General features: G+C 42.4%; 4 protein-coding genes across 6 annotated transcripts; 2 read left to right on the top strand and 2 right to left on the bottom strand.

Annotated features, from left to right (window-relative positions):
* Positions 1 to 6,780: 6,780 nt before the first annotated feature.
* On the top strand, positions 6,781 to 31,049 carry chp2 (calcineurin-like EF-hand protein 2). 2 transcript variants are annotated; one of them, XM_069173180.1, is made up of 11 exons: positions 6,781 to 6,947; positions 8,214 to 8,265; positions 13,098 to 13,203; positions 25,107 to 25,332; positions 27,329 to 27,401; positions 28,308 to 28,388; positions 28,629 to 28,753; positions 28,861 to 28,922; positions 29,084 to 29,206; positions 29,412 to 29,503; positions 29,977 to 31,049. In XM_069173180.1, the coding sequence occupies exons 4-10, from the start codon at positions 25,266 to 25,268 to the stop codon at positions 29,463 to 29,465; spliced, it is 585 nt and encodes a 194-aa protein (XP_069029281.1). In that variant the 5' UTR covers positions 6,781 to 6,947; positions 8,214 to 8,265; positions 13,098 to 13,203; positions 25,107 to 25,265; the 3' UTR covers positions 29,466 to 29,503; positions 29,977 to 31,049. The 2 variants fall into 2 exon arrangements, with proteins under 2 accessions (XP_069029281.1, XP_069029282.1); XM_069173181.1 differs by lacking the exons at positions 6,781 to 6,947; positions 8,214 to 8,265; positions 13,098 to 13,203; positions 25,107 to 25,332 and adding an exon at positions 27,684 to 27,839 and having other exon boundaries at positions 27,346 to 27,401.
* Positions 31,050 to 31,130: 81 nt separating this feature from the next.
* cox7a1 (cytochrome c oxidase subunit 7A1) lies at positions 31,131 to 33,984 on the bottom strand. Its single transcript, XM_069173183.1, has 4 exons — positions 33,876 to 33,984; positions 31,927 to 32,013; positions 31,626 to 31,710; positions 31,131 to 31,349 (listed from the first exon to the last, which is right to left on the bottom strand). The coding sequence occupies exons 1-4, from the start codon at positions 33,888 to 33,890 to the stop codon at positions 31,291 to 31,293; spliced, it is 246 nt and encodes an 81-aa protein (XP_069029284.1). The 5' UTR covers positions 33,891 to 33,984; the 3' UTR covers positions 31,131 to 31,290.
* An 895-nt stretch (positions 33,985 to 34,879) lies between these two features.
* On the bottom strand, positions 34,880 to 38,922 carry LOC138212689 (E3 ubiquitin/ISG15 ligase TRIM25-like). Its single transcript, XM_069173179.1, has 2 exons — positions 38,885 to 38,922; positions 34,880 to 36,824 (listed from the first exon to the last, which is right to left on the bottom strand). Exon 2 carries the CDS (start codon positions 36,820 to 36,822, stop codon positions 35,548 to 35,550), a length of 1,275 nt encoding a protein of 424 aa, XP_069029280.1. The 5' UTR covers positions 36,823 to 36,824; positions 38,885 to 38,922; the 3' UTR covers positions 34,880 to 35,547.
* A 484-nt stretch (positions 38,923 to 39,406) lies between these two features.
* Positions 39,407 to 57,889, top strand: clip3 (CAP-GLY domain containing linker protein 3). 2 transcript variants are annotated; one of them, XM_069173164.1, is made up of 15 exons: positions 39,407 to 39,524; positions 43,260 to 43,655; positions 44,799 to 44,938; positions 47,461 to 47,554; positions 47,652 to 47,813; positions 47,905 to 48,023; positions 48,493 to 48,729; positions 49,951 to 50,001; positions 50,242 to 50,377; positions 50,503 to 50,658; positions 50,747 to 50,878; positions 51,010 to 51,133; positions 51,271 to 51,338; positions 51,594 to 51,666; positions 52,998 to 57,889. In XM_069173164.1, exons 1-15 carry the CDS (start codon positions 39,422 to 39,424, stop codon positions 53,050 to 53,052), a joined length of 2,046 nt encoding a protein of 681 aa, XP_069029265.1. In that variant the 5' UTR covers positions 39,407 to 39,421; the 3' UTR covers positions 53,053 to 57,889. The 2 variants fall into 2 exon arrangements, with proteins under 2 accessions (XP_069029265.1, XP_069029266.1); XM_069173165.1 differs by lacking the exon at positions 49,951 to 50,001.
* The last annotated feature ends 13,009 nt before the right edge of the window (positions 57,890 to 70,898 follow it).

The raw sequence follows: 70,898 nt of genomic DNA on the forward strand, positions 1-70,898 counted from the left end.
TTTTATTTGAAAGAAATCTTCTCTTTCAGTCTGTGACGTTCATTTATTTTAAAGTCCTGCTTCTGTGAGCGCCTACGTTTCCCATCATGCCTTTCAGGAGGAAACGTCTGCCTCTGCTTTACCTCCATCTTGTCCTTCAGCTACAACTGATCATCATCATCATCATCATTAGTGATTAAAGAATAAATCCAGTTTGTTTTCTTTCTGACAGCAAATCATAGTTTGTGCAGATTTATTGTGTGAATAATTTTTATGAGATATTTCATCTTGTTCTGTTCTTAGGATGAAATAGTTCCACCTCATCGAAAGGACTGTTTTCTTCAAACGTTTTTATGGAATGAATCATGTTTTTATGACTTCCTATTTTTACTCCCTGCAGGTTACGAAAGAAGATCTCCGACCATCTGGTGAGATTTTATTCGAAACATTCTTTCTGAAACGAACTCTTTGGGGCAGATCACGGCTTCAAACGCGCATCAGTCCGCCGCTGAAAGTAGTCCCTTACAAATGTCAACAAAAGTACAGTGGTCAGCAGTTTTTAGGGATAACTGTGCCTTCCTGTTTAAAAAACAAAAATGATAGTATGAAGATTTTCATGCTCAGTAGGAACTTCAGGAGCCAAAGACGGTTTGTGGTTTCATGTGGGATTTGTTGACAAATCATAAAAACACCAGTTTTATCTGTTAATCTGCTTTTAAATCGATTTTGGTTTGAGTGTAAACGAGCGGACAAAGTCTCCTACGATTTCCCAGCATGCAACGCGTTGATGAACCGGCTCGATGTTTTCCCTGTAATGCGATTCAGAATCGAATCCTTTGTTTTATCTCTTCCTTCGTGTCTCCGGTTGTTCTGAAATTGTTTTGCTCATGTGACACGAAGAAGAATAAAACTGCTGGAGTTTGTTGGGCGTCGCGTCGCCACTTGGCCGACCTCACCGACCGCCGCGTGTTTCTGGATGACGGATGATTCTGCGTTTCCTGTCACTTGGCAGCTATTGTTCCGCAGCCTCCGGCCTCCTCTTACTTTCTGTTCCTAATTGTTTGTCAGCTTGTTGTGCGCCGAAGCTGTTCCTGTTTTGCAGCATTTAAATGTGGTTTATTTTTTTCCTCCAGAAAAACGTTGGTGACTTTTCTGTTCTGTGAAGATCTAACCGTTGAAATCTGCTTCAGTTCGTTCGTGCCTCGCAGTCACAGTTTTATGTGATGAGAATGTAAATCGTGTTTCAGAAAGTGTGTGTGTGTGTTTTAGTGTGCAGCACGTTGCACTCTGAAGTGTTTTTAGGGCCCGAGCACCGGTGCGAAAGCCCTGTTGTATTTCGTACAAATGTTCATCTTCTTCCATAAAGTGATTTTCCTTTTTGGAGGTTTTATCATATTTAAAAACTCATGAAAGTGGAAACACATTTGTCTCCCGGCAAAAAATGTTGTATTCTAGTGGAGTCGCGAGTGGGCGTGGCCAAATGGCTCGAGAGCGCCCCCTAAAGATGCCCCGGCGGCCACATTTACCTAAATTCACCAAATCCGATGGACAGGTGTATCACACCTAGACGCACAAAAAAGTTACTTTGCACCGTTACGTCAACTCGACAGGAAGTCCACCATTTTGAATTTAGTCGCCATTTTGGGCGATTCTGACACGTTGTACCTTGTCAAATTCCTCCGAGGGATTTTGTCGGACCGACTTGAATTTAGGTTCTCTGGATAGAAAACATGTTTGGGATTAAAAGTTATCAAAATAATTCGTTTTCATTGATGTGTGTGCCCGTTAGAGGCGGCCATTTTGAGCGTCTTGCCATGAAACTACGAGTTGCTTTAAATCTTATGTACATGGACCGACCTTCTCCAAACATCACAGGTATGATAACAGCCCCGCCCTGAAGACCCCTGTGGGGTAATATTCGCTCATAGTCATAGCGCCCCCTGCTGGCCACTGGAAATTACACTTTTCATACTTTCACATTCTACGTCGAGCTGGTTGATCCCATGAACCTAAAGTCGGGTCACAGTGTGGAGTGCGAGGGCCTGTACATCACTGCTTGCAGTTTTAATTCTTTCTGTCTTTTTTAAGGATTCGGATGTTGTGAAATTTTTCGGTTGAATTGCTCTTCTTGCAGGTTTCATTTGCGTTGTTCTTTACTCTTTGCTGTCTAATAAGAAAAACAAAACACACCGAGTCCTGTCAGATCTCCCCGGATCAGGTGGCGGGTAAATGCTTTCCGTCGGCCACGTTTCCTTCTTTTCAGCCCGTTAACCCGAAGCATTAACATCTGGACTGAACACTTGTGGTTGGATCTCGCGTCCCTTCTCTGGATGCAAATGAACTTCATGTAAATGAAGACGTGCAGAAGCAGGAGAAGAGGCAGTTATTAACACACCGAGACATCTTTTCTCTCTGCAGCCTCGTTTTAACGCTCTGTCTTAGAAATGTACTTCACTTTTGTAAATGTCGAGTTTGTAATTCCCAACCTGAACCCTTCATTTCCCGTTCTGTAAATCTAAATAACCACACCAGCTGATTGATTTGAATCGTACAAGTGCATCCAACATTTTTTTTTTCTTCTTAACCACAGACATTAGAGGTTACACACAAAACCACGTGTAGTAACACAAAACTCCCAGCGTCATCTGTAAAGAGGAAACGTGCAGCTGCTACAAACTGCATCTCATGACTGACTGTTCACCGACCCACAGGAAGATTAGTCGTCTCAGTGACTCGTGTGTTTGTTTCATTGAGATTTGTTGTAATTTTACATACAGACATCTTTCATAGAAACGAGCAGCTGCATGTAGATGTCAATCAATCTGTTTCCTGTATAATTCTGTAGAAAGATGATGGTTTTCTTGGAACTGTGGTTGAGCTTCAGGGTGACACATTCATTTACATAAACTGGATTAAATAACATGGCCGGTGAGTAAATTCAGAGTCTGTTCCTGTTGAAAGCAGCACAGTGACATTTGCGGGTATGTGCAACCGAGAATTCGTCCCCCAGAGTCAGACTGTCAACACGAGTTCTACCGGGAACCTTCCGAGGTTCTGTTCTGGTTTCTGTCTTCTTTTCTGCTCCGTAGTCTTCAGGTCAGTCCTGTTTTGATTTTGAAACGACTCTCCTCTCGTGTCTGTCCGTGTCTCCGTGTGCTCTTCTTCCCTCTTCGTCAGTTTGTTTCAGTCACCTGTCTGCTGCTGCGTCTTTTGAAACCCAGAGAACACAAACCACCTGAACTGTGGCGCCATGGCAACAGGGTTCTCCAACATGTAATGTTTGTGTGCACACAGCATGTACAGTTTAGTTTTCTATCCATACAGATGTGTACTGTGAGTGTATGTGTGAGGTGATTCATCAGTGTTATTAGTATTTACTCCCAGTACGTCAAACTCAATCACAGATGGCAGGAAGCAGTGGGGGAGAAAAAGGTGGGGGGATTTACATACGCACTTTGTATATGTAAATACACCCACCACATCTCTGTGTCACACCGAGAAAGGCTTCCTTGTTAAAAAAAAAAAAAAAAACTACGTTTTTACGTCCATCTGCAACTATGCAGCATCTACTGAGAGCATGTGAGGTGTTTAGGGAACATCTGGAAGGTTTAGTGTTTCCTGATGGTGTGCACATGAGACTTTTAGGGGCATTTGTTAATAGTAGCATCTACTGATAGCATGTGAGTCGTTTAGGGAACATCTGTAAATTGTGATGTCGACCGATAGCCTGCATGTGAGACATTTAAGGAATACTGTTAAATTGCAGCGAAACCCCAGTAGCTTTTTTGTGAAATTTTAAGGCAACTTCTGGAAGTTGTAGCATTTCCTGTTAGTCTGCGATGAGATGTTTAGGGGCATTCTGTTAATTGTAGTATCTACAGATAGCATGCGAGGCATTGAGGCAACATCTGGAAGGGATAGCGTTTCCTGATAGTGTGCACATGAGACGTTTAGGGCACATCTGTTAATTGTACCTTCTACTGAAAAGCACGAGGCATTTAGGGGGACATCTTTAAATTTTAGCTACTGAAAATTACCTGGGTTACACTCTCCCCCTCTAAACTGCATGAAAACTCAATATTTATACCAAAATTAAAAATGTATTTAATGAAACTTTAAATAAAAAAATTAAAAATAGTCTTATTCAGAAACTGGTATCTGAATCAAATTACCGGTACTGGAGTCATAAGTTTTCAATTGATATTCATCTCCATGTGGGACCGAGTCAAATAAAGCGAAGTGTGTGTTCATGGGAAGGAAGGAAGGAAGATGTGTTTGAAGCTTGTTCAGCTATTGTTTAATGACTCATCCACAACATTTTCCTTTTTTTATTTCTACTACTTTCTTTAAAAAAAAATCTCAGACAGACATCTTCTGATTTTTTTTATCTGTTGTATGTCAACAAGCCACAGAAACCAAATCTCTGATGCTGCTTGCAGAATGAAGTCACGTGTTTGTCAGGAAGCGATAACATTGCTCTGACTCTCCAGAACATTTACTTTGTTCCTTCGCAGGAGATTTTTCTGGGTTCCAGCTCATCTTTAACCGTCCTGTTGTCCTCGGGTCAAAATAACCCGCAGCTGTGTTCAACCAAGTTCTATTTTATTTCTATATTTTATATTTTTTGGGATCCTTGGTCATCATTCTTTAAAGAAACCCTCACAGCCTCCTTGTCACCAATGATCCCAAAAAATATGAAAATAAAATAGAACTTGGCTGAACGTGGTTGTGGGTTGAACACAACTTGTGTTCAACACATTTTGACCAAAGGACAACGGGAGGGTTAAACACGCAGCACAGCAAGTTTTTAAATAAACAATTTAAACTGACAAACTCATGTAATTGCACAAAATTGTTAAAAATATTGAATCAATTATCTTTTGTTTACAGGAAAAATGACCTGAATAATAAAATAACTTGGTTCTCCAACTAAAGAAAACAAGTCAACTTTTTCACTAAATGAATCAGACGACGAGTCGAGCTTCATTTGTTGGATAATAAAAACATTTCAGTGTATTCTACCTGTAACCATGGTAACCGCAGGTACACATGGCTACATCCTCAAAGGAATGGAAAAAAAATAGGAAATTAGAAAATGCTAAATTTGAAATATCAAAGAAGAACATGACTGAACTGTCATCGAGGACGACTCGAGTTCGATGTTTGTTATTTGTTGTTTTTTCTGATTTAAATTATCAGGAAAAATGACAAAAATGTGACTAAAGTTGACATTTGCCAAAACAAGCAGCAGGTTACAAAGTCGTCCGTCTTCGTGTGAACTCGTTCCAAGCTGCTTTCTGTGCTGAAGACTAAACGACCACTGTAACTCTCTAAATCAGTCTTCCCTCCATCTGTTCCTCCGCTTGGTTTGGCAGCGCTGCAGAGAGCAGATCAGTTAACATGCGCTGAGTGGGCGTGAATAATTCATAACATAATAACTGAGGCTGACAACAATGTGGTGGGACATATTTAAGTCTCTGTGTGGAGATTAGATTACAGACGAAGTAGTAAAGTCTCCTTAAAAGGGTCGCAGCGCTTGTGAACACAATACGTGAACACCAGCTGCAGCGTCGGACAGAAACTCTTTCTATTCATCTCAGTGTTGAGATCTTTAAGTTGTTTTATTACTTTATTTGGTGATAAATCAGCTGTTTGTCTACGTTTACCTGATTTTCTCCTGTTGTTTGCACATTCGAGTTTCAGTTTATTGACAGGAGGAACCAAGTACAGAATACATTCATCTCAAAAGAGAAATCTCTCAGCTCGACTTGTTCGCTCTGAGCGGACGTTTGAGTAGAAAACGAGAGTTGTCAAAACGTCATATTTTATATTTAGCGCGTGTTTTGCGGGGTGCAGGGATGATAATCTCGGGGTTTACGTAGTGATCCGATTGTTCTGAGACCAGCGTGACATGCAGCAACGAAGATTAGAAAGAATCATTGCATTGAAAAACGTCTTTGAGGCCCCGACTGTTAGCAAATTCCCAATATGTCTAAAATGAGATATATTATATTTCAATGCATTGCACATCTTTTATAAACACAACCAACCTGAAACACATTTTGCATGAGTTTTTAACACTTTTCTTCACTTCTTAGCTGCAAAAAAACACTTTCTTTAAATAAAGTCATGCAGTTGTGACTGTTAAGCTCCTAAAAACACGTTTTTCAAACATGAACTTAATCAATATTTCTTTTAATCAGCTTTTACACAAACAGATGTTTCTTCTCTGGAGAAAAATCCTGAATCATTTTTTATACCGGCCACCGGATACTCGGCTCGCTGCTGCCGCCCTGCAGGACGCTCTGCGGTAGCGCGACGCGTGGAGTGGTGCGGCGTCTCGGTGAGGATGAGGACGCGTCGGGGATGAAGGTCGGAGAGAACTCAGGATGTTTTGACTGACTCTCGGATCGGACTCGTGTTTCATGCAGATACTCAGCGCGCAGATTTATAGGCTGCTGATATCTTTACCATGTGCTCTTCCTGTTATGTCTGCCCCCCCCCGCCCCTCCACCCTTTGTTTTAGCGGTGAAGCTCTCTGCTGATGTTCTCTTAAACTGTGTTGCTGCAGCTTCAAACGGGCACGAAAAATAATATATATTTATATATGCATATTTATATTTATACATACAAAGTAAAAACGAAGCAGATCTACACATGCAGATTATAAAACGGTTAAAAAAAAGAAGTCTGTTGACGGTTGGTGTGTGTGTGTGTGTGTGTGTGTGTGTGTGTGTGAGAGAGAGAGAGAGTGAGATATATATAAATGTCAGCAGGAGTGTTTTATAGCGACACAGGAGGAGGTGATGATTGGACACGGTCACGCCGCTCCTCCGCAGGAAGAACCCGGTAATGAGACTCACCTGTTTTACCTGTCCGTCAAACCTGCGCAGTAACCACCAGAGTGAAATCCCCGGATCCTCTGCTGCTCGTCTCCGTCCGCCTCCACAGGGAGGTCAGAGGTCACGGTAGGAAATCACACCTTACGACTTCCTGCTTAGTTTGATGAATACTTTATTTGTAACTTTAAAACCTGTAAAAAAAAAAAAAAAAGTTTTTAAATCAGACGAAGTCCGCAATATCTGCGGGAGGTTTTATACAATGAAGTTAATCAAAAAAAGAAAGACTTTCAAAATAGAAACCTGATATATAAATACAGATAACTCAGAATTTAGCCCAAGTGTGAGAGCAAATTTGTTCGCAATGCAAATAATATATTCTCAGTTTATATATTTTTACTTACAAACAGGTTTTTTTGCTTGTATAATAAAGACACAAAAATACCTTCATAAGAAGAGTCTTAAGCTGCAATACCAGCGAGTGCCACTAGAGGTCGGCTCCAAAAAGCCTCCGGCTCCATAGACTCCCATTCAACTTCTCTCATCAAATCCAAAGTGAATAAAATGTGTCCATCAGTTATCTCGGTGTTGTTAGCTAAAGTCACTCCTTCTTATTAGTTTTCTGGAGGTCCATCTGAAAATAATCCCTCATTCATTAGAAAAGAAGATTCAAGAAGACCTGTTTTTGGGGGCGTGTCTGTTTGATTGACAGGCCTGTGGTGCAGTCAGGTTACAGCTATCGGTGGGCGGGACGTAGTATCTTCAGGTTGGAGTCGTGATCACGTCGCACCGTTTCCTCCTTTAATCACAAACACTTAATGTCCGCTAGAGGGCGCCGTCAGATGACCGTAAATACGTTGTTAATCAAATCATTATTTTCTTCTTCTTACACATTTAAAGGGTCGTTCTGCTTTATTTCAGCCTGCTGTTTTTCCCATGAATATGTCTGCTGTGTTTCCACGGGTCGGGCTGACCGAGTAACAAACGAGTTCAACGGGTCGCAGTAATATGCTCCGTTATATCAGGGCTGATAAGCTCGAGCTCTGTGCAGCTTTCACAACAAACTTCATTTTTACACAAATCTCTTGTAAACTTTCAGTCTGACTGAGAGGAAACACAGAAATCGGAGCTGTTAAATATTCACGTACTATATCACGTACGTAATATTTTGTGTCTATTGTCATATAGAAAGACTTTTTCTGGCAGACTTTGTGGAGTACAAGAACTTATATAAATACTTATATATATAAACAAAAATCTTAGTGCTGAATGTTAATATTAAAATGAACTGTTGCTCTGACTTGAATAAAAAAAAAAGTCTTCATGTTTTTATCACCAATTTTCTGCTTTAAAAAGTCGAACTTCGTCACGGATGTTGTTGTTTTTGTCTTTCAGCGACGGAGGAAGAGCTGGACTAAAAATACAGAGATGAAGAGGAGAAAAGGAGGTACACACACACACACACACACACACACTCACACACACTCACACACACACACACACACACACTCACACACACACACACACTCACTCACTCACACACACACACACGCACTCACATACTCACACACACACACACACACACACACACACACACACACACACACACTCACACACACACACACACACACACTCACACACACACACACACTCACTCACTCACACACACACACACGCACTCACATACTTACACACACACACACACACACACACACACACACACACACACACGCACTCACATACTCACACACACACACACACACACACACACACACACTCACACACACACACACACGCACACACACACACATGCACTCACATACTTACACACACTCACACACACACACACACACACTCACACACACACACTCACACACACTCACACACACACACTCACACACACTCACACACACACACACACACACACACACACACGCACTCACATACTTACACACACTCACACACACACACACACACACACTCACACACACACACTCACACACACACACACACACACACACACACGCACTCACATACTTACACACACTCACACACACACACACTCACACACACACACACACACACACACTCGCACTCGCACTCACACCCACTCTCTGACTTCCTCTGGTTTGAGCGTCTAATCACAGCAGCGCTGAGGAGTAGTGAACGCAGTAACAGACTTGAAGTGAGACTCTTAATGAGCTGACAAAACAAAGATAAATACAGGAAACCAACAATTCTCCTTTCTGTCCCACTTCCCTGTCGTTTCTTACTCCTGGTTTCCTCTCACGTGTTCGTCTCTTTCTGCTGAATCTTCAGCTGAAGGTCATTTAAATCTGCTCGTACTCGTCGTGTTTAGAAAAAAAAAAAAAAAAGGCCGCCTCAAGGTAAACCTTCGTTTTCCTGTCGGCTCGTTTCCTCTTCCTGTTGGCGAAGAGGTCACGTCCTGGTGGCAGCTCTAAGAAACATGACATCAGGCTTGATAGACACCTGCTGCAGGTCTCAGGTATGTGTGTAACTATGTGAGCAGAGCCAGAAGAATTTCATTAATTTTTCTGTGTTCGGATCAATTCATTTATTTTTATTTTCCTGTCGCTACATCAACTCAAAACATGATTCAGAAACTGTATGCATTTCCTTCAGGAGTTTAAAGGCTGTATAACCTACGCGGGCCGATCAATAAATTCAGAGTCTGTTCCTGAACGCACCACAGCGACCTTCATGAGGAAGTATTCAGAGTGTCGTCTCCTGATCGACATCATCACCTGAGTTCAACACCTTAACGTGAAGAGAAACTCTGGAAACGGTCAACAGAGACGGCGCTGCGTTCAGGAACAGGCTCTGAACTTATTGATCTCGTACATAACACTCTTTGCTGGCAACAGAAAAGGCTGTTAACAAACTGTCGGAAGGTCTCATAGTTTGAAGGAATAAATGTCACGTTGTACATGAGAGCGTCTGAAGCTCCGGTGCAGTCTGCAGGTTTGTCGCAGTCTGCCGGAGTTTCGGTGTTGAACATCAGGCGTGTGTGCTGCTGCTGTTTCGGAGAGTCTGGACGTGAGCCAAATAATCCTGCAGAGTGTTCAGGTGCAGCGAGTCTCATCACGCCTCAGCTCCTCTCTGCTATGTGGCCCCACCGGCCTCCAACCGGAGCCTCGCTGCAGTCGCAGAACCTGCATATCAAACGCTCCGGGGGTCACGGACGCCCGCAGGCCTGCAGCTCTCCAGCCGGTGCTTTTAAAGTTGTTCCTGCTGCATGAAAGAGATTTAAATGTTTCATCTCAAAATGAGCTAAAATAATTACAGATAATTCTTACATCAGTCCTGATGATGCCAACGAGCTGGCAAATGTGTTGAACTCAGGAGTTGCTGCTTCCATCGCTGTGACTTCAGACCATAATACTAACTAACCAACCAATCACACGACGCTTACATCCCTCTAGTGTTGGGAAAGTGCAGGGCAGCAACCAACAGTGACGTCACCCGTTGGTTTGTGAACGGCCGTTATGAAGCATCTTGCTACTTCGAAGTGGTTTGGAGCAGGAAGTGACCGTATTTGGGCGAGATCCGATTGGCAACAGTACGTCAAAAACGCAGCTTTTTGAAGCTTATTTTCTAATTACTGACAGGATTATTTTCAGATGGACCAAATTAACTTGTGGAAAAACTTGATTGACTTTGTATTTCACGAGATGACCTAAATGAGAGTCTATGGAGGTTTTTTGGAGCCGACCTCTAGTGGCACTCGGTGGTATTGCAGCTGCATCAGCCTCATTTTTCAGACCTGGAAGCAATGAACACTTTTTTAAATACAGTCTTTGGAAAGTACCCACCCTGAAACAGGAGTAAAACTTTTCTACCTTTTTAAAGTGGGGAAAAATACGGTCAAACTTCATTCGTAGCACACGTCGTCGTGTCGCTGAAGAAAAGTTCCTCCACGTTGACGCGTGTTCGACCTGCGTGGACTCGGCTCGCCTCCTGCCGGGCGACTCTGCAGCCCCGACCGCACCGGCCGACATTCCTCAGTGTGAGTCGGTGTCTTTATTGTCACTCCGTGATCCAAAGTGACAACTCCATCACTGTCGATGAGTTTCTCCCGGCGCTGAGTCCAGAGGACAACTTCCCCACATCAACAGGAGGGACAGCAGGGAGGGGAAAACTCGTGTCTCTTCACATTTCTCTCCGCGGTCAGATTGTTTGAGACGTCAGCAGCTCTGAAATCTGCCGGCAGCTTGTTTCTGTCTCTGCAGTTATCTGGTAGCTTGACAACCAAACTGTGAAGCTTCACGTGTTGTCTGCTGATTCACTCAGTGTGGAGCCGCCGGTGTCTACCGTTTGTTTGCATCTGAAAAAAACAAAAGATGGACTGAGGTGAAGTGGAAAACACTGAAGTGTATTCAAAATTCCAGAAACTGGTCTCCTCCAAACATTTACAGTGTTGTAAAAAGAAGTGATGCAAAACGGTGGTAAACGACTGTTCTGAGTCGTGCTGCTGGCGTCAAATTCCAGAAAAGCATTTTTTTTTTTCATAAAACAATAACATTTCTCAGTTTCAACATTTGATATGTTGTCTTTAGTCTATCTGCAATGAAATATTGGTTTACGCGATTTGCAAATCATTGCATTCTGTTTATATTTACATTTTACAAAACGACCCAACTTTTTGGGAATTGGGGTTGTAAATGAAGGTCTTCATCAAACTAATGCAGCTCCCAGAATTATTTAATAATTTAAAAGCTACAAATATGTCAAATTGGAAGTTTATAAACGCTGCTGTCATTTGATAACCTGACGACTGATTTATGTGGCGTGAAAGTGATCTGGGTTTTTATTGTTTTTATTGCAGCGTGTTATTGACTCTCGCTGAGGTCTGCTTGAAGTGCGAGTCTTCAGACCAAGTGTGTTTGAGTCCGTCAAACCGTTTCACTTTCACTCCCCCTGTTGAAGCCTGTCTTCCTGCATTCCTGCCGTTTATTCTTACTGGGAATCATCAGGTTTTCTCTGACATGAGGAAACAGTTGTTTTTAGAAGACTTATTGGAAGTTTAGCAGAGTTTGTTTACTCAGGTGCATTGTGTAATGACGGGTATGATGCTGGCATCGAGTCGATAACGACAAGACAGGACGTCAGGCAGGTGAAGAGGAGGAGGAGCGAACAGGTAGTCGGTCCACAGAAACTCTGTGATCAGTGTGAAGCTGCAACTCTGCAGCCTGCAGGGAGAAACGAGACCACATTTCTGTACGCTTGTGAAATATGTTTGTTTGAAACGACTTCCAGCTGCCCGCAGGTTGTTTCTTCAGTTATTGTTAGAGACCGAGCACCGAAGGTGCGAAAGCCCTTTTGTTCTTCAAGGAATTATTTTTCTCGTTCCTTATTCTTACAAATGAACTTCCTTTTTGGCGACTTTATCATATTAAAAAACTCATGAAAATTGGTACACACGTGTCTTTCGGCGAAAAATGTTGTATTTTAGTAGAGTTGCGAGTGGGCGTGGCCAAATGGCTCGCTAGCGCCCCCTAAAGAGATGCGGCTATATTTACCTACATGCACGAAATTCGGTGGACGCGTGTATCACACCTAGACGCACAAAGAAGTTCTATTGCAACATTACATCAACTCAACAGGAAGTCCGCCATTGTGAATTTAGTCACCATTTTTAGCGATTCACACGTTGTACTTTAACGAACTCCTCCGAGGGATTTTGTCAGACCGACTTGAAATTTTTCTAAACGGCTCGCTAGCGCCCCCTAAACTGCAGCCGCGGTACCTAGTTTCACCTACATGCACCAAACTCTTTGGACAGGTGTATCACAGAGATGTACAAAAAAGTCTCTTGGCATCATGAATTTGTTTTCGTCGATCGGCGTGCCCGTGGCGTGACGGCCATTTTGAGCGTCTCGCCGTGAAAGTGACTAACTTTTATGAACATATTCCGATCTTCCTCAAACATTACATCTTTGATAACAGTCCCGCCCTGAAGACATCTGTATGGTAATATTCGCTTATAGTCGTAGCGCCCCCTGCTGGAGACAGGAAACGAGGGAAAAAAAATTAAACTGCACTGCATTGGGGATCCCTGACACGCACCATGCAAGGGCCCGCATATCACTGCTTGCAGTTTTCATAATTATTATTATAATTACGTGCATGTGGCTCAGTAGAATTTATTGGTTCTATTTGACTGATATAATTTTTCTCATCAACAAATCCCATGTGCACACCAACATTGACTGGCTGTTAGTAATGAATCCTGATGCACTTTATATTTCTGTGTTTCAGAGGTCCCTTTAAGCCTGGAGAACTTTTCCTGCGACCAGGTCGCGTCTCTTATTCAACCTGCTGCCATTTATTGAAGGTTTCAGAGTGCAACACATCGAGTGACGGGGTAAGCCTATTTCTACTATCATCAAAAGGAACGCAGCATTTGTTGAGCTTCATTTCTATGGCGTCACGGTCGGCACAACAAAAAATCTATTTCACTGACTTGTTTATTTAATCGAATTTAATTATAGTTTTGATTTAATTATAGTTTTGATCGGGTGGGAATAAAAAGTTCTGCTGTAGTTTTTCCAGATCTTACCGTGACCTGCTGATAAAGAAACTGTTTCTGAAAAAAATGTCACGTTGTATACTCGATGTATGAATGTTCAATACTTTTTCCCTGTGTCATTTCACATTATTACACATAACTTAATTTCTTAACTTATTTGTTTTGGTTTCTGTGTATTTGTGGATTATTTGGGTTGTTACCAACATCTGGTGAAAATGTCATGTCAATAGCACCTTTGGAAATATATTTACTGAGAAAAATGGTGACGTGTTCAATACTTATTTTACCCGCTGTACATGATCAGTTAAATTGATTGTATACGTTAAAGTATTTCATTTGAAGGTCCTTAATTTTAACAAATCAGGGTAATTCCAATAAAGTCAGAGGTTCGGAGACATTACCGCTAGAAACAAAAAGGTATAACTTAATTAATTAATTATTAATATTTATTATATGCTTATTTATATGGCAAATCAAAAATGAGTTCTTAAAGTGTTAGAGAATCAAAATATAAGTTAGAAATTTTAGGAAAATGAAAAATTTGCTTTTGCTTATGCTAACTGTTGCTTAAATTAACCCAAATGCTTTCGCTTTCACCATCATTTTCTAGTTCTTGTGAAGTCTTTTTGTTCTTTTTCACCGCTGAAATAACACATCTTATAGTGTTTATAATTTTTAGGGCAAAATAAGGTGTTGAAAAGTCACATTTTGGTCTGAACTCCAATATGATCAAACATTAAGATGAACGAAAGTAGCGAAGCTGTTTCCAGGTTGTAGACTAGGTTTTTTTCAGGGGTAATTTTTTGACTTGTGATTCAGTTCTTTGATAAGATCGTTGACCTGCGTGGTGAGTGAATTTTTTTTTACTTTATGAGGAACGGTGCATCGTTTGATACCGCCTCTTCTTTTTTTTTTTTATCTCTGTTTACTTTGGCACCAAAACTCAGATAACATTTCAGAAGTGTTTGGAGTTTACCAAACTTTCTGTCTGACTACACAGATTACACTGCAGAGGAATTTATCAGAGCTCGTGTGTTTACTTCGACACATTATAGGTGTGTGGTATCCACCTGGCTGTCCGGAGTCTCGACTTCTACTGACGCTGTCACGTGTCTGTCAGCTGATTCTTCGAGTTCTTAAGTCAATAGTTGGATTTTCCCGTCAAAAACAGAGTGACAGAAACGCAGGAAGTGACTGTATTGGGGATTTATATGGTATTATATAATATGGTATTTTCAGTGCAACTTACTGTATGAGCACCGCAGTGTGACTCCAAAACTGTTATCAACGATGGAATAAACATCCCGCGACCACCAAAAAAACCTCAACAGGAAGCACAAAACATGATGTGTTGTGTCCAACATCAGAGTCTGAAGGAGCGAATCACTGCCTTCGGATGGAACTCGTGAATTCGACATAGGAAATCACGTGTCTGACAGTATGCTGCGTATTCGAGTGGTTATGTCCTGAGTTGCCGTTGGACTGTGAAATATGCCGATATTTAATCATATCGTGACGTGAGAGCAGATATTGTCTTAGATTTATATCGTAGTATCACGATACGACATAATTATTGTCTTTCTGGTTATAAAGACGACATTATGTGAAGATTTTGTCAAAGCACCAATAATCTTCCGAAAGATCTTCGTTGCAGTATTGATATCGAGGTATTTGGGTAAAAAATATCCAGATATTTGATTTTTTTGTGCATGTCGCCCAGGCCTAGTTGCCATAGCAACATGAATGGTGTTGCAAAAAGCCCCAGAAGCTAATTTAGCAAGCTAGCAGTTGCATAATATCTTGCAGGAAATACGAAGGCTTAACGGCCGAGGGAAAAGTTGAGGCCGTGCGAATATCAAAATTTTTCTACGATTTTAAATTACGAAGTAAAACTCCACCAGAAAACATATAACAATAATGGTTTTGGATTTTGACCACTTCTCTGCAGAAAACCGCAAAAAGAGGGTACATCACATTAAAAAAAAGTCTGATTTACTTCTTTTATTTATTCGTCTTTGAAAACTTTCATCTTTCTTTTAATATTTATATGTGAGATGTTGCACTGATTAAGTGGTTCTTGTCCAAAAAAACACTGTTTCACTTCAACAGAAACTATTAAGACTTGGCAGAGCTCAGTGCAACTAACAAACAAATCGGATGAATCACTGTTCTCAGGTTTGTGTTTCTTGTTAACACGTTGACCGGACTTCCCATCAACACGAACAGTTTTCAGATGATTTATGCAGCCAGTTTCAACAGTCAAGCTTTCAGAAACTGTAGAAAAAGCAATCAAAGATTCCCCTTCAACTGCAATTTAAATTTTTTTGAAACTGCTGAATTTTTCAGGATGTAAATCCTTTCCGGGAGATGAGTGTGCTCCGAAGAAAAAATCCCCGCATTACAGTAGCTGTTTCAACAAAACACCTGAAATATCACATTCTTGTCTGCCGATAGCAAAAGAGAAAACGGTTAAAGATTGTTAGAGTGGGGGGAGGAGGAGGATGGATGAATGGATGGATGTGTCCAGTAACTGGCACTTCTTGATGCAGGAGACCACTGTTGACTTCCTGTTTCCTACCAACAACCACGATAGTTCCCTGAAGTTATTTCCATGCTTAAATGCAGCCACAAGATAAGAGAGAATTTAGGAACACTAATTGCCTCACGAGTTGTGTTGTTCTGCTGATAAGAGCGTCAGGTCAGGAAATGCCTGTGTTATTCTGGGAGGCAGTTTTGGGACAATGAAGTCTGATCATTTACTCCTGGTGTTGGCTTCGTGATCTGAGATCAATATGTTAATGAAGCGGGTAATCAAAGCCAGTAATGACCACAGACTAGATATAAAAGTGTTCGAAGCTTCCAGCTCTGAAAAATGGTTCCGATCCAGAAGTGTCTTCAGCTGCAATACCAGCGAGTGCCACTAGAGGTCGGCTCCAAAAAGCCTCCGGCTCCATAGACTCCCATTCAACTTCTGTCATCAAATCCAAAGTGAATAAAATGTGTCCATCAGTTATCTCGGTGTTGTTAGCTAAAGTCACTCCTTCTTATTAGTTTTCTGGAGGTCCATCTGAAAATAATCCCTCATTCATTAGAAAAGAAGATTCAAGAAGACCTGTTTTTGGGGGCGTGTCTGTTTGATTGACAGGTCTGTGGTGCAGTCAGGTTACAGCTATCGGTGGGCGGGACGTAGTATCGTCAGGTTTCCAATCAGATCGGTCAGATCCACCTCTGGCTCCTCCCCCAGCTCGTCCAAATATGGTCACTTCCTGCTCCAAACCGCTTTGAACTAACAAAGATGGTGACGGACAGAATCTGAACTGGAGGATTCATAATGTTCACAAACCAACGATGACGTCGCTGCTGGTTGCTGGTTGATTGAAGCTGGTTTTGGTTGTTGTAGCTTGAAGTGTTGCTGTTTGACTAACTGTGTTTTAGAAACATAACCGTGTCCACAGTGAACTTCACAGCTTTGTACGCTCTGAAAGAGGTGCATCGTAAAGTTCGGCTACAGAAAGTACATGTTTGAGTTATTACTGTTTCTGCTTTACTTGTGTGACCTGGATTATTCCAGAGGTTTCTTGCAGTAACCTGTTGTGCTGCACAGATCTGGCCTGCAGCCAGCAGCTTTGTAGCTGAGGTGGGTCTGATTTTCTCTGAAGACAAAGGTCAAACTTTACAGCTTGAAACGAAATGAAACGAAACTCCAAACTCTGATTGTTAAATGAAGTCATCACAACAGACTCTGAACTCTCCACCCTGAGCGGTGGTTTTAACATAGTTAGGATTGGACTTCAAAGAAAGATTCATTTCGAAAGAATAACATTGATCATTTCCCCTTTTCATTACAATGGACCACAAACAGCCACCGTTACTGCTTTCATTTTTTACAGATGAAGAGATTTGGTTATACAGACAGCTAATTACAGTTATGTGACATGTAATTTGTTTAGGAAGGTCTCTTATACAGATACAATGAAAAGGTTTCAGTTTTTTAACTGTGCTTATGTAGACATTTTTGCATATTCCCTAAAATATAAATAATTTTTTTTCCCTATTTCAGTTAAGTTTATTCAAACAATGAAGTGTTCTCTTGGTGTCATGTGAGGAGTTGAGCTTCTATATGTTGGTTTGTTTGGAGAATCTGTGTCTCAAAGTTAGTTTTATTTTGATCGTTGTATCGTCTCAGAATTGGAATCGTTTGGGTAAAAAAATTCAGACAGCATCAAAAATCAATCATATTTTCATGTAAACCTGGAAAAGACTTTTCGGATTCGTAAAAAGTTCTGACCTGTAAAACGAAGAAGTATTTCTGATTTTATTTCCGCAGCAGATCATCACGTTAACAAAGAATAGATTTCAGCTGAAATGGGACCAAGAATCACATTTTTATTTGTTTGAAACTAAACCAAAACATTGGCATAATCCTCAATAAATAAAACTGAAACAAAGCTGGAAATTTTACTTGTTTTTTTTAAATTTTCATATCTTCATCTTTCATCCTTCCAACTTTAGTGGTGGTGCTCAAAAGGGCGATGAGTCATTGGCAGAAAAGCTGGTGAGCAAGAGGGAAGGGAAATCTGGATCTGGACGATTGGCGCAAATCTTTTATCAAGTCTTTAAATGTATTTACTTACAGTAAATCAGATGTTTAATCTCAAAGGTGAAAAAAGAAATAGAAAAACTTCTTTAGGGCTCAGCGTAAGTGGAAACTCCCGAGAATGAGGAGGAGGAAGAGGAAGAGGTGGTGGCGGAGGCTTTGGGGTTTTTCAGCCAGGAAACTGAATCCAGATCAGAATCTTTTTAAAGAGACAATTATCTGCTTTAGTTTTTGTGATGAAATAACGGTTGAGAACAATCCCAAAACTCAACAGACACAGCGGCAGTAGGAAAAGGTCGTGTTGAGGAAACGTGACTAAAAGCAAAACTGTATGAATGCATCAATGACTCGATCTGGAACGTGAAAGGAAACAATTTAGAGAATTTTCTAAATCTCTTCAGACCTTTTTGTCTTCCTTTAGCTCCTAGTTTTGGTTCGGTGGTACTAAAGGCCCGTGGCCACCAAAGAGTTTTTCCCTGAGCGCAGCGTATTTATTACTGTTAATGGGAGCGCCACAGCGTGATGAGGCTTTTTTTCTGCTCGCTGAGATTTTCAACTTTGGGCAAAACGCTGCGCTCGTCACTGTTACTTTTTACCCAGCCGTCCAATCACAGTGATGGAGGGGCGGGACAAATGCCACAAAGACCTGACTTCATGTATAATATACGACAGTTTAAAATTTTATCTAATGATTGTGCTGCAGGTCTGACATTTAATCCAACAATATCGGAAATGTTTCGGCCCAAGGTGGCGGACCGATGAACCGATGCTGCAGATGACTAAAAAAAAAACAGATTGTGAATCTAGTGAGTCGCAAGTGCTGTAAGACACAGAAAATATTGGCTAGTTAACTTTAAATTTCAGGTCGAAAAAGAAACACCGGACACAATCCAGTCAAGTTTCATATCCAGCCTGTTGTTCTCAAGTGTTGACAGTTTGTAGTTCAGTCACCTCCGTTTAGGCCACATTTGTAATTCAGAAACTAAACTAACACCCGTGGAATGTAGTTTCCAAATCGATCTTTATTACACAATAAAGGCTTTTTACCAGAAACAATCTACTTTTAGACAATTAACTAGTGTGTGTGTCTATGTGTGTGTGCACCGGTGACATCTACTGCTCTAACAGTGTTGGACGTCAGTGGGCAGAACTTCTGTCTGAGTCACAAACTTCATTGTTGTGGTGCCAGAGTGAAATCTACCCGTTTAGAGTGTCAGGACACAGCTGCAGGATTAGAAACAAACCCATTCGTCATCTGAAATCCCGTAGAAATGTTTTACACAAGTTCTTTTGTTGTTGTTACCTATCCCTCTGTCGTCAGAGTTTGCTGGCCTCCACAAAGCTGCTGGGTATTTTATTTTGGGGGGGGTGACGGACAGAATCTGAACTGGTGGTTACCACTTGGTTGGAACTGTGTAAAGATACCGCTATAGCTTCCCGTTAAAAGCTCTTTACTGGCCTTGTTGTGAAGAAGGTAACCGGAAGGAAGTGCAATGTGGTTTTTTTCAGAAATTAGCATCGAAATAAACATAAATAAATATGAATCTCCTTTATAATCAGACGAGCTGCAGGCGACAGGCTCCGACTGTGATTTGTGGCCAGTACACCGACAGCATGCCTTCCAACATTTTGTCCTGATGGTGGTCTTCTCTTTGACAAATGTTGTTTTACCATCCAGGTGTCTGACTTCAGATGTAACAGTGCGTGTTAAAGTTAAATAAGTTGCTGCAACCTTTCGTTGATCCAGCAACTCGTTTCTCTCTCTGGAATTTTCGGTCTCATTACCAGCCGGCGTGGACTCAGTGGGACGTTCCTCCTCCTCTCCGTCTCTCCTGGTAGAAGCTGGACTGCCAGCCTTCACCTCTCATTTGTCTCTGGAAACAATGGCACAGTTATATAATCACATTCCTCACATACTTTAAAAAAAAAAAGAAAAAAAAAGTTTTAACGAGACACATTTTTTCAGGCTTTTATGCTGATAGAAGGTTGGTCTGATTTACAGTCACACTGGGAGCCGACCAGGACAACCAGTCCAGCAGTCCTCTGATCCTCTGACACGTCTTCAGCCTCACGGAGAACAGGAGTTTCTGAAGACTCAACAAGTACACAAAATTCGAACTTGTTGGTTTGGAAAGTTCGAACTTCTCAAAGATAACAGGAGGACCGTCAATGTTCTTCCTGTCATCTGCTCTAATGTTCGATGACCTTTATCAGAACCACATGGTCAATGAGGTGAAGTCAACAGATACACATATAATCCTCCATGTGTGGTATTATTCATCACGATGATGATGATGCGTTTTCATCCACAGATATTTTTTGACTTGGTATTGGATTAGTTTTGGACTATTTTGGGCCTTAGTTTTGTGCCGATTTAAAACTAGTTATAGACTCGGTTTAGGACTGATTTTGGATGACTTGACCTCAGATTAGCTGCATCTTGGAGAAAGTGCCCCAGTTGTTCTGTGGATTCAGTTTGTCTCGGTGTGTTCTGTCTCTTCATGTGATCCAGACTGACATCAGGCCTCTGTGGGGTTCAGACCATCAGCTGCAGGAGTCCTCGTTGTTCATGTTGATCAAAACAGTTCACTCTGACTGTGACTTTGGGCTCATTGTCATCTTGTTAAGTGATTAGCTGTTTATCATCCCTGATGATAATGGACAAGAACCTAAACCCCTAAAGCACCGGAAATGTGTTGGATCTTTGTGACGCTGTAGTTAATGACACTGTACTGAAATGTTGGAAGGCCTTAAGGTATGAAAAGACACAGTCCAAGCCTGGTTGTTAGACTGGTTTCATTTCTGTCTTATCAATAATAATATTTGCTGAATTGAGTTTTTTTTTTTTTTGGTGGTCTTTCTAAGCTTCTGTGTGCTGACTGTCCGTCTGAATCAGAGCCAGTCGGCTGTCAAGGGAGTTAAAGGGGAGTCAGAGTTCACTCAGCCAGGAAAACCTCATTCATTTCCTGCTGGATCTCAGCCAGCAAACACACACACACACACACACACACACACACACACACACACACACACACACACACACACACACCCTCTGACATGCATTCAGTTTCATTGGTTGTGACAGCCGGGACAAAAGCCCTGCGAGGCCGAACAGCAGAGCAGAACTGTCGCTGAATCGGCCTGTGATTCGCAAATCCATCAACACCTGTCAATAAATCCATCTGTCAATCAACCAGAGTGGGCGGAGCTGTAATTGCATTTACCTTGTTTTTTTCTAATCCTGCACTTTGAGTTGTGTCCTTGTTGCCGACGTCTGAACCACCGCTCAGATTTACAATCAGAGAGGTCTGCTGTGTTGGCGGTTGTTTCCACAGTTACGGAAACAATCGACCAGAATTTTAGGGGCGGGATTAAGAATAGAGACTTTGCTTTCCTGTGCCAGAGACACAGAAAAATGGTTGCAAAAGTGGGGAGAACATCAGACCATCATACAGCCATTAATTCTTGGCACAAAGACCAAACGGACCTCATGTTGGTCCTGACCAATCGGAGCGGTCAGCCTCTCTTGGTGTCATGTGACCTATGGAGATTGTTACTGGTCTTGAGGTGTCCCAGATGTTGCATTAGCTGTCCTCCAGTATGACACAATAGTTACAGGAATAACAACTCTGCAATCAACATATTTCACCCACTCACATGATAAACATGAAGTAAAGTGTTCCTGGAAATGGTTTATCACTAGCTAATAGTTTCATTTGGGTCAAATATCACTCGCATGGGAGGGCGGACACGCTCAGCCACCGAGCCGCGCTGATAAGCATCTGTTTTTTGTTTGTTTTGTTTATTTGTGGTCATTTTAAGACTCTCTCTGGTTGGTTTTTGTGTCTCTTTCAGTGAAATTCTGCAGGTGAAGCTGAACTCTACGGGCGGGAAAACCTAGAACTCGGTGTTGACAGTCTGACCCTGGGGGATGAATTCACGGTGCACAACAGGAAGTCTCTGAACTTATTGATTGTGCCTCGTATTAATCTTCTGATTATTTGCTCTGTCATCATCAAAATGCCTGAGAAGCAGAGCCATCTTAAATTTCAAATGAAAAGCCCAAAAGGTTGGAAAAGACAGAAAAGGATGAACACAAATATTTTCTCCCACCTCACTTTTAAATGGTTTGTCATGGTTTCCTAGTTTTGTTTTAACTGAGATGAAAGGAGTAAATCAGGAGAATGGAGCTGAAACAGAAGAACTGAACAGTTATGTTTGCCTTTGGCGTGGCTGCAGCGGCATGTGGCCTTTTGTTTAATCGTCACCCATTTATCCGCCCACGTGTCACCTGTCACCTGTTGGCACAGATTGAACATACTTGCACTTTCATTTCCAGGTTGAGGAGGCGGAGGAGGGTGTGGATTCTAGGAATCGGAGACGGAACGGTGGGCGATGATACGTCACGATGAACAACGTGCTCGTGAAGACCGTCTTTTTGTAACTTGTGTTCCTGTAAAACGTCAAGATGTCAAAGAGCGCTCGAAACATAGAAATAAAAGACCTGCGGCAACCAACAATGACGTCACCCGTTGGTTTGTGAACGTTATGAATCCTCCAGTTCAGATTCTGTCCGTCACCATCTTTGCTAGTTCGGAGCGGTTTGGAAGCAGGAAGTGACCATATTTGGACGAGCTGGGGGAGGAGCCAGCAGTGTGTCAATCAAACAGACACGCCCCCAAAAACAGGTCTTCTTGAATCTTCTTTTCTAATGAATGAGGGATTATTTTCAGATGGACCTCCAGAAAACTAATAAGAAGGAGTGACTTTAGCTAACAACACCGAGATAACTGATGGACACATTTTATTCACTTTGGATTTGATGAGAGAAGTTGAATGGGAGTCTATGGAGCCGGAGGCTTTTTGGAGCCGACCTCTAGTGGCACTCGCTGGTATTGCAGCTGAAGACACTTCTGGATCGGAACCATTTTTCAGAGCGACTTTTGTTTACAGTCTGTGGTTATTAACTGCCTAAAAACTAGCTGCATTAAAAGCAAAGTATCTAAATGGGTTTTGTTTCAGGAGCCGGCGAGATAATGAAAAGTACTCCAGCTAACAGATCTTCTGGTGGTTTAAAATGCTTCCCGTGTTGCACAGTTGGGCACTGATGCGACTAAAATCTGTCAGTTTCAGGTGTTTACTGTTCACATGGTTTCAGGAAGAAAAGAGGGAAGAATGAAAAAAGCAACTTCTACTTCTTCTTGGGATAAGCAGAGCTGATAAGACAGCGGTACGTGGTACCAGAGAGGAATGCGAAGTCTCTGACAGCCCGCCAACTCCACTCATTAAAACTGGGTCAAGATCCAGAAGCAGAAGCTGAGTTACAACTGATGAAAACATGAAAGTGCTGCACACAAATGCTATTAATATACACCCATTTTTAATGCTGTGACGAGCCATAAAATACCACCAAACATGTTTAAAGATGTAATGTTGACCTTTTGGCCCATTAAGCCGTCATCAGGACGGACCAACAGCTGCTCCAGCCCTCTGCGTTTTACACCATTGAAATCACACTGAGCTCGGTAACAGCAGAAGGGAAGAACAACATCAGTAAAGACAGCTGAAAAAATCACAAAGTTTATAACAGCGTTCAAATGGAACTGGTGAGTTCGTGGTTACAACACGGGAAGTCATATGCGTGCCGTATGCTGGGGGTTCAAGTCGTAAAAACGTGGGTAACGTAATGCAGGAAATACAAAGACCACAGAGGGAAAAGACGAGGCCGTTGGGAAGATCAACATTTTCCTCAGATGTCGGCTGTTATATAAGTTATAAATACAAACTCTCCATCAATAAAATAACAATATATTAGCTCAGCATCCAACCAAACATGAGCTTCCATGACCTCTGACCTTTCTGTAAACGTCAGCAAACACATCGTGAATACCACAAGAGGGCGCCGTTGATTTGGACTCTTCTCATGTGCATAGTAAAGCAAAATATTTAAAAAAAAAACTCTTTCTAAAATCAAATATGTCTTCAGGATTTCTCTATCACTCATAATCCTGCATGGACGTAGCTTGCGGGTCTGAAAAGTGAAGCCGATGCTGAAGAGCCTTAAAATGCAATTCCACCGAGGGCCACTAGGGGCTGGCTCCAAAAAATACTCTGGCTCCAATAGACTCCCATTCAAAAAGCATAAATTTCTCCCCTGAAGTACAAAGTCAGTTCATGTTTTCCACAAGTCCGACAAACCTGGATGTTCATTCTTGACCTTTGATAAGAGTTTGATAAAAAATCGAACTTACCTTTGATTGACTTTTCATGTTTTTTTGCCTGAAGGTTCATCCAGTGAAAAAAATACATATCTTAAACAAAATGTACTAAATGTGTGGAACACAACTAACAAATAATACATTAAAAAAAGTAATCAGTTAGAGGAGGATTTGGGATTATTGCCAATATATTAATACACTTAAATTCATCTGCTTACACACACAAAAAAATACATATATTCTGTTTAGAAATGAGGAACAAAATCTGCTGCTCCATTTGCTCTCTGAGATAGGAGTGCAGTGTTTTGCAGTGCGTGAGGACACTGGTCAGAGTGTATGTATGTAGAAATGGCTCCATCTGGTGTCCAGTGGACTTTAGTCTCCGGCTGTTTCTGAGGTCAGCAGGCAGATGTTTTCAGAGAAGAAGCTGTTTAAAAAACAAAACAAAACAAAACATCTGCACGGGACCTGCTCAGACGGACACCGTGAGAGTAGCATAGACGGGTATTTAACATATTTGTCTTTGGGGACTGGTGGAGACCAAAAACTGAGCCAACTTTCAGGTGGACACAAATACGTCTCTAACTGAACATGTTGCGTCATAAACACATTGTTTGATGGACTGAAATCCAAATTTGTTTCCTTTTCAGTCCGACTGAAAGTTTCAACTGATTCCCGTGTTTGTTGGAGAGCTGGCGGGAGCTAACGTTAGCCTGACCTCACTAACAGGAAAACACAGCAGGCCGAAATAAAGCGTAACGACCTCTTTAACGTGAAGCCCGCAGCAGAAACAAAAGTTCAGATTAAATTTAAATCTGGTCCCGGCTCGTTTAAATGTTCCAACAACTTTTCAGTGTAAAAAAACAAAACAGCAAAACACAGAATGAGCCTGTTTTTATTTGCTCTTCTTTTTCAAACCTCAGAAGATCCGGTAGACTCCGTGTTCGTGGGCGGATCGAGGACTCCCATTGGTCGGCGAGTGCCCGCTGGCTGAGCAGTGATAGGCTGAGCGGCCTGTCTGTCATCATGTCTGCGGTGGGACTGAGAGCGGATACGTGCAGTGAACCTGCAGCAGCAGGACGATGGGCTGCAGCAGCTCCAGCATCAAGGACATCCCACACGGCCCGCAGCTCATGCAGGAAACCGGCTGTGAGTCCAACGTTTGTTTCACTTTTGGATGCTTGTTTATAAAATCTGACGGCGAAAGAAAACAGTTTGTGGGGAAACTAGAACAGAAAACAGATCAGCTCCAGATAACTGTAACGATGTTTTATCTCGTGAAGCTTCTCACGTTTCACTTGAATCTGAACACAGTTCAAGTTTGAGGAGTTTTTAAAGTTTGCAGAAAAGTGCAGCTGACAGGAAGGAGGCTCACACCTGTTTACCTTTAATAACTCTGACTTAATGATGGTGGTTTCACACAAACAAATCCTCTGTTTATTCACATGTACAAAAATCTCTAAACAATTTCTAAAAATATACATGAAATCTAATATTATGAATTTACAAAGAGAAATTTTATACTGTGTTTATTTTGCTTAATGAGATAGATGCCTAAATAAATACTAAGATGCCCTCATATCTGCTTGCCACGACAATTTTCTATATTTGTAATGCTAAATATGGGGTTAAAAATAATGAGATTTGCACCCATGCATAAAGATATAGAAATGAGAAGCCATTTACTTTCATCATTTTTTTTGTAAAATCTGTATAAATTAGTTTTTAATATTTCTCTGATTAGGTTCTGGTTTTGGCCTCAAATATTGAATTTGGTTTTGCAGTAATTCTCCTTTAAATGAAATTGTGTGTTTAAAGTTGTTTCACACTTTAGTGCCTGCAAGTTATCCATCTGTTTGCTATTTAGTAATAAATATAGAAAAATTAAATTCATGTTAGATATTTGCTCAAAATTATATCTATATTCTAAAATAACTTATAGTAATTATATAAATTAAAAACAAAGCGTGTGTTTCAGTTCTGTGAATAAATCTTCATTCAAATTAAACCAGTTTCATGCTGATGATGTTTGAAAATTCAGTTAAAACAATTTGTGCACCTGAGTAGAAAATCTCCCAATTTTTCCATAATGATCCTTGTTTACATGTTTTACTCATGTTGTGGGGACCTAACGTCCATGATGGGACAAAACGAAACTCTGAATAATATAAGTTGTTAAATATTTGTGTTAAAAGACTCGTCGGACAAACAAATTCCACTAAACACATTATTACTTTGGAAACTGTCTTACATGGGCCCCTTTCAGCTGATAGCTACACCAGTGTGTGTGTGTGTGTGTGTGTGTGTGTGTGTGTGTGTGTTTATCTCGTGTGTGTGTGTTGGTGGTTTCAGTCTGAGCGCTCTGATAGCAGCCGACTGCATCTTGTTGAAGTCCTCATCTGTTGTTCATCTGTGTCGACGCCCTGAACGGTCCTCGCTGATTACTCTTTACCGACGAGCTCTTTGTCCATCCTGCAGCTCATTTTAAAATATTCTAAATGTAAAGATCCTCCCAGAGCTTTCAACACTAGCCTAACACCTTCTTCGAGGCCTAAAGCTTTCTACTTTCAAATGTCTGCGTTGCGACAATATCTGCTCCTGATTGAACTTCATTCTCATGAGAATAAATCTTGTCAGGTCCGTATGAGCTCGTAGCAAAGGACCACATTCAACCCAACGTAGACTCAGAATAAAATCCTTAAAAAGGATAATAGAAAACATAGTAAAACCATCAAAAAACATGCTCAGATATTTACAGAATATGATAATAAAACAAATAAAAATCTATTAAAAACATGTTTATATTTTGATAGAAAACATAATAAAATCTATAAAACCAATAAAAACATGCTCAGATATTTATGATAAAACCAACAAAATCCATAAAAAAAACTGTTACATGTTTAAAGAAAACATTTGAAAAAGGGTACAAGAAATCTAAAAGATAGTCTTGAAATGAAACGTTTTTGCAGGAGTTCAGGAGGCCTTTAATTTAAAGGTTTAACACCTGAATATATTTAAAATATGCAAAGATACACAAACAGAGAGACGTTTACTGGTAAAGAACTATTTCAGCTGTTTCACTTTATTAACACGATAAGCGGTCGATTCGTCCGTAATCAATCGAACGTTGTCTGTGTTTCAGTCTCCGCCGCCCATCTCCTTCGCCTCTACGAGAGGTTTAAGTTTCTGGACAAAGACGACATCGGCGAACTCAGGTTGGTGGACGGACCGGACGCCCTCGCTGTCACCAATCCTGTTTGGTGATTTCCACAGTGGGGAGAGTGTCCGGTTTGGGGTCTCAGGATCTCTGTTGTTTGCAGATGATGTGGTTCTGTCATCAAACGGTGACCTTCATCGCTGGGCGGTTTACAGTTTACAGGGTGTTGTAACCAAGCAGCAACCATCAGTGATGTCATCAACCATCAGTGATGTCATCGTTGGTTTGTGAACGTTATGAATCCTCCAGTTCAGATTCTGTCCGTCACCATCTTTGTTAGTTCGGAGCGGTTTGGAGCAGGAAGTGACCATATTTGGACGAGCTGGGGGAGGAGCCAGCGGTGGATCTGACTGTTCTGATTGGAAACCTGACGATAACATCATAACATGACTGCACCACAGACCTGTCAATCAAACAGACACGCCCCCAAAAACAGGTCTTCTTGAATCTTCTTTTCTAATGAATGAGGGATTATTTTCAGATGGACCTCCAGAAAACTAATAAGAAGGAGTGACTTTAGCTAACAACACCGAGATAACTGATGGACACATTTTATTCACTTTGGATTTGATGAGAGAAGTTGAATGGGAGTCTATGGAGCCGGAGGCTTTTTGGAGCCGACCTCTAGTGGCACTCGCTGGTATTGCAGCTGAAGACACTTCTGCATCGGAACCATTTTTCAGAGCCACTTTTGTTTACAGTCTGTGGTTATTAACTGCCTAAAAACTAGCTGCATTAAAAGCAAAGTATCTAAATGGGTTTTGTTTCAGGAGCAGGTGAGATAATAAAAAGTGCTCCAGCTAACAGATCTTCTGGTGGTTTAAAATGCTTCCCGTGGTGTCATACTGATGTCAGTTATTTCAGTTGCAATCCTAGAAACCGTTGATCTCTCTGTGTGTTCCAGGCCGGAGGATTTCAGAGAAGTTACGGAGTTGGCCTTCAACCCCATCGGAGACCGAATCGTCAATGCCTTTTTCTCTCCGGGGTACAGCAGCCTGCACATCACTTATTAAAGAACAATACCGCTGTTTTGAGTTTCATCCAGGCTGCCGTTGCTTTCTGTTACGTTTGATTAGGGTTTGTTTCTGACGATGTGAACCCAAACTTTCAGGGAAAAACATCAAGTCTTTGAGTTTACCAGGGTTTGGACTTGACACTTGATTGTTTGTCCTTGATTGCTCGTAACAGGAAATATTTCCCTTTCTTGGCCCCTTCCACTCTCTAGACAGGAAACGGTAGACTTTCCCTCCTTTGTCCGGATTCTGGCTCATTTCCGTCCCAACGACTCGAACCGAAGCGGAGACGGAGCGCAGCCGGAGCCGGCCAACAGCAGCACCGGGAAGCTCAAATGTCAGCGTAATGTGCTTGGTTCTGCGTTTGTAGTTCTGAAATCTTTCTGACACTTTTTACTTCTCTTTACTTCAAAGAAAATTAATTTAGAAACTGTTTGTGTTCAGTTGCCTTCCAGCTGTACGATCAGGACAGAGATGGAAAGATTTCCAGAGTGGAGCTTCTTCAGGTCGGCAACTATTAAACTGGGAGACAGTTAATCCTAAAATAAATAAATAAAAGTGTGCATCGTCTACATAGAAATGAAAAAAGGGGCCCAGAATCGAGCCTTGAGGTACGCCGCAAGTCGTCCCAACATGCTCAGCGATTGGCTGCTTCTGTGACTGACAGGTGCTGCAGGCGATGCTGGGGATGCATGTGACGGAGGAGCAGCTGCAGAGCATCGCTGAGCGAGCCATTCAGGAGGCCGACCTGGACGGAGACAACGCCATCTCCTTCAACGAGTTCAAAGAGGTGAGACGGTCGATGAACTGTCAGACTCTTTCTCACATCCAGTCCAATGTTAACATCAACACAGACATCTTTCTCAATGTTATAGTATCAAAATACTCTGAGATGTACATATTAAACAGAAGAAATGAACTTTTATTTATTTATGTCTTTCTTCTGCAGCGTCAGCATTAAAACGTCTAAAAGAAGGGTTTTTATTTGTTTTCAGTCTCTGGAGAAAGTCAACATCGATCACAAGATGAGTATCCGCTTCCTGAAATAAAGATGGAAAAGAGGAAACGGCAGCAAGAAAATGACCAAGTGGGTAAATCACGAACCAGTTTTTGTACACGATCTTTACTGTCGAAGGAGTCGAATGTTCTGACGCTGCATCATCAGCACCGAAAGACGAAAAAAATAGAATCGAATAGAAGAGCTCGTTATCCCTCGATTAGAAACCAGTAAATAAAAAAATATGGTTTAAATAAGTTTCTGTTTGGTGCTGGACTCCACCAACACCTGTTGGTTTGGAGTCTGGTCCCCTTTCGAAATGTGTCCCCCGCTTCAGCTAGTCACCATGTATTTATTGTTATGAGTTTTGTGTGAACTGTGATTGAACTTTTGAGCACTGACTTGTGTCCTAATGAATAAATGATCAACTTTATACAATTATCCTGCATCAGTGAGCTTCATTGACATCCGTTTTAAAAGGAGTCCTCAATAATCAATGCTCTCGGCTCTGTGTGTATTAACCCTTTACTGACAGCGGTGTATTCTCGATGTGTCGCCACCAGGTGGAGCTGTTGCCGAAGCTTTTTCTCCTGCCCCGGCAGCCAGTGGTGTCAAACATCTGGAGGAAATCAGGAGCTTTCAGATGTTTTTATTTGAGTAGGAAATTAAATATCCGTTGGAACCTCATCAGTCTGAAGCTGATTCTGTTTTCCTTCTGGATTTCTTCTCCTTCCTGCTGTTTGTGGGCTCAAATTCACAAACCAAAAAGCCTCTTATTTTACCTTGATGTTGTTCCCAAGTAATACATTTCTAGGGTGTAAGTGTTCTTTTTCTTGAATAAATTGTAAAATGCCTTTCATTATATAATTTTGGAGGCCCAACTATTCGGTTCTGGGCATTTCTAGAAAATATTTTACAAATTTAAATTTCAAGTTAAAATTATTTACAACTCACGAACCCATATGAACTAAATCCATGTTCTGTATGCCGTATTTCTACGGTCCTTCACCCACCGTGTTTTATCTCTCTAACAAGAGCCTTGCTGAAAGTCCGTCATTACAAAGTTATTACATAAAAACTCAGGATGAGCCATTATCACCATTATCTGTATCTGTTAAACCAACTTAATTATATGTATCTGTATCAGTACTCGGATGGGGCGGGGCTTAATCCGGAAGTGGGTGGTGCTTAGTGTGTGGAAAGTAACCATATTTGTTCAATTTAGCCTGAAATCGATATGGGTTGATCACAAATTGCTAAATTTGTTATTTATTAGAGAACTATTGACAGAACAGCCACAGAACTGAGCTTCAGAGCATTTTTTTTTATCACAACAGTAAAAAAAAAACCAACTATTAACAGAACAATTTTTTTTTATTTTTTTTGTAAAAGTTGTTGTATTTATTGTTATTGTTGAGTTATAGTGAGAAAAAAAAACGTCAGACTAGTCACATAAAAAACTAAATAAAATAATAACATACTTAAAAATATCCCGCTACAATTAGAGACTTTCTTCTGAAGTTCTAACTTTTCTAGTTTGATGACTCTTCGGCGTATTTATCACTCTGATAAGAAAGAGCTTTTATTTTTCTCCGGCTGCTCTCTGAGTCAAAAGATGGAAAACAAGATAGTAAACAAAGTCATTTTCCTCAGAACTGTGGGAATAAATTTCCCTCCTCAATCTGTCAACGTCAGTGAGAAACCACAGAGACACAAATAAAAACTCTGAAGGCGCCGAGTTTAATATTTCACAGTTTTTAACACATGCACTTATGAAAGAAGTTGATCAAATCAAGTAGAATCATACACAACAAACATTAGTGTTAGACAGAGCTGAGCGTCGCTCTCCATGCGATAGACGAGGCCGGGCTTCTTCTTTACGCTTTCTTCTGAGGCATGGAGGCGGTGAGCAGCCAGTACAGCGAGTAGCAGGTTCCTGTCGAGTAACACACGCTTATTATTTATGATAATGTATTTTAAGGTAAAATTGTAATTCCCAACTTGAACCGTCAGACTCGACCTCGATCACATCGGTTCAGCCTCAGATGATTGAATTATTTAAATTAATTAATTATTATTATTATTAAAAAAAAATTTAAAAAAAGGAGTAAACATTTTTTGTAGGCTTTGAGCCCGTTTCTGATTTTTTTTTACTTTGAGCAACTCTTCTAAGTTAATTGCTGAGTTTTTCTTTTTCTTTTATGTACGTTACCTGTGATAGTCAGCGTCATGGTTGCCCGGTAGAGCAGGACGTCGATGGTTCCTCCCTTGATGTGGACCGGCAGCCCGTTGTCCTCCTGTAACCGTGGAAACAAACACGGTTAACACGCCGTATGTCGTCCAAGCGGCTGTTTTTAAATCTGAAAGTCCACAACCATGTGACACGAAGACGAAAAGATTTTGAGACATTTCAAAGGATGCAAAGCGATTATCGATCAGCGTCACAGATCAACATGGATTTGAAATGAGAACTGTAATGGAGTCTGCTGCCCGGACGATGAGTCCTTTCTCACCTGGAAGAGTTTCTGGGCCTCGGGGACTTTGTTCTTCAGCTGCCTGGCGGAGCTGCTGAAGGCTCGGACGGCCAGAACCGGAACTTTCTAGGAAACAAACATGAAGTGGAAGTTGATAGCCGCCCCTCCCTTCTCACTGCTCTTTGAGCAGGACGTTTTATTTTGAAAGGAAGCCCCCCCCACCCCCCCAGTCCACCCTCCTGCTGTCACTTCCTCCTCTGAATGTGACCTCCAACTTTTGCAGCAGCAGCGTGTCTCTTTAAGAAAGCTGCATGACTTTTTAAACTGTCTAAAGGTCACATCGGGTAGCTAGTGGAGGTGGGGGGCGTGACTGACAGCACCGACGACCAATCACGACCTCTGAACCTGATCTGTGAGCCAATGAGGACGCAGAAGGGAGGGAAAGGCCTACTGGTTTCCAGTGAAACATAAACTGAACCTGTGAACATGTGGTTTCGTCACAGGACAGCAGGACGAGGAGCGGCTGGTGTTTTAGTTTAAACTGATGTCTTTCAGAGTGTTTGCTCTGCTCCGTTCTTCAGGCTACGATTTCAGATAATTAAGGCTGCAGAGGACGTAAAACACAACGTATATGTGTTATTTATATCTCGTAAATTAGACTACTTTCATTTAAACTTTCATTTTTAAGAGAATTGCTCAGAGAAATGTAAACTTCAATCAATCGATCAATCAATCATACTTTATTTATTCAGCAAGTACTTGAATGGGAAAAAATAAATCACAGTTTTTGGCCCAGATACATAAACAATGTACGATGAATTGCTACCAAAAGTCAAAGCACATTATTCCCGGTGGAGACGCACGTTTTGATGTCTCTTTTTTGTACGTAGTTTTCTCAAAGCTGCAGAACGCTGCAAAATTATGTCCGAAAACGGAAGAATAATAAGAAGTAGAGCAATAGTATAATTTAGTGAGTCTATTTTTCCGTCTCATAATATCCATAACTTTAGATTTTTTTTTTAAAGGGATCAGAGACTTTAAGCTGCTCTGTTACACTCTATTAAAAAAAGTGAGGAAATATGAATAAAAGCCTCAAAAGACACAAAGAACAACGTTGCTCCCATTTTAGCTGCAGCTCGTCTAAAAAATGGCGTCAGATTTGATAACGATTGACGGAGACCCCGCGGTGGGAAGGGTCAAATAAAAGCAGCAAAAAGATTTCATTGTACCAGAAAGAGTTTCAAAATAAAAGCTTTCGTTATGCAGAGTGTTGCTTTTAACAGGAAGTACTGTGAACACGTCACGTGTGTGTGTGGACGTGCTAAACTTCACTGTCTGACTAACAGGTGTGAGTGTGTGTGTGTGTGTGTGTGTGTGTGTGTGTGTGTGTGTGTGTGTGTGTGTGTGTGTGTGTGTGTGAGAGTAACGAGTTGGAAACCCTGCACAGTCTTATTTTTCGTGTCGTTTTAAGGCGATTGAAAACAGTTTTCAGAGCACATTTTTTGAAAATATATAACATTTAAAAGTAAAATAAACGTGAACTGAGAATAGAATTGAGAACAAATGATCACTTAGAGTTTTGTTAGTTGCAGTCACGGACTTTATTTTAATTGATTTGTGTTGTGGATCTGAGTTAAACCCATTTATAAAAGTTATTTTTAATCATTAGTTCCCATGTTTTTTACTCCCAGATTTATATTTCGATTGCAAATGTGCTCTAAAAGTTTCTTACTTGCATTAAAAAGACATCAAAATAAGAGCAAGTATATACAGATCATATCTTTATAAAACACAGCCTCCGATACAAAGGTCAGGCCCGACCACACCGACTCCTCTGTCTGTTTGATATGACTTCACTTTCAGCCGTTAAGACACTTCAGAGAGACACGGAGACAGAAAGGAGACACATAGAGACAGAGAGACATAGAGGAGACAGTAAGGACGTGCAGGTTAGAAGAAAAACACAGAAAAATAAGAGCTGTAGTTACCAGGAGGTGATTCATGTCGAGCTGCGATACCTCGTTTCACCCTCACAAGGACACACACACACACACACACACACACACACACACACACACACACACACACACACAGACAGTATCAGTGTTTTTGAATCGGTGCCAAACTACGAGCTGCTGTAGAGGCCAAACTGTCTGCACTCGGCAGGAAGTGAACTCAGAGCGACTTCATGACTGCTGCAGCTGTAAATGTAACTTTACATTATATATAAATATGATTCTGTACTTGGTGTGTTTTATTTAAAATGTATAAATGTATTTATAGATATCCTGGTCCGAGTTGATCAGATCATCTGTATTTATTTATTTTTTTAAAGGTCCAGTCCATTCATAAATGTTTTTTTACTTCTTCTTCTCACTTGCAGGATTTGTGACATCATCACAGTGTGTTTTTTTGGAGCCAATCGGGATCTGCAGGTTACCGAGGTAACTTCCTGGTTTAACTCTCACAGTTTTCGCTTCTTACCTCGGCTACGTCGTCATGGTAACTGATCCTGCAGAGCTGAAAACAGGCTCCGGATTTTAGCCATGGAGAATGTATATTTAGATGTGCACACTGCCACCTGGAGGCCACTGTGCACAATAACATATTTGTTTTCTATTTTTGAACTGGATGTAATTATGCCTTTTGACCACTGGAGGACAGTGTCGAGACATACTTTTAAATGCCCTCATGCTTGAATGTGAGGGGGAAACAGGGTGAAACAGGAGAGTTGTGTTTACAATCAAGCATGTACACTGCCCCCCAGTGGTCAGAACATGCAGCTGCATCCCTGTGATTTTATTGTGTGCACTGTTCTGACTGAATTTATTGATTTGTTTCCTGCTGCTTCCATCGTGACCTCGAGGTGAAGGCTCTGCGGTTAAAGTGCGACCATATATGTAGTGACAAATCACAGTTTCCATATACAGAACAACAAAAGGCCGTTATAATCAATAACAACAAACTTTATTGATCTGCTGACATTGCAGACCGGCTTAAAACCAAAGACGGGCTTCGATGTCAGCTTTTAAGAAATGATGAATTCAGAGTTGTTTGAAATTTGCAGCAGAAATGATGCAAAAGTACAAGAAAAAAAACAACACAAAAAACCCCAACAAATCTCCAACACGAAGGTTACCAGACGGCAGATTCACATCCACCTACAGCCTCGGCCACTATTACAAATCTAACTATTATAAATCTCCAGGTAAAACTTCCGAGTGGGGATCAATACTTTCCCTTTGTGCATCGGACAGGAGTGACCTGAAGAGGAGGACAATCAGCCCCGTGCTCAATCATGGGTTTGAATACAGGGTAGATCCTGGTCTCTGTTTGGCGCATTGAGGATTCCAGTTTCTTCGCTGTAAAGTCAGTTTGTATCGGAGTAAATCAGAGCCCGAGTATCCACGTCGTAGAAAGAGACCAACCCTCCTTCATCATCCACAAACACACCAAGCTTCTGAGGTACTCTGGACAAAAACACACCTGTGTCTGTCTAACCGCCCTAAATATAACCCCAATGTCCACGATACATTTCTCATGCCTAAACGGTAACCCAAATTAGTCGTCACGCCGACTTCCCAATCTGTCTGTCCTCGAACTGCAACTTCGAAGTAGAACCAGCCGGAGGAAAACCCCTCACTACCGAAGGCATACTGGTCATCTCTTAACATGGATTTTACAAGCGGGTTCCCTGCATCGGTTTCCATGCCTCACTTGTTTCCTGTCCTCTGAGACGATGAGGCACCTCCGCTTTGAGTCGGGCTTCAGAGTCACTTCTGTTGCATATTGCTGCTGGATTCTTCCAAGTTCATCGTCCAACCAAGTCTTCTTCCTCTCGGCCGGAGGGTCCATCTGTCGGTCGGCCAGGCTGACCTCCCTGAAAACCTTCTCCACCTCTTTATTGAGCGTCTCCTTGATCTCGGCCGCCGCCCTCCTCACCGTCTCTACACGCAGGAGACTTCGGGCGGCAAAGAGGTGGGAGTTTAAAAAGGAGCGGACGGACGAGGGGACGGACGGGAGGACCCGGAGGAGACTGAAGTCGTCCTCAGTCTTCGAGAGCTCTTCCAGCTCGGCGCTCATCAGACGGTTCTCGGCGATCTCCGGCTGCAGCCGTCTGAGGTGTTCTTTGGCCTGCCGCTCTGCTGCTTTCTGCTTCTCCTCCAGCAGCTCAATCAGCTTCAACTTTTGGGTCTGGATCAAGAACACCACACCATCCAAGGACTTCACCACTTCTGCTTTTATTTCCTCCACCTGCAGGCGACACCGCTTCACTGAGTTTTCAATGCTTTTGGCCCCGTCCCTCTTCTGACTCAAAGTTTGGTTGACTTTCCTTTGCATGTTCTTCACCTTAGTTCTCCTCTTCTTAACCTCGTCCTCCACAGAGACGACTTTGTGCATCAAGTGTTCGTCCCCCAGGCAGTCGGTGCAAATGCAGCTCTGGTCTTCGCTGCAGAAAAACTTTTTCAGCTTGTTGTGTTTCTTGCACACTCTCTCCTCGAGCGACCTCATCGGCTCGATCAGCTTGTGCCACTTCAGTGCCTGAACCGTGTGATGAGGCTCCAGGTGAGCGTCGCAGTAAGAGGCCAAACAAACGAGGCAGGATTTCAGAGCCTTAACCGCCACCCCACGGCAGAGGTCGCAGGTCACGTCTCCGGGACGGGCAGGACAACCGCCCTCCTCGCCTGCAGCTCTCTTCCTCTTGAAAAGCTCCAAAATTTCTCTGAATTCTGTGTTGACTCTCAGTTGGGGGTCTCCGAAGAAAGTCTCGTTACACCGCGGACACTTGCGGATGCCGCTGCTGGTCCAGTATCCAGCGATGCAGCTCTTGCAGTAGTTGTGTCCGCAGGGCGTGGTTACGGGTTCGGTGAAAACATTCAGACAGATTGAACACTGAAAGTGCTCTTCAGACAGGGAAATGTTGGCTGAGGCCATATCTGCAAAAAGAAAGAGGAGAGTGTTGAAGAAAAGTCCATAAAAACAAACTCAGGTGCGTCTTAATGCTGCAATCATCTGCGTATTTGCTGGGAACGGTTATACATTTAAAAAAAAGATTTATATAAGAACACAAACAGCAGACAGACGAGCACAACAAGTTTGGACGCTGTGGAAAATGTAAATATAAACAACATGCAATGATATTTAAATTAAAATAGACAAAAAACAACATATCAAATGTTGAAATGGAGAATTTTGTATTTTATGAAAAAATATGTGCTCATTTTGAATTGGATGGCAGCAACACGTCTCAAAAAAGTGTGTCAGTCTCTGTTGAGCTGCATTAGTCAAACGTCTTGCATCATTTAGTGTTCATATAAAATAGTGACGCACTACAGAAACAGACATCAAAGATCCCAAAGTGTGCAATCATAAAATAAAATATCTCATGATGAAATGTGAAAGTTAAATCTGTCTAGCTTCTTTAACGTGAGCTGAGTACAGGAAACGTTCTCGCAAAGACAAAGTAGAAAACTGGGTTTCAGTAAAAGTTTCATAAATCAACCTCGACGAGACCAAACTGCTCTTCCTTCCAGGGAAAGACTCTCCCGCCCTCGACCTGACTACTACTACTACTACTACTACTACTACTACTACTGCTACTACTACTACTGCTATTACTACCACTACTACTACTACTGCTACTACTACTACTGACTACTACTACTGACTACTACTACTACTACTGCTATTACTACTGCTACTACTGCTACTACTACTACTACTACTACTACTACTACTGCTATTACTACCACTACTACTACTACTACTACTACTACTACTGACTACTACTACTACTGCTATTACTACTGACTACTACTACTACTACTACTACTACTACTGCTATTACTACTGCTACTACTACTACTACTACTACTACTACTACTACTGCTACTACTGCTATTACTACCACTACTACTACTACTACTACTACTACTACTACTGACTACTACTACTACTGCTATTACTACTGACTACTACTACTACTACTACTACTACTACTGCTATTACTACTGCTACTACTACTACTACTACTACTACTACTACTACTGCTACTACTACTACTACTACTGCTACTACTACTACTACTACTACTACTACTACTACTGCTACTACTACTACTGCTACTACTACTACTACTACTACTACTGCTACTACTACTAATACTACTACTGCCGCTACTACTATTAATACTACTAGTAGTAGTAGTAGTACGACCAAGTTCTGGTCCAAGTTCTGGTCCAGGTTCTGGTCCAGGTTCTGGTCCAGGCTTTGGTCATCTCACGTCTGGACTACTGTACCTCCCTCCTGGCAGGTCTACCCGTTAGTACCATCCGACCTCTGCAGCTCATCCAGAATGCAGCAGCTCCACTGGTCTTTAACCTCCTAAATACACTCACACTGCTCCACTACTCCTCCTGCTCATCCTCCTCCTCCTCCTCCTCCTCCTCTACATCCAGGACATGGTCCAACCTTACATCCCAGCCCCTCCCTCCACTCTGCTTCCACCAATCAGCTTGTTGCTCCTCACTGAACTAAACACCAGACTGTCCTCTGTCCTGGCTCCTAAATGGTAGAATGAGCTCCACCGACATCAGGACAGAAACTCTGAACATCTTCCACCACAAACTAAAAACACTCCTCTTCCTCCTTCACCTTGAACAGGAGAACTTTAGTAGTTTAACATGGAACTTACTGATAGAACTTTGTAGTTTGGCTTTCTTGAAGAAATTGTATTTACTTGATTCCTGTTGTTCTGGTTTTGAACCCTCATGGTTGAAATGAACTGATTGTAAGTCGCTTTGGATAAAAGCGTCAGATAAATGAAATGAAATGTAATAAAAGTCAGACATTGAGCCGTCAGACCTGTCGACAGGCTGCGGAACTTTTAGGTTTCGTTTTCTGCTCAGAACGGACTTTTCCTGCTTTTCATATATATAACAGGCTTAAATACTAAACATATATTATGGACTATATTAAGCTACTTGACGAAGCTCACCTTTTCTGAAACGGTGTTTTCTCCTGGTGAGTTTCACTTTCTGACAGCAGGCCGTGACTCCTCCTGCGGTCAGCTGCCCTAACAGAAAAACTACATTACCCAGGGAGCAATGCGTGACATTCACTTGCTACCTGCTTTTGTTGGCAGCTGGTCTAAATAACCTTCCAATTAATGTTGACCTGCTGTGATCAGGAGACAGACTCCCACCACGCTGTTTCTACAAAGTGGACGCAGCTTTTGATTCGTGATCATCGTGGCTGAAGGCGTTTTTCAGAAAGTGGGGGACATTAAAAGAAAGTTTGGGAAAATGGGAACTTTTTTATGACAGACAGACATTTGTCTCTTTTTTTCCGGATAAAGTCCGTTTTCTAATCTTGATTTTTAGAAATTTATTTTCCAGTCCGTTTATCGTTTAATGTCGGTTTTTGTTGTTGTTTTTTCCCCAAAAATAAGCATCGTGACTTTTAAACTGGGTTACAATGGGAGAAGGCCGGTGGGGAGGCGGCAGGAGGACCCAGAGACGTCGGCAGAGGGAGGATGTACCCGCCGGGAGAGGAGGCGCAGCGTCAGTTGTTATTGCAGCCGCGGATCGGAGAGGAGAGAGGGGCTCATCGGAGAACAACCAGCGGCTCGTTTTCAGGTAAAAACACAAAACGTTTTACGCACATTCACGGTTTATTGATTCCAATCGGATGACGGTGCCTCGTGCTGTTTGTCCGAGGGGATGATGGAGATGGAGATGGAGAGGGGCGCTGTTCAAAACACAACCCCCCACCCCCAAATCAACCTGCTTTTCATCTGCTGCGTTCACTGACAGCCTGATTGGAGCTCTTTAACGATAAAAAGCCGTTTGTTTTGTGTGTTTAATGTGTACGTTGTTTCCACAGTGATGCCTTCGTGTGTTTGTTTTTTTGTATTTTTTATTGTTCTTCAGCGGGGCGTTTTTTTTTTATTTATTTATTTTTTTCTCATCCTGCCCATCACTACGCACATTGGCACAAAACCACAAACCGAGCCTGTCGCGGTGTTTTTTTTTTTTTTTAATGGATCAGGATGATGAAGGTTCTCCGAGTTGGAGCTCATGCTGTTATTTGACTGACTGTCGGTTTGAAAATGTGCATGTTTTTTTGTGTGAAATTTCGTTCCTCTGCTTTTTGGTTTGTTGTAAAATGGAGGCTGGATGGAGGAAGAGGAGGAGGAGGAGGATGCTGCTGCCATGTCCTCCTCCATCCTCCTCCTCCTCACAACCTGCTAGTTACACATCACACGGTGTCTCTACAGTCCTCTAATCTCAACACAATCCACAGAAACGGGCATGAAATGATCAGATTGTAGAGGTGTGTGGCTGTCAGCTGATTTTAATCTTTAAAATGAGACCATTGCTGGTTGCAGCAGTGGTTTCCAGCTCGGCCAGTACCCCCCCCCCCCCCCCCCCCCCCAACGGTCTGTATGACCAGAAGACTGCTCCAGGTCAACACAAAAATTATAAAACTATTGGCCAGTAATCAAATGCATAAAAAATAAAAAATAATTCAAATTTAATACTTATTTATTCAAAATTTAATATTAACACCTTGTTATTTTAAAAGCAAAACTATTCTTAGCTCGAACTATGTTGTTGCAGAAATGTCTTTGTTTCTTTATTTTTGTTTTAATGGCTCAGTGCCGCCCCCCCCCCCCCCCCCCCCCCTTCCACCCCTCCCTTATGGTCATGCACAACAGACCAGAATACATTACATGCACAGGCTCATGGGAGCTGTAGTTCTCATTTGCTTCTTAAGCAAAAAGTTAACATCTGGCTGAGGTTAGGTTAGGTAGTTACTTTATTAATCCCCAAGGGGAATTTTTTTTTAATGAGGTCACAGATTATATAATAAATCCCGTTTACGGTCGCAGAGACGAATATTTGTGATTTAAACGGAAGGAATGCAACAAACCAAACCACGTTGTTGTTGTTGTTGTTTTCACGTGATGTGTGTGTGTGTGTGTGTGTGTGTGTGTGGCCCAGATAAGGAGGATTTTACTAGTATAACTGGCCTCTCACTGCTCAGATTGATCCGACGGGTTGATCCTGTGACTCAGGTCGGTTCTCTGCGTCACAACCAACATGTCGGACTTATTCAGTGATTCAGACGTCTCTGTTGTTTTGCTCGTTGTTTCATCCAGCTGGAAAAAAACAACAACCGAATGCTTTGTCGAAAAAAAACTGGTGAGAGGAGCGGAGCAGATGCGAGTCACTAAACCTTAAAAAGCAACCGTCACTGCTGAGAGGTTACCACGGTAACCACATGTCAACCTTCAAGGATGAGCAGAAAAGTAAACGCACGTTCGGTCTGGTCATCGGTTTCGAAGGTGTGTCGGCGGCGAGGATGTGAACAGTTCGTCTCCCGTTACTGACACATTCTGCAACCACAGTCGATCCCTGAACCTGAAGTTCAGAGTTGCTGTTGAACGCATCACGGTGATGAACACCGAGCAGCAGGAAGCAACAAACCTTCGCGAGGAAGAATTCAGAGTGTCGTCTCTCGATCGACATCAGCACCTGAGTTCAACACGTTAACGTGACCGCTGGTACGTGAACATCAGTGATTTCACCACAGACCTGAAACTGGAGCAGAGAAACATCTGATTTTTTTTTTTTGGGGGGGGGGAGAATCTGCAACTCTCCTGCTTACAGCCAAGTGTTCCTGAGCCCATGCAGTGATTTCCACCACAGAATCATGGCTGTTTTTTTAAAGCAGTGTCACCAGAGGCCCAAAGATCACAGCCATCCAATATTGTTTTTCAGTCTCGTCCCGTTGCATCAGATTTTGGGGTATAAAAAGGCGTGTTGTCGTGCTGGAGAACCCTGTTGCCATGGCGCCACAGTTCAGGTGGTTTGCGTTTCAAAAGACGCAGCGACCGACGGCTAACTGAAACAAACTGACACAAGAGGGAAGAAGAAGAGCGCACAGACTAAATACAGCAGAGAGGGAAGGACCACGAGGGACAGGTGAAACTAATCAGGCTTTAACATGTTTGACTTCTCGAAGACAGACCAGGTGCATTAAAGACAGTTGACAAATATCGACTCCGGTGGGACTCGAACCGGTAACTCTGTTGCCATGGCGTCACAGTTCAGGCGGTTTGCAGCGGATGTTTCTCAGGTGCTGATGTCGATCGAGAGACGTCACTCTCGATACTTCCTCCTGAAGGTTGTTGCTTCCTGCTGCTCTGTGGGCATCACGGTTCTGGTTCAGGAACACTCTCTCAACTTATTTTAAAGGTTTCTATGTTGATGAAGAGCATCGAAGAAAAAGTTTAAACTTCCATTATTAACCAGTTTCAAGCATTGAAACGCATGTTTGAATCTGCAGTCTGAACGATACCGATCGCAGTTTTTCTCTGAGTGAATCTTTCACTTGACAAACTGTTCGGAGATAAATCACATGTACATTTCCTGCTCCTCCTTTCTCGGAGCAGGGGGGGAGGGGGGGTGTCGAGGAGAAGACTGATGGCTCGATGATGGAGGGAGAGGCTGCTGGATGGATTTCAGCTTTTCTTGTCCATTTGCTAAAGTGGAGAACAGATTTGATCCAGTCGGGCCTGTCAGCAGCTCGGGATGGACGGGGAGCGCTAGCATTAGCCCCGTTTAGCTACTGCCATTATCGGTGCGGCGCAGTGGGTCAATTAGCTGGAGCTCTCTTTGTCTCCTCCCTCACACACTGAAGCCAAACATGGCACTCTTCTTGAGATGCTGAATGGAAACGGAGAGAGAGAAAAAAAGGATGGGCACTGAGAGGCTGGAAGGAAAACCAGAACAAACCAGACCCGACCAGAATCTGAATCTCATCCCCTTTATGACCGTCTCCAGTCAGACTCAAGTCTTTGACGACAAGTCCAAGTCGAGTGAAACGTCTTTCAAGATCCAAGAAGTCTCTCAGGTCTTCATGCTGACATTTATAGCACAAGTAAATTATGTTTTCTCTTCTTAACGTTTAATCGCAGTTTCAACAAACCTCATTTTTCCATGAATCTTTTGCAAACGTTCAGTCTGACTGAGAGGAAACAGAAATGATCCGTCCTGACTGCATTAGAGCTGCACTTCCTGTCTGATGCAATCACCGACTTTCATCCGCTCACACAGTTAATTCAAGTTTCAACCAGCTTTTATATTCAAGTTTTGATTTTTGCTGAGTCATTAGGTTGTTTTTAACCTGCTTCTGCTGCACAACATCGTCACATCTTTGTGCACTTTCAGATGAGGATTGTGTGTTTTTGACATTTATACATTTTCATGATTTCTGCTCGCAGAAAAATGTTTTGTTGTTGAATGAAACCAAAATGAGAACGGATATTTGAGATTATTAAAATTGTCCCGCGTCCTGTCTGACAGGCCGAGCTGCAGCATCCTTAATCATGACAAAAGAGGAAAACCTGGAGGTGCAGGAGAAGGAGAGGCACGACCGGGAGGAGCAGGAGGAGGAGGATGAGGGGAAGGTCCAGAAAGAGGAGGAGGAGGTGCTGACGGAGGAGGAAGAGGAAGAAGACGAGGAGTATGAGCTAGAGGAGGAGAGGGAGAGTGAGGAGCGGGCAGAGGTGGAGGATGAGGAGGATGAAGAGCAGGAGGAGCAACGGGAGGAGAGAGAGGAGCGGGAGGAAGAGGGGAGTCCGGTGGCCGAACCGGTGCCCGAGCCGCTGTCGGTGTCCGAGTACCAGAGTCCAGTTCACGAGCCACGTCGCCGAGCCATGGTGCACCCCTCCGCCCAGGCACCGCTGCCCCAAGACTACAGTACGTACCGCCTTAAATACAGTCCGTCATACCACCTTAAATACTGTCCGTCATACCACCTTAAATACTGTCAGTCATACCACCTTAAATACTGTCAGTCATACCACCTTAAATACTGTCAGTCATACCACCTTAAATACTGTCCGTCATACCACCTTAAATACTGTCCGTCATACCACCTTAAATACTGTCCGTCATACCACCTTAAATACTGTCCGTCATACCACCTTAAATACTGTCAGTCATACCACCTTAAATACTGTCCGTCATACCACCTTAAATACTGTCCGTCATACCACCTTAAATACTGTCCGTCATACCACCTTAAATACAGTCAGTCATACCACCTTAAATACAGTCAGTCATACCACCTTAAATACTGTCAGTCATACCACCTTAAATACTGTCAGTCATACCACCTTAAATACTGTCCGTCATACCACCTTAAATACTGTCCGTCATACCACCTTAAATACTGTCCGTCATACCACCTTAAATACTGTCCGTCATACCACCTTAAATACTGTCAGTCATACCACCTTAAATACTGTCCGTCATACCACCTTAAATACTGTCCGTCATACCACCTTAAATACTGTCCGTCATACCACCTTAAATACAGTCAGTCATACCACCTTAAATACTGTCCGTCATACCACCTTAAATACTGTCAGTCATACCTCCTTAAATACTGTCAGTCATACCTCCTTAAATACTGTCAGTCATACCTCCTTAAATACTGTCAGTCATACCACCTTAAATACTGTCCGTCATACCACCTTAAATACTGTCCGTCATACCACCTTAAATACTGTCCGTCATACCACCTTAAATACTGTCCGTCATACCACCTTAAATACTGTCAGTCATACCACCTTAAATACTGTCAGTCATACCACCTTAAACGCACCCTGTTAGATACACACTGCGGAGGCTTTAGAGGAGGACGGCCGAGCGGTCGGGCCGATGTCCGTCACGGTGAAATGAAACCTCTGACTTCAGGCTGTTGAGGCGGCAGGAAGAGAAACTGCTGCGCTCACAGGTCACTTCTGACCTGATGACGACGACACAAACTTCTTGGCGTCTCGAACGATCCGCGGCTCGAATTCGTTCATTTTTTAGTTTTTCCCTCTCTCTCTGCAGCGTTCACCTTCTTCGACCCGAACGACCCGGCCTGTCTGGACATCCTGGTGGACCCTCGGACCACCATCCCCGAGCTGTTCGCCATCGTGCGTCAGTGGGTTCCCCAGGTGCAGCACAAGATCGACGTCATCGGCAACGAGGTGAGAACGCCAGAACGTTTTATAACACTGATGTTAAAAAAAAAGGATAAAAATACGGTTTGTTTTTTTAATAATTCATCAACTAGAAAAACACCAAACTCCTGAAGTGAAGACTGCAGGGTTTTTCCAGGTTTTATATTTTTATAAACTGACTCGTTTCTTACAACTCCGTTTTCAAAATGAAAACATGATGCGATGATTTGCAAATAAAAAATGTCAAAGAAATTTTATGGTTTTATGAAAAATATCTGCTCATTTTGAATTTGATGGCAGCAACATGTCTCTCAAAAAGTTGGGAAAGGGTCAACGACAGACGGGAAAAGTCGCGTAACGCTGAAAATAAAACCACCTGGTGGAACGGTTGGGTTACCGCGGCAACAGATCAGCAACATGATTGCGTACAAAAAGACCATTTCAGCAGTGAAGATGGTGGAAGAGGTTCATCGCTCTAAGAATAATGTTCCTAAAACTAAAATGGTAAAAAGAATTCGTGGATTTCATCGTCTACGGTTCGTAGTGTCGTTAAAAGATTCGGGGAATCTGGAGAAATCTGAACACGAGGAACGAGGCTGGAAACGCCGCAGCGCCTCGCGGTCGCTGAAAACCTTCAGCCAGCTGCACGCTCTTGTAGCTGGCACAGAGCCCGACCCAGCTGTCAGTCACGTTGACCCAGATTCAAACACACACACACACACAGTAAGATAATGAACAATGAAATCCCCACTGAGCTCTTCTATTAGTCGTTAGCAGCACAGCCTGAAAGCTGAAGACTCAAATCCAAGACGTAAAGAAAATGCGTGATTCGTACGCGTATTGAGGAGAACTGATACGGTTTGGCCTCTTTGCTAGAATCGCTGCATCGGCAGTCGACCGTAGATACAAAATGGATGTAGCTTTACTGCTCCGAAGCCAATACCGAAGTACCTTAAAGTGAAATACCACTGAGGGCCACCAGGGGGCCGCTCGCTCCATTCGAACTCCCATTGGGAAAAAGTGAGATGTTTGATTGACATGCCTGGGGTGCAGTCAGGTTTCCGGTATCGGGTGGGCGGGGCGTCGTGTCAGACCAGCCCCTCGCTACCCTTGCGGCGCTTCCAAAATATGGTTTCTTTGACTCCAGACGATGGAGGCTTCAGAACAAAAACATTCCCGAACCGACAGGTGACGTCCCGGCGGGGTCGCCGCTTGACCCCGATTTAAAAAAAAAAAAAAAATGGATAAAAAAAAAGTCTTGCACGTATTTTAATGAACAGAAAGTGAGACGTTGCAGAGAGGGAGGGAGAAAACAGAAAGTGATCCGGGGCTCTACCATGACTCAGACGAAGCTGACTCAGCCTGCAGGAATAAAAGAGAACAAGCAGCAGACGACAGAAACACGACTTGGAAACAGAATCAGAGATAAAAAAAAAACAACAACAACAACAACAACAACCTGCAGCTGAACGCAGCCTGGTTCACCGAAGCAATATTACACAACAAGTTACCAACTAAAATAAAACCTGTCCTCTAAATGTGTTCATGTTGTGGAGCGATTCGCTCTCAAAATATACAACTTTTTGTTTATATCCGTTTCCACGGCAACACACGGGGTACGACTAACAACTAGAAAACAATCACGTCGCGATGTTTACCACTCCAGGAAGTAGTCCGACCCTTAGCAACCACCCTAGCAACAGAGAGGACTTCTAGTCTCAAACTGAATAAATACAGAACATAGAAACACTAAACTGATCAGCTAGTTCAGTCTGGATGGAACAAAGATATCTGACAAATAAAGATATCTGATGAACAAAGATATCTGATGAACACAGATACCTGATGAACAAAGATATCTGATGAACAAAGATATCTGTTGAACAAAGATACCTGATGAACAAAGATATCTGACGAACACAGATACCTGATGAACACAGATACCTGATGAACAAAGATATCTGATGAACAAAGATATCTGATGAACAAAGATATCTGTTGAACAAAGATATCTGATGAACAAAGATATCCATGTTCTCATGTGTTTTTAACATTTTAGCTCCGTGTCATGTGTTCAAACCAAACCGGTCCAGCTAGCCTCCTCTAGGATTGTAAGTGCGTGACTATCCGTGGTGTTACGGTACGGGTGCTCGGAGCGACCAAAAAGGACCAAAAGAGACCCAACTTCACCAAATGGGTCATTTAATAGAAATATAACAAGTAGAAACTACATTATATTACATATTGTGACATTCTATTCTAATTGTATATTCCCATGGAGGAGGTGGAGGGATGTTTGTAGTGATGAGCAGGATGTGATGTCTCCAGCGTTTACAGACGTCCCTTCCTACTATCCATCCTGTCCTGTTTCACCGTCCTCATTTTAATCACATCCCAGCATGCAATGGAAACAACACCAGCTGGTGTGTAAAATGCTTTCACTGATTACACGCTCGCTTTTCGTCGTCGTCTTCGGAGGGTTTGAATCGTGTTTTCAGAAAGTTCACCTTTAACGTCCTTTTTTTTCCTCCTTCCTGTCTGCGTCTCAGATCCTGAAGCGCGGTTGCCACGTGAACGACCGCGACGGTCTGACCGACATGACGCTGCTCCACTACAGCTGCAAGGCCGGCGCGCACGGAGTCGGTAAGATGCTCGAACGCGCCGCGTTGAAAAAAATAAAACCCCATCAGTCGTCGGGGCGTCGCCTCACGTCTGTCTCCGTTTCGTCCTCGTCCTGCAGGCGACCCGGCGGCAGCGCTGCGTCTCAGCAGTCAGCTGATCTCCCTCGGCGCCGACGTGAGTCTGAGGAGCCGCTGGACCAACATGAACGCCCTTCACTACGCCGCATACTTCGACGTCCCCGAGCTGATCCGAGTGTTGCTGAAAGCCACGAAACCCAGAGGTGCTTAGAAATTTAAAAAAAGGATCGTCCGACACGTCCCGGGTCGGCCGGTGGTTCGTGAGATAAGAGCGTCTTCTTCTGTCCTCCGCAGTGCTGAACTCCACATGCAGCGACTTCCACTACGGCACGGCTCTCCACATCGCTGCCTCCAACCTTTGTCTGGGGGCCGTCAAGTGTCTGCTGGAGCACGGAGCCAACCCCTCCGTCCGGGTAACCACGCCGAAACCCGGGTTTTAAATGCCTCGTGTTCACACACACCTGCGTACACACCTGCACACACACCTGCACACACACCTGCGTACACACCTGCACACACCTGCACACACCGAGTTTCAACGAGCTTATGTTTAGAAAAATAGAAGCTACGTTAGCAATATCACAACGGCATTGATTACTGGACTTCAGCGTACAACGAGAAGAGTATATATATATATATATATATATATATACGTATATATATTTATACGTATATATTTCCTCTATTTATGTCTTAAAATGTTGGCATCTCTACCAGAAATGAAAATAAATGTGTATTTTGGGTTTTGCACGGTTTGATAGCTGCGACCAAACTTCCTCCCGATCACTGAAATAATCCGTCACGCTTCAGAAACCTTCTTTGGAAGCGGATCTGAAATCTGAACTTTTCCTTTTTTTTTTTTGTTTTGTTTTGTTTCTGCAGAACGAAAAGGGCCAGGTCCCGGCGGAGGTGGTTCCCGACCCCATGGACATGAGCCTGGACAAGGCGGAGGCGGCCATGGTGGCCAAAGAGCTGAAGCAGCTGCTGCAGGACGCCGTCCCGCTCAGCTGCAACCTGCCCAGAGCAACGCTGCCCAACTACGACAACATCCCGGGGAACCTGATGCTGTCGTCTCTGGGGCTGAAGCTGGGAGACCGCGTGTTGCTGGACGACATGAAGGTCAGGGGTCACGTCCGTCTGTCACCCAGACGACCGATGTGTGACAGACGGTGGTCCGTTTGCTTCTTCTGGTGTCGCTCGTCTGTACGAACACAAACACACGAGCTCAGGGAGGCTGATCACGTGACACGAACCGATTCGTTTCCTTTTTACCGCCCTGGTTTGGTCGGTCTGACCGTCCTTCTGTCAGACTTTACAAACTTGTGTAGACGGAGGTTGTAAATGAGGTCGTGAGGTTTTTTTTCTGATGAAACCTGCACGACTTGGACTTTCCAACTCGTCTGCGTGGTGAAACATTTGCAGAGATAATATTGACTTTTGAAGTTGGCGTCGAATTGAATCGTCGTTCTGCTCTTGCTGCTCTGGATTGAATAATTCCTGACGGCTTCCTGTCGTTCTGTAAATCAAACATAAACAGCAGAACTGAACCTTTCTGATGATACCGCTCGTTTCTCTGCGCGACAATGTTTGGTCATCTAATCCAGTTTTAAAATCACAGCTGACATCACGTCCCACTTTATATACAAAGATACCCAATAACCAAGATGGTGAGAAAAAGCTCCACATGAAGGAGGCGGAGCTTCACTCTTGCTGGCGAATGCATTGGTTGTGTTGTTTGTCGGTTTAGGGTGTGTGTGTGAGTGTGTGTGTGTGTGTGTGTGAATGAGTGTGTTGTTTGTGCTCTGTGTGTGTCTGTGTGTGTCTGTGTATATGTCTGTGTGTGTCTGTGTGTCTGTGTGTCTGTGTGTGTCTGTGTATATGTGTGTGTGTGTGAATGAGTGTGACTGAGTGTGTCTGTGTGTGTGTGTGTGTGTGTGTGTATATGTGTGTGTGTGTGTGTGTGTGTGTTGTTTGTGTGTGTGTGTCTGTGTGTGTGTATATATATATGTGTGTGTCTGTGTATATGTGTGTGTGTGTGTGTGTGTGTGTGTGTGTGTGTGTCTGTGTATATATGTGTGTGTGTGTGTGTGTGTGTGTGTGTGTATATGTGTGTGTGTGTGTGTGTGTATATGTGTGTGTGTGTGTGTGTGTGTGTATATGTGTGTGTGTGTGTGTGTGTGTGTGTGTGTGTGTGTGTCTGTGTGTGTGTGTGTGTGTGTGTGTGTGTGTGTGTGTGTGTGTCTGTGTATATATGTGTGTGTGTGTGTGTGTGTGTGTGTGTGTGTGTGTGTGTGTGTGTGTGTTGTATGAGCTCTGAACAGTTGTGTTTTCACCGTGTAGCTCCCGACAGACCAGAACCGAGACGACAGCCCGGCTGCAAACCCCAGACAGGTTGGTTTTGGAGCGAGCGCCGGCTGGATCTAACCCGACTGACTCCCCACACGTTGTCTTCCCTAAAACAACAACAACAACAACAACCTGTCCCCCCTCTCCCTCCCACCTGTAGCGCCGCTGCAATGCTACATCCCTCCGTCTCTCCCCCTTCATCAGCTGACTATCTGGCTTCCCGGAGGAGGAGGATGTCTCCTCTAACTCCAGAACCTTTCCTCTCTGTGTGTTTCCGTCTCTCAGAATGGAACTCTGAGGTTCTGCGGCACCACAGAGTTCGCCAGCGGCCAGTGGGTCGGCGTGGAGCTGGACGAGCCGGAGGGGAAGAACGACGGCAGCGTGGGCGGCGTCCGCTACTTCATCTGCCCTCCTAAACTGGGTCAGTGAGGCGTTCGTGGACGCACTTGGAGACTCGGTGGAGCCGCTTACTTCCCTCCGGAGGTGGAGGTTTAGTCGGAGACGAGTTGAGGTTTCATCGTACTTGTCTTTTGTCCGTCCCTTCAGGCATCTTCGCTCCGGTGTCGAAGATTTCCAAGGTCGTGGATCAGGCGCCGTCATCCGTCACCTCCACCCCCCGGACCCCCCGCATGGACCTGGCGTCGCGCCTCGCCGGGAAGACCAGGAGGGACAAAGAGAAGAAGGAGAAAGAGCGAGAGAAAGGTAACCCGTCGTCACGGCGACGTGGCGGAGGAGCAAACGTTTGTGTGCGTGTGTTTCTGGAGAGTTTATCCTGTCGTGTTTCTCTCAGCCCAGAAAAAGAAGACGTCCGTCGCCAGTCTGGATCCGGAGGGAACGAACGTGGACGTCGGAGACCAGGTTCTGGTGGCCGGGCAGAAAAACGGCATCGTCCGCTTCTACGGAAAGACGGACTTCGCTCCGGGTGAGTCTGCCGGTCCTTTACGAAGGTTTTTCTCCGAGCTGCGGCGGAAACATTTAAATCCAAACTCTGGTTCTGATCGGCGGGTAGTTCTGCGCTCGGCGTGACCCGGTTCTCCTTCCTGTCCCCTGCAGGGTTCTGGTTCGGTATCGAGCTGGACCAGCCCACGGGGAAACACGACGGCTCGGTGTTCGGGGTCCGCTACTTCAGCTGCCTGCCCAAATATGGAGTGTTTGCTCCGCCCTCCCGCGTCCAGAGGTTATTATTTAGTTTTCACATTAAAAACCATGAAATCCAGTGAAACCCTGGTGGAGTTTAGAGCTTCTTTCTTTTTTAAATGACGTAACCATCAAAGTCTGGAATAAACTGACGGATTTTCTTTGGTGTTTGGTCAGAATCGGAGGCCCGAAAGACGGCTCGCAGAACGACGGCTCCATGGTGAAGAAAGTGCACCAGGTCACCAGTAAGTGCTTTTTGCTCTCGGGATAGTTTTCGTTTAAAAGTAAAAATGTTTCGTAACTGAAGGAAATGATGTTCAATCCTTTCAAAATAAAACCCCAAAATATGGCAGAATTTTCCATTTAATGATCAAAGATGTGAGTGATGGAGGTCAGAGCTGACTCAGCATTGTATTTACCCTTTGACCCCGCTCTGTTTTAATACCACTAACAGACCGTCTGTTTGTCTGTTTGTTTGTTTGTTTGTTTACGTCCTGCAGTGTCACAGCCGAAGCGTAACTTCAACACGATGCGTTCTCCTAAAGACCTGACTTCTGAGAACTCCATATCCAGGTGAGAGCTTGCTTTTTTTTTTTTTTTTTGGGGGGGGGGGGGGATTGTGTTCTTCTTCTACAGTTTTATTATAATAAATTCATTAATTTCGTTAATTAGACAAACTGCAGTAAAACTATGGAACTGCTGATTATCTTTAACAAATCAAATACAGAAAAATCGCAATTATTTATAAAGGTGTTTTCTTTCGTTTTAACGTCTCTAAGCCCGGCGGTCTTCAAAAAATATTGATATGTTTTACTAGCCGTAGTGAATTGTTTGCAGTTGTTTCATCCTACTGGGCGTCGACCTCCGGTTAATTTTAACCAATCAGCTTGTTCGGAAACCGGCTGACACTCTGCCAACGCCGTGTTTTTATCGGAGTATTTTTTTAATTGTTTAAATGAACGATATTTTTTTTCTTCTGAGAGTTGAAAAATAGCTCATTGCTGTTCTCCAGCCAACCAATCACAGCGAAGGAGGGGCGGGACAAATACGGACAACCGCCGTTATTTGGTTGCTGATTGGTTGATTGGCTAACGTTGTACTTCACTGATAACGAAATGCTACCGCACACGAGATACAACACGTTTTTGACTCGTGCGTTCGCACAAATGAAATAAATAATTCTGGTAGCCGGCACCTGTGAGGCGCTCGTCCCTCCTGTGATAGTTATAGATAGGGATAACCGTCGGTAAAAGAAAGTTAACGAAGATATTGAGAGTTTATGGGATTATATCGTGGGCAGCATGCTAACGTTGAGAATGCTATCGACTTTATAGTAGGGAAGAGCATTTAGAGCAAAAATACTATTCAAAGTTTGCTCGGAGGTATTCGATTATTATTTGAATATTCGCCGCTTGTGTTGTTTAATGGCGGCTGGCAGACAGCTTTTAGGCGTATTACCGCCACCTTCTGACGGGAGTAACACATTACAACCAGTCGTCGCACATAATACTCGATTTATTTTTTAGATTATAACGACTATTTTGCATATTCAAAAAATCGTAGTTGGCCAAGACTGCGGTCGTCACGGTAACCGGTGGATGTGTTTTGGAGTGAGGTATACGTTAATCGAAACGTGGGAACCATCCCGAGCTTTGTTCCCTAACGCTGATTACGAGGACGATTTTACACGATTTTCAGATCTTATCTCGTAATTATGAGCGATAGTAAGTTATAATTATATGGTTGTTTTTTTTGCCTTTATAGATATAACGCACTTCTATATTGGACAATATGAAACTATAAAGTGAAGTCCTGCTTTTCTTCTTCTTCTTCTTCTTCTTTTCTCCTTCCCGTTGGTCTTCCTCCTCCTTCCTCCTCCTCTTCCTCTTCTTCGTCTCCTGCAGGTTGCTGTTCTGCTGTTGGTTTCCGTGGATGCTGCGTGCTGAGATGCAGTCCTAACCACGCCGTCCTCTTCCTCTTCCTCCTCCACCGGATCGATCTCTCTGCGCTCTCCTTTCCGCTCCATCTTTTACTTTTCTCTCTCTCTCTGAGCCTCGTCACACTTTTCACTGTCGAAACGTGTCGCGTTCGAACCCTCGCGAACCCTCCAAACCTTTTGAATTTAGCCGTTCTATAGCAAAATCTATAGTGCCTTGTGTCCAATCGAAACATCCTGCATTCCTTCAATGAGACGGAGAATCCAGCTAAAAGCATTTCCCCCCCGAACTCCCCTCTTTGCTCATCGTATCCTCGGTATCCGTCCCTGTCGCACCTTCGTTCACTCTTCGGTTTCTAACATCAGTTCGTGCTGCTACGTGTTTTTTGTGTGTTTTTTTTGCTGCTGCTACTTTTGGGTCTCGCCTCATTTTGAAGTATCGCTAAGCACCAGCTGTTCTTCCACTTGTCACAATCGTGGGGGGAAGAGGGGTGGGGGGGAGGGGGGTATGACAACGATTACAGAGGGTTTGGGTACTTTAGCAGGAAATGTTCCAGTTCTGTGGCCGTTTATGTCGGAGCCATATTGTCTTGAGACCCGAGACCTTCTGTTTTAACGGCTTCTGTCGAGATGTGAACGCCGCGAGTGCACGACCTCCGATGAAACCACGACCTCCGACGAAACCACGACCTCTGACGAAACCACGACCTCCGACGAAACCACGACCTCCGACGACCTCCGACGAAACCACGACGCTGTTTCACAGCCGCTCTGACGGGTCAGAAAGTTACGTGACAAAAAACCTTATAACTCCGAACCTGCATGCGTTAATCTCAGAAGTGACAACAGGGTTAATCGACTTTTGGTTTTATTGTATTTTCTCGTAGCGTTACAGTCACTTATATATATTTTTTTTATGTCTCAGATGTATGTTACAGACTTTGATTTCACTGTTGGGATGAGCGTGAAATATCTCATACTGTACGTACAGAAAGTCAAATTTGGACTTTGAAAGAAGAAGTCTTCTCTTTACGAAGCAGATTTGAGCACATAAGAACAGCGGGACGCTCAGTTTTAGTCTCCGATAGATGACGAACTGTCGTTGGACATTACAGCAACAAAACGCTGTAGAATACATGTCATTATTAAATCAGTGTATTGCCAAATAGTTCATCTAGTCTGAGTTCAACTACGGTCTATTTTACTCGTAATCAGTCGTTAACCAAAACTGCTAACTGACCCAAAATGTCTTTGTTGCAACTTAAAATTTTAAGTGTTTTCAGCCCCCGCAGCCACAGTTAAGCCTCATTTAAACTTAATGTCAGCTTTGAATATTTGTACAGCTCCCGTGTTCCCTCATTTAACATTCATCCTCCTCCATCTCGGGGTCGTTAATATCCGCACAGAAATTAAAGAACAAAAAAAAAAAAACCTGCACGAGCTCTCCGGAGAGTCCGTGATATTTGTGAAAGTTTATCTTCTCTCCTTCTCTTCCCCATCTTCTCTTCATCCCTCTTTTCTCTGCATTTAAATAAGACTTTTTGTGAATGTCGAGCATCCGCGAACAAGACAAAACACGAGTTAACCTAAAAAAACAACAACAAAAAAACGTACGTGTGTGTGTGCTTCATGTTGAAAAATCTTTCTCAAAATATGTGCATAACAGAAAACAGCAATATGTAAACAGTGTACCTATCTCTGTGTGGAAATGGTTCCTGTGGTCATGTCTCGTTCACATCCTGTAAGCATCTTAAATAACAGAGACGAACATGCTCACGCTCCGACGGCCGAGGCTGCAGGCCGAGAACAACATCCCGGCTAACAAAGGATGTTCATATTTTAGAGGAGCATTTACACCTCAGTGACGGATAGCTTTAAAAATTCAAGAGTCGTTTCACTTCACTTCAGCAAAGTGGCCGCAATAAATGACTTTTTTTTCTCTCCAAGTGAGGAAATAAAAGGTTTCGCGGTTGTTTTGATCCACTCCCGTTTGCCCTGTTAAAGTTCACTGCATTACTCCGTCAAAATAAAAGCCCTCTAGTGGTCTAACCTTTCATTTCTTAATAAGGGCTTTTATTCTGAAACATTTGCAGGAACGTGTTGTGACTGAAATCAGACAATCACTGAACAACCAATTAAAATAGAAGGATTATATTGTAGATTATATTAAAGGAAACATTTGCACGTCTCAGCGGTACTTCCAACAAACAGCACTACATCCCTGGAACTACCCAAACCTCTACGGTTTTTCATATTATGCACATTATTTTGAGGTCAGATCAGTTCATGACCAGGTTTCATTGTCAGCATGCAATTTGTGATTTTACAAATTTTTCATTTAACAAAAAAACCCGCCTCATGCTAGTTTTATTTGTTGGCTCAAACTTTAAAATCTCAACTCCAAGACAAGTGATTTGTTCAATGTCGCAATTTCATCTGCAAGTCACGTGTTGAAAAATCTATAAAAGTTCACTGAGTTTTTACAATTAAATGATCAGAAAATGGCTCTTGAATGAATCTCGGTAAAAACTCCCACTTGTGGTTCTTGGAGTTTGAAATCCTGCAGCTTCTGAAGCAGTCGCTACGTATTTCAGTCTCGATGCTCTGCAGCCTCGGCGAAAGGAAGCACTTTGTGGTCGCTCCTGCACACTGCTGTGGATAGCTGTTCTGTTCGTACCCTTGGAAACCGCTTCGACGTCAGGAATAACTGCAGTGCTTCTTGCTTATGCTCAGTCCAAACGGTTCGTTGTCCAGCTCCGAAGCTCTTCCGAGTTGTCGGTTGATTCACGCGGCGTCGCATAAACGTGTTTTTCTGGCTGACGGTCTGCGCGATTATTTGGTTTTCTCAGCGGGATGAAAAGACTAAACCTCGAAATGAACTGGAATTCATTTCATTTTGTCTTTTAAAAATGACCGAAATGTCCTGAAAACTACAGTCTGCGCTGGTGAATGTTGATCACGTAGCTATGACTTCAGAGCCCTCCCAAATTTATTAGTGTATCTGTACTTTTAGCCACTTTTCTGAAAAAGTGCTGCACTAGTAAAGTTGGCTCTCGGACATTGAAACCGCCCAGGAAATGTCTCGAGAGACAAAAATTTGACTTGACGTCCAAACCGATATGCAGATGACTCACTGCTTTACCTTACCTATATTCATGCTTTCAGCTACTTTCCTCTGCGTCCCGCCCCAAACAAGAGATCCTGATGGACTGAAGTTAATCCACATGTTGTCGTTCACATCTGTTTATAGTTTCACACAGGAAACGTGTCGCTACTCATTGTAGCGCGACGCCAAAGCTCCACCGAGTCGGGACCTGCTGACTCCTTCGTCTTCAGCGAACATTAGTGGAACGCCACGATGGTGGAAGTTTGTCCTTTGTACAGTAAACGTACGGTTCCAGTACAGTCCATATGTCCCAGTGAAGCCTACGTCGGTTTGAACATAGTGTGTAAATGTGGCGCTTTTCTCTGGTTTGGCCACTAGGTGTCACTAGTTATGAATCTCACAATAAACAAGACGTTACATAAGCTTTTCTTACATATTCTCTAGTTCATCTGCCAAGTTTAAAGGGCTTCACCACTGCTTCTGCCTGATTTAGCTCTTTTAACTACAAGCTGAGTTCACTTTACATTTCTGCTGACTGGTTTTAAAACAGTTCTTTTGGGTTTTAGATCTTTTTCCTCGCTTGAAGGCAGCCAGGAATATCAGCTTTTGTCAATATTTTGCAGCAATTGCAACTCCACCTTTTTTTATCCAAGCGGGTTGCGTTGTTGTCGAAAAATCACATCCAGATGGGAAAAATCAAAAGTAAACACAAAGTTCTTGCATCAAAAAGATTAGCAACCTTTTAGAGTGGAAGAATCAGTGAATAATTTTATATAAGTAACATTATGTTACTTAACATACTCTTCACAATGTTCGTAAACTACTTGCGCTACTTAAAAAAAAATCCCCGTTGACTTTTGCTTTCTCTTGGACTCGATTACCATTTTGTCCGGGTGAAAATCGTATGTTTGTTCAATCCAACGAGCACTAACCTCGTCCCTGCTCGGACTTTGTCACCCTTTAACCTCCCTTTTTTTTGACCGTGGTCATTCCTGCTTTTCGAAATCGTGACACTGACCTCTAGTGGACAGACATGTGTATTTCAGGCTAGATAACCGAGTCTGTTAAGCAGGGCGGACATCGTCGCTGGAGTTGACGGTCAGAAACACGCCACCGTTCGAGTCCCGTGAACACAGACATGAACCTCCAGGTTTTTTCTGAGATCCAAACCAGGATGAGCCTCAAAACCGGGACGGTAACGACAACATTTTTGCAGGAAAAAGTTGACTAAATCATGCCTTAAAACTGATCTCATTGGCTGCCTGACAGGAAGGAAATCGAACTGCTGTCTGATTTGGTACGTGATCGGCAGAAGTGTGAAGTGCTGACGGGGCTGAAACGTTCAGAATCACGGGTTGTGTCCTTTAAATGGTCCGCAAGCGCTCGGTGTCTCGGAATATAACGTTGAACTCATTCTCATAGAATCTTAACTCAGCACTGGTTGTTTGAACATTAATTAAATTATACAGTATATAGCCTATATTTTGATAACTTCACTAAGTGTACTTTTTGTTCTCTGGTTTTTGTAGCGTGTGTGAGTCCCTCCTGTTTTAAAAGCAGTTGAATTGGATTCAGGAGAGAACGAGCGTCCTCTTCTAACAGATACTCACTGCATGCTCTCTCTCTGTAACTTTCTCAGTATTTTCTGATTTGTTTTTCAGTCTGTGTATCTTTCTTCTCATCAGCATGGAAATACGTCTAATAATACCAGTGACGACTCTATGAATATAATAAAGACTTTGATGTTTTCCTACCGCTCCTGTCCGCTCCTTTTACTCCAGCACCTCAGGTTCGAGCTGACAAATCAGATCGATGGTTGAAACCCCTCTAATCCGCTCACATTTAAATCCCAAGATAATCATCTTTTAAGAAAAATATTATTAAAAAATGATGATAAAAGAAGGAAGTTAAATAAGAATAATTTGTGGCAAATTTCTGTAAAACTTCTGTTTATGTTTATTCCCATTGTTCACATGTTTTTATGTCAGTAAACTTTGTAACAGCTGGTCAGATAATAGAAACAGCGCTCACAAAAACATGCTGATGTTGCTCAACAGACAGCTTGAAATAATAAGTTAACTCTGTGCACGTTGCGGCGTGACTAACTGTTCACGCGCAACAGGAGCAGTCTCTGAACTTTTTCATCGACCTTCAAAATGTCACTTTATTGTAGATGTGTGTTTAACTAGTCCTGATCTGTAATGTTTTGGCCAGTTGTCTGTTTTCTAGTCTCGACATTACAAAGTAATTCATATATGTAGTTGTCAGTTAAATGTAGCCACAAGTGGGCTACAATATTCCCCTTATAATGTGTTATAAAATGAAAAATACTCCAGTAAAGGAGCTCACAACAATAATATTTAAGCCCTGACAAAGTTCAACAGCTGTTTGATCCTGACACCTAGTGGTCACTTTTCACAGCACAGCTTGTTCTTCACAAAATAATCCGGACAATTTAAGAGATCCAGTCCTTTTAAAAGAGAGAATAAATGATGGGAACAATATCTTAAAAAAATATCAAAAGTTGTAAAACTATTTTGGATTTCAGCATCATAAATTGAATAAAAGTTTTTTACCTTGTATAAATCAAGATTATGAATCACTATTGAAGGCACAAATCAGAAATACAACTTCTGGAGTCTGATCATGACAACTTGAAGATGTTTAAATGAAAACACTCAGGATTACAAAATTACGCTGTTTAACAGACAGATTTATAACAATTTAAACAAATAATAAAAAGAAAAACATGACAACTAGAAACTACTCAGTAAATTGCAATTTATTGTTATTAAACATTTCACAGAGATCTGCTCGGGTGTGAAGCTGCAGGTGTTTGATGCTTCTTGCAGCATCAGTCAGAAATGATGTGCTGGATCAGCAGATGTTTGACAGCAGCCAGCTGATCTCTGGAGAGGAGGAGGAGGAGGAAGAGGAGGAGGAGGTGGAGGTGCAGCAGCTGGACAGTGTGTCAGCTTCACAGGAAGGAGGTGAAGTGCTTCTTTTCTGCTACTTTCTGCGTGGAGGTGAAGGGGATTTAACCTTTGACCCGCCATGCTGCTGCTTCTTCCTGGCCCTGTGGTTCTTAAACCACACCTGGAAACGAAGAAGAGAGAGAGGAGGAAGTGTGAGCTCCAGGATTTGAGTCTCTGTTGCCTGACTGGTCTGCAGCTTGTGCGTAAAAACGAGGAGCTTTTGGCACATTTGTGGACTGTAACAATATCAGAATTTACGTTTTTTTACAAGGACACATTTTGTTTGGCTTTAACAGACGAAACTGAATAAAATGCAGTCTGGGGACCTTTTACGCAATTTGGAGAGATTTTACGCAGTAACATAATCAGCAATCAGGTTTTTCTCCAGATGACGTCACACTGTATGGGTCACGTCAAGACTCACCCTGATGATCTCCTCGCTCAGCCCGGTGCTCCTTGCCACCTCGGCGCGGGCCTCAACCGGCGGGTAGTCGGTGAGCTCGAACAGTTCCTCGAGCTTCTTCGCCTGGCTGTCGGTGAACACCGTCCTCATCCGGGCCTTCTGACGCGGCTGCAGCTGCGCGGGCTCGCCGGCCTGATGGTAACCCGCGTAACCCGCCAAAGGCTGAGCATCTGGTTGAAATAATGACAGACAAAACATTTGAATGAGTCAGCGGAGCGAAACAGAAAAAAAAGGCGCAACAGGTGACGCTGAATTTACGGTAAATTTGAACTTTCAACGTAACAAAAGGCTGATGGGGAAAACTTTGATCTCAGCTCTGCGTTAAATAAGTTAATAATATAATCCTAAAAGTCTCCCATTAAAACAGATATGTCAGGTTTCTGTGTGAACACGTGTAAATACCTGCAGAGTCCAGGATGAAGTGAGCGTAAAGTCCATGGTTTGGATAAATGCAGGTGAAGTCTGAGTGATGGAAACCGGCTGCGTGCGTGTAAAAGGCGTCTCCAAAGCTCATGTCCCGGTACTGCAGGCAGCCCGGCATATGCACACGGATCGGAACTGGGATCGGAACTGGGATTGGGATCGGCGCAGGAGGTCTGAGGTTGAGACCGGACCCGGCGGGAATCCCCCGGAGGAACTCCTGCGGCTTGTGGCCGAGCTGCGGGGAGAGGATGCGCTCGATGCTGAAGTCAGGCACTCTGCTGTCCATCATTTAATTCCAAGATCCCGAGAGGAGTTCCGGTGACCTGTGAGCCCCTGGAGTCCACCGGAGTCCCGTTTTAAAGTCTTTTAAACAGCTGACAGCTCTTTAACATGTGAATGAGCTTCTTTGATTCCGTGTTTGAGGCTGTAGTTAAATGAGACCTGAGAGGCTTTTGATTTGACCTCTGAGGACGATGAGTGTTCATTTCATTGCATCACTTGGTTCATTTAACTTTCTATTGTCATGTTAACTTTCCTACAAACAGCTGAGTGATCCTGCACTTATTCATCATCCAAAATAAAATTAGGGCGGCACGGTGGTGCAGTGGTTAGCATTGTTGCCTCACAGCAAAAAAAACAAAAACAAACAAAAAAAAAGGTTCCGGGTTCGAATCCGGTCCTGGGCCTTTCTGTGCGGAGTTTGCATGTTCTCCCTGTGCTTGCGTGGGTTCTCTCCGGGTTCTCCGGCTTCCTCCCATCATCCACAAACATGCACCTCAGGTCAGGTTACCTGGCGCCGCTCTAGTGGCAGCCTGCTGCAGCAGCTCCCCCCTGAGAGCCCCCCCTGAGAGCCCCCCTGCTGCAGCGAAGAAATTTCTCCTCGGGGATTAATAAAGTGAAATATAAAAAAAAATACGTTGATCTTTTTTTTTATTATTCCAAACAGCTTTTTAAAAATATCACACGTGAGATTTATTTTAGTTTAGATCTTGAAATATTTTTCCTGTTATATTGTGTCAAATGTTATTTTGTTAATAGGTGATGTGTGAAAAAGAATTAAATAATTTAAAATGGAGTTAAAAACTTGGGACAAAAAAATTAAATCCTTTTTTTAAAGAAAGATATATTAAAATTAATGTGAAAAACCGGTAGAATAAAGAAATATTTATTTACAAATTTAAACTCATCTGTCAAATTAAATTAATTGGTGTGCTTTACAGAATGTGAACACAAACTATATTTGTTTGAACTAATTTTTTGTGAATACACAAACATTTTGAATATCAAGTAAATGTTCCAAACATCTGCAGTGTATTTGTTCTCCAGACCCGGCAGCCTAAAAAAAACCCCGTTATTATTTGATATAAAACACAGTCTGGCTGCATTAATACTTTTATTTCACTCCAGTTTCCATCTGACCTGCAGGTGTCGCCACACTCCAGGTTGTGCTCACTGTATCAGCAACGTGACAAAATGTAAAATGTTACTTTGAACATTTCAAAGGAAAGACAGCTGATTGTTTAATTACATGCAGGGAAGCTTTTCAGATGGAGTGAAAGCCTGTTAAAGAGCACAGATTGAAACCGGAGTTTTTGTGCTTTGATGTGCAGCAGAGGATCTTTGTGACATCACAGCTCTTTTGCACAGATCAAGGCAGTGAACGACTGGAGGCCATGACCTTTCTCACGTGTTTCAGCTCCACTGTGAAAGCTGTGAAACTCTGCTGGAATTAAACACTGAATATGATCAATAAAAGTGACTTTCTTTCCACAGGAAGTCATCTGATTCAAAGTTTTCAATAAGAATTACGTTAGTGGTAGAACAAGTGATGTTAGTGCAGGAAGTACAGTAAACTAAAAATATTTCTTATATACCACCCTGTTTCCAAAAAAGTCTGCAAGCTGCGTAAAATGTAAATAAAAACAGAATGCATTATTTTTCAAATCACTTAAACCTGTATTTAATTAAAAATACAACATATCAAATGTTGAAACTGAGAAATGTTATTGTTTTATGAAAAATATGTGCTCATTTTGAATTTGATGGCAGCAGCATGTCTCAACAAAGTCAGGACAGGGTCAACAAAAGACTGGAAAAGTTGTGTAAAGATTAAAAAAAAAAAAAAAAACACCTGGTGGAACATCTTACAAGGTTCACCACTGTAATCAATTTAAGAATAATGTTCCTAAAAGTGAAACTAAGTCTGGTCTGACGAATCCAAATTTTTGATTCTTTTTGGAAATCATGGACGCTGCATCCGCCAGATTTAAGAGGAGAGGGACCATCCAGCTTGTAAACATGACTCTGTCCCAATTTTTCTGAGACATGTTGCTGGCGTAAAATTCAAAATGAGAATATATTTTTCATAAACCAATAAAATGTCTCCGTTTCAACATTTGACGTGTTGTCTTTGCTCTATTTGCAATTGAATAGGAGTTGACATGATTTGCAAATCGTACCTGGTTACCTCGCTGTTTCAGTGGGTTTACAGTTTAAATTTCAGAAATCATACACACTTTCATGCATTTATCTATAAAATCACAATTTATTCTTCTTTTTTTTTTAAGAATTTGTTTAGAAATCAAATCAATAAGTATAGCGTGATGTTGCAGTGAGAACGACGTGACGTGACATCTGAGGGAAGAAGATCAATCAGCCGTCGATAGCGGATCAATCGGCGTTTATCTCTTCGGTCTCTTGTCGGGTCTGATGGGTCGTTAACAGATGTCAGCTGAGGAGAAACTGCAGCAGAGTGTCGAGAGATTAACGAGCAGGAAACAGAGAAACAAACCACATGGAGTGTTTTGAATCGGCTCAGCGTCAGCAGACATGAAAGGGGAGAGAGTTCAGTCCGGGATTAAACATCACATCACAAAGGCTGTCTTTAATCCCATTTTATTTCGCGGTTAATCCAAGTGACGAGTGGAGCTGCTTCCCTCAGCGTGTTGCTGCTCACACTTTGCAGACATTCATTTCTGGTTTGTTTTTTTTGTTTAGTTTTTTAGTCTGCAGGTTGTTTCTGCTGCATCATCTCTCGCAGCATGAATCAGCAAAACATCGGGAGGCCCTCGGACTGCTCGCCTCCCCTCCTCCGTCTGCACCGTCGCTCATCAGTAAACATGGCAGGAGTTCACTCGCTGGGCTCTCCGGGCCTGTTTCAATTCACTTCGTGTCGGTGTCGGCAGCGTTTCAATACTCCTGTCTGGTGTGTCTCTTGGCAGCGTTTCAATATTGTGTCTGCTCCACATTTGGCTGGCTCTAGGCCGGGTGTCAGCTCAGCTGCCGGCCTTTTGGGCTTCACACTGTAAGTTTACTGGCTGTGTTTCAGGACTATTAAGTCACTCTGTTGGCCCGAAAGATTCTCTGACACGTCTGGAAGAGGATCCAGATCCAAAAACAACAGGACACACTAATGTTGCCTACTGGAACATACATTTTGCCCTCCTCTCCTTCTGGCCTGAAATTTTTTCAGGACTTACATTCACTCTCATTTGGAAGGAAGTATTTTTATTTAAACCACAGACTGTATAAAAGAGTTCGTAGCTTCAGGTCTGTAAAATGGTTCTGATCCAGAAGTGTCTTCAGCTGCAATACCAGCGAGTGCCACTAGAGGTCGGCTCCAAAAAGCCTCCGGCTCCATAGACTCCCATTCAACTTCTCTCATCAAATCCAAAGTGAATAAAATGTGTCCATCAGTTATCTCGGTGTTGTTAGCTAAAGTCACTCCTTCTTATTAGTTTTCTGGAGGTCCATCTGAAAATAATCCCTCATCCGTGGGTTATTTTCTGTCCCACTCGGATGTGGAGCGCATCCTGCAGCCTGCGTTATAAATATTAATCTGTGGATGTTCTGGGAGTCTCGGCTCAGACCTTCCAACACTCGCTGTAATTGATCAACTCTCCCTTTTTTTTTTCTTTTTTTTTTGGAGCTGCTGCTCAGTCCGGATTCTGAATGCACGATAGTTTCTCTTGAAATACGTTAAGTCTGGAGCCTTTGGATGAGTGTAGCGCTACTGCTTAGGAAATACTTCATTCATTTTATCGAGTGAAGTCGGTTGATTCGTAGCCGCACAAATTCAGAGTTAAAACATACTACAGTTCAGTCATTAAAAACGAATACAGCAATTAAACAATTAAAAATGACGGAAATTTAGAACACTCAGCAAAACAACATATGAGGACACACATAACTACACATAACTAATGCTGAAATTAGTATTAAAACTAAAATCAAATCATCAGCTGCACTCTAAAGTCAGTAATACATATAACAACTGAGAAGTACAGTGATGTACACGGGTTGTTGGATGAATTAGCCTGAACGGCACAATAAAGTACGCTGTATGGACAACGAATAACAAATTCATGAATTATTGTATTGGAGAGTGTTTGCATGTTGCACAGCATCAGGAGGAAACTTTAGAGATTAAATTAAGATGATGCTAATTTACATTTTTATCGAACACAAATAATCTCTCCACAATTTCACAAAGTACAGATCATCTGAACAAGATAAACCACATGATAACCACACACACACACACACACACACACACACACACACACACACACACACACACACACACACACACACACACACACACACACACAGTTCCTAGCAACAAGTCTTCGTTGTCTGTTTGAAGACACGTCAGCTTCAGTGGTTTTAGCTTCATTTCCTCTTCAGCTGTCTATTAAAAAACTGTTTCCACTTCAGATGTCCTTCACTTTTCTGCTTTTATTGATTTCAACCAAACCCTGAACACATTTTCATTTTTAGCCCCGTTAGCTCTGTGGATGGTTCAGACTGAAATATCTAAACAACTACAAGGTGAAGTGCCATCAAGTTGCCTCAAGGGAGATTCTTTAAATTAGGCACAAACGGGCCGCTGCTGCCAAAAAATGAAATGATAAAATGTTGGTGACTTCGAGTCCCTTCCATCCGTCTTATTCTCGTAAAGGCCAAAACTCAGCAACGCCTTTGGAGAATCTTCTTCAAAAAACCTCCGTGTGGAGTTTGCGTGTAGTTTACGTGTTCTCCCTGTGGAGTTTACCTGTTCTCCATGTGGAGTATGCGTGTTGTCCGTGTGGAGTTTACCTGTTCTCCATGTGGAGTATGCGTGTTCTCCGTGTGGAGTTTACATGTTCTCCGTGTGGAGTTTACATGTTCTCTGTGTGGAGTTTACATGTTTTCCGTGTGGAGTTTACATGTTCTCTGTGTGTAGTTTACATGTTCTCTGTGTGGAGTTTACATGTTCTCCGTGTGGAGTTTACATGTTCTCCGTGTGGAGTTTACATGTTCTCCGTGTGGAGTTTACATGTTCTCCGTGTGGAGTTTACATGTTCTCCGTGTGGAGTTTACACGTTCTCCGTGTGGAGTTTACACGTTCTCCGTGTGTAGTTTACACGTTCTCCGTGTGGAGTTTACACGTTCTCCGTGTGGAGTTTACACGTTCTCCGTGTGTAGTTTACACGTTCTCCGTGTGGAGTTTACACGTTCTCCGTGTGGAGTTTACACGTTCTCCGTGTGGAGTTTACACGTTCTCCGTGTGGAGTTTACACGTTCTCCGTGTGTAGTTTACATGTTCTCCGTGTGGAGTTTACATGTTCTCCGTGTGTAGTTTACACGTTCTCCGTGTGGAGTTTACACGTTCTCCGTGTGGAGTTTACATGTTCTCCGTGTGTAGTTTACATGTTCTCCGTGTGGAGTTTACACGTTCTCCGTGTGGAGTTTATATGTTCTCTGTGTGGAGTTTACATGTTCTCCGTGTGGAGTTTACATGTTCTCCGTGTGGAGTTTACATGTTCTCTGTGTGGAGTTTACATGTTCTCCGTGTGCTTGCGTCGTTGGTTTTGATGAATTGGACATTAATATCTGTCTTGGCTGTGTCCTTTGGTCCAGCGTTTAACCGTCCTGAGTCAGCTGTTGAAGTGGATAAAGATAAAGAGGACGGACCGACCTCGCACCTCGCGTGTCTGAAAGCGACCTCACTGCGCGTATCGAACTCTTTCATCTGTACTTTGTGAAACGAGATCGACCACATGATAACAGAGCGTCACGCTTCGACGCGTCACGTGACGACGTGATAAAGACGTCCCGTTCGTCCTCCGACCACAGATGAGGAGTCGCTGCTGAGGGTTGACATCCAGCACTCAGAGCGAGGTGAGCAGAGTCGCTTCCACTCAGGAGGAAACCTCAGAGCAGAATGGCTGCAGACGCTCAGCTCTTCTTCCTGCTGGTTGCTCTCATCAGCAACATCCAAGCTGAGGAACGTCTCGAATGGAAGAATCGAGGGGGCTATTACACCTTCACACCCCCAAAAGAGGCCAACTTCTGCCTGATCTCTAAACTAGTTGGTGAAGATAAGTTTGTCCTGTGGAACACCTCCGACCCCTCGACTGAGAACTCCACAGTACCTGAAGACCTGAAACAAAGACTTCACGTTGAAACCTGGCAGAATGTTTCTTCTTACACCATCACCGATCTGACCCCCTCCGACTCCGGCCGGTACCAAGAGGAGTGTTGGACTGACGGCAACGTGACACATGAGGCAAACATCAGGATTATTGTTTGTGATCAACAACATCAAATAAAAACTGTTGATATGAGTTCTGGAGGAACATCGGAGATCCCATGTGACGGAGCGGCTGAAAATCTGACGGTCCAGTGGATCTATTTTGATGTGAAGAAAGATAAATTGTCAAAAGTGTTTGAGGACGGTGGGACGTTGGTGGTGAACCATGAAAAAGGAACTTTACAAAAAATGGAAAACACTTCAGCTCTTCGTGTCTCCAACTTCACAACTGATCAGATCAGTGAGTTCTTCGTCTGTCTGGTGATGAACCAACATCAGTGTGTCAGCAGTCAAATATTACACTTGAACGTGTTCCCAGAGATAATCTATCACTCGGTGGAAGAGACAGCTGTGTTGCCGTGTCCTGTGACTGATGTCATCACTGACCAGCCTCCATCCTGGAAGAAGATCAATTATGAAGTATTTATTTCTGATAACAAATTACGGTTTGGTGATCCTCTTGAGTTAAAGGACTTTGGACAAAACTCCTCACTGGTGATTTCACCACTGATGTTGAATCATTCAGGTTGGTACATCTGTAACCGTGATATTGTGATACAAACATACTTACTTGTAGTGTGTCCAGAATCAGACCCACCTGCTGTAGAGCTCTTCTCAGAGGGAGATGAAGTCACTCTCAGATGCAACGCTAGTTGCAGAAATGATTCAGAACAAATGTGGTTCATGAAGTCAAAACAAACAGAAGGAAGACTCTTTGCTGTAAGTATGATGATTGATCTGCAAAGCAGATTTAACATTTCTTTCTCTAACAGCAGCCTGGTGATCTCTAATGTCTCAGTAGAAAACACAGGGGAGTATTGGTGTGTAGAAATAGCCTCAGTTAGAAACCTTCAGTGTGTTTCAGCCTCCAGAAGTCTTGTAAAGCAGCGAGAGCCCGTTGAGGTTTCCTCCACCTTCCTTGTAGTGAGGTCACCACTGTTCAGTGTCCTGCTGCTGATGCTTTGTGTTGCTGTGGTCGCTGTGATCCTGAAGACCAGGAGAGGAGAGCAGCCTCCAGCTGAGACGGAGAGGACATATGAAAACACTCCCAATTACTAATCACCTTTTAATCATTATTTCTCATTGCTTTGAAACAGTGTGATTTAAACGCATCTCAAAAACAACAAAAAAGCCTCTTAAACTGCTGTGATGTGATGATAATAATAATGAAATGAAAATATTGTTTTGCCATCATTATTCTGTTTTAACGTTTAAGTATATTTTCCTTCATCTGTGTCTTAAAAAAAAAAATCTATGAGGTGTTATTTGAAGTGTTTTTGATCAATTACAGTTTATTCATCACAAATAGTTCATAATTCTTCCTTCAAGTTCAACTTTAACGTGTCACCGTTAGCTGGGAATGTCTGTTTATGGATATGAATTATTATGGATTTAAAAGGTAAAAGCAGAGACATCAAAAGATAGATTATATAATTAATTCAACAAATAAATAAATACATGTAGAAGTGATGGTGAAGTTGTTTTGGATATCTGCTGCACCAACAAGACGTGATCATGTTTTATAAATATAACTTTATAAATATTTAACCTATCGAGTATTTCTTTATTTTTTTTTTTGCTTATGTCTGATTTTTTTATGCAATTTTTATTTTTTTAGTGTCAGGATAAATATTTAATGGAGTTTGAGTTTTGTTAGTGTTTAATGTAGAACTGTTGTCGTGTCTTGGTTTATATCGGACTTTGTTTTGTTTTATTTTACTGCTTTGAATTTTAATATTTACATTTACACATTTAAAACTGATTCTGAAATAACCTCAACCTCCAGCTGAGACGGAGATTCATATATAAACGCTCATAATTACTAATCACCTTTTTAATGCTTATTTCTCATTGCTCTGAAACTGTGTGCGATTTATACGCATCTCAAAACAACAACAAAAAAAGCAACTGAAACTGTCTTGATGTGATAATAATAATGAAATGAAAATCTTATTTGAGGATTATAATCATTATTGTAATTAGTTTTTTAAGTATGTTTTCCCTCATTTGTCTGTAAAAAAAATCTGAGATCTTATATTTGCATTTATACATTTTAAAATTGTTCTGAAATAACTGATTGTAAAATGTTGTTGTCTGATATATACTTTGTACACAGACTTTATGGCTTCGTTTGATACGGTAAACATCACAAAATAAAATGTGTATTTCATTACTCACTATTACTCCATGCTGTTTTTTACACTTTATAACGATTACGTTTTTGAATTTACAAACCACATAGTTTGGTGGTAATTTTAGTTCCTACCGACCAACGTAACGTTTCACAGAATCTGTGGTGTTGATATCAGTCAACAGTTTAAGAGAAGAATAAATGTTCTGCAAGCTGCTGTTTGGGTCATTATCTCTATATCTGACTTGATCATATAAAAAAATTAAATGCCCTCAAACACACACACTCGTCTCTCAGTCTGAGAAACACACATTATTTCTTATCTCACACATTTCCAAGCAGCAACTCTTCGTTATCTGTGTGTGAAGACACGTCAGCTTCAGTGGTTTTTAGCCACATTTTCCTCTTCAGCTGCATTAAAAACATGTTGTCTTTTATACGGCTGCAAGATTCTGGTCGTAGGATTTGTCAGACAACAAACAAAACAAACCTATTTAATAGTTCTTAAAATGTGCTGATATGACCGTTTTCAAATGGAGCCCATTTTGATCTGACTTTATCGCTGTAGTTGTGGTGTGTACATAGAGGCAGATTGGGAGAGAAACATGCACACATTCATTCTTTTAAAAAGGAATTAACTGGGATTTTTTGTTTTGACAAATGAATAGGTTAGATTATTTTTTTTGACAGAAGTTACCTTTTTTTTACTTTAAATTTCACTTTTTTACGATAAATGTTCTGCAAGCTGCTGTTCAACATTCATATTTAGGTCATTATCGCTGTATTTGACTTTATCATATCAAAAAATTAAAAATAAAATGCCTTGAAACAGACGCTCATATCTCAGTCTCAGACACACACACACATTATTTCTTATCTCATACGACTTCCACGGCGGCTGCTAGATGTCTGATGTCGATACACAGCTTTAAAAGAAATATTCAGCTCATTTACTTTTCTGAAAGTCCTAAAAAAAAAGTAACTTACCAAAGTCTTGTATTGAAAATTCGATTTTACTGCTTGAAATATTGAAATTAAAATGACTTATTCTTGGAAAGTGTCCCCTGTAAATGACATACTATGCTTTATATAACATTATTAGACTGATAGTAAAGCCTCAATGTGTGCAGCACTTTACTGTAGCTGGTCGAGGTGTTACAGGTGGTTTAGTGTGGTTCCCTATCGAGGAGGCTCACGTAAGTCAAGTCAGTATATTTATATACACATTTAAATTAAAACAAAAGTGCTGCACGACATTCAACAGAATTAAAACAATGAGATTTCAGACATTTAAGCCATTCAAGGCAAAATGAGCAACATTTTAAATAACATTAAGTTAAAGCAACACAGAGATTTAGTTAAGTTAAACGTTACGTGGGCTTAATGTGGAATTCATATTTAGGTCATTATCGCTATATCTGGGTGCACCAATGATTTTAAATGACGCACACACACACACACACACACACACACACACGCACACACACACACACACACACACACACACACACACACACACACACACACACACACACACACACACACACATTTCTGAGCAGCATCTCTTCATTATCTGTGCCTCTTTGGTTTTGGCTACATTTCCTCTCACATTTCCTCGACAGCTGTCAATCAAAACTATTTCTACCTCAGATGGACTTCACTTAAATACTTGCATTGTTTTTGGTTCAAACTCCCGAACACGTTTACCTTGTTCAGGATAATAGTTTAGTTTTTAGCGGGGCTCTGTGGATGGTGATGTTGTTTCACCACTTTGGTCCAGACTACATCCAAACAACCACAGGATGGATCATCGGGACATTTTGAATTTCACTGCTGCTTCATCCAAATTACTTTGATGGTCTCTGGTCTTCTGGCATTCAGGTGGTCCAGAGGATGAACTGAGTCAAACGTGGTGACCTCACATCTCTCCCATCCGTCTGACTGATTCTCGTTAACTTGATAATTCAGGAACGCTTTTGGAGAATTCGTTCAAATTGGACACCTTGGCTGAAGGAGGACATGAACAGATTGCGGTGGTCAAAGGTCAAAGGTTACAGCAACCTGACTCCTGCAAATTACCTGTTAGTGTGCGCATGTTAAGTTAACCTAAGACAGAAAACAACTGTGTCAGTTGTGTCTGGTTAAACAGGAAAACAAAGCAGAACTGCAGCATATCATTTGGAAAATTCTCGGTGGC

This window comes from Embiotoca jacksoni, unplaced genomic scaffold (assembly GCF_022577435.1).
Source record: "Embiotoca jacksoni isolate LCO1_2020_lvr unplaced genomic scaffold, fEmbJac1.0.p SCAF_58, whole genome shotgun sequence".
NCBI lineage: Eukaryota > Metazoa > Chordata > Actinopteri > Embiotocidae > Embiotoca > Embiotoca jacksoni.

What these genes read in the sequence shown, in the direction of transcription:
- LOC138212689 (XM_069173179.1), bottom strand. Translation starts at nt 36,822, where the DNA reads ATGGCCTCAGCCAACATTTCCCTGTCTGAAGAGCACTTTCAGTGTTCA.
- clip3 (XM_069173164.1), top strand. Translation starts at nt 39,422, where the DNA reads ATGTACCCGCCGGGAGAGGAGGCGCAGCGTCAGTTGTTATTGCAGCCG. An exon ending in GGCCGGCGCGCACGGAGTCG is followed by an intron (nt 47,555 to 47,651) that starts GTAAGATGCTCG and finishes CTCGTCCTGCAG; the next exon opens with GCGACCCGGCGGCAGCGCTG. An exon ending in GAGCCAACCCCTCCGTCCGG is followed by an intron (nt 48,024 to 48,492) that starts GTAACCACGCCG and finishes TTGTTTCTGCAG; the next exon opens with AACGAAAAGGGCCAGGTCCC.
- cox7a1 (XM_069173183.1), bottom strand. An exon ending in AGGCCCAGAAACTCTTCCAG is followed by an intron (nt 31,711 to 31,926) that starts GTGAGAAAGGAC and finishes CCACGGTTACAG; the next exon opens with GAGGACAACGGGCTGCCGGT. An exon ending in CATGACGCTGACTATCACAG is followed by an intron (nt 31,350 to 31,625) that starts GTAACGTACATA and finishes GTTACTCGACAG; the next exon opens with GAACCTGCTACTCGCTGTAC.
- chp2 (XM_069173180.1), top strand. Translation starts at nt 25,266, where the DNA reads ATGGGCTGCAGCAGCTCCAGCATCAAGGACATCCCACACGGCCCGCAG. An exon ending in AATGCCTTTTTCTCTCCGGG is followed by an intron (nt 28,389 to 28,628) that starts GTACAGCAGCCT and finishes TCCACTCTCTAG; the next exon opens with ACAGGAAACGGTAGACTTTC. An exon ending in CCAGAGTGGAGCTTCTTCAG is followed by an intron (nt 28,923 to 29,083) that starts GTCGGCAACTAT and finishes TGTGACTGACAG; the next exon opens with GTGCTGCAGGCGATGCTGGG.